This window comes from Melitaea cinxia, chromosome 25, assembly GCF_905220565.1.
Source record: "Melitaea cinxia chromosome 25, ilMelCinx1.1, whole genome shotgun sequence".
In the NCBI taxonomy this organism is placed as follows: Eukaryota; Metazoa; Arthropoda; class Insecta; order Lepidoptera; family Nymphalidae; genus Melitaea; species Melitaea cinxia.
Window position 1 is genome coordinate 126,203 of NC_059418.1, and position 72,089 is coordinate 198,291.

General features: G+C 38.2%; 3 protein-coding genes and 1 long non-coding RNA gene across 4 annotated transcripts in view; 1 reads left to right on the top strand and 3 right to left on the bottom strand.

The window, feature by feature from the left end:
* Nucleotides 1-9,168: 9,168 nt before the first annotated feature.
* On the top strand, nucleotides 9,169-14,230 carry LOC123666244. Its single transcript, XR_006745188.1, has 3 exons — nucleotides 9,169-9,178; nucleotides 12,320-12,324; nucleotides 13,873-14,230. It is a non-coding gene; the product is annotated as an uncharacterized LOC123666244 (long non-coding RNA).
* Nucleotides 14,231-18,893: 4,663 nt separating this feature from the next.
* Nucleotides 18,894-41,459, bottom strand: LOC123665821 (prion-like-(Q/N-rich) domain-bearing protein 25). The gene is made up of 14 exons (XM_045600055.1): nucleotides 41,432-41,459; nucleotides 38,234-38,386; nucleotides 36,527-36,619; nucleotides 31,588-31,788; nucleotides 30,961-31,047; nucleotides 29,641-29,880; nucleotides 27,305-27,424; nucleotides 26,314-26,478; nucleotides 25,077-25,223; nucleotides 23,590-23,703; nucleotides 22,582-22,710; nucleotides 21,094-21,234; nucleotides 20,388-20,516; nucleotides 18,894-19,035 (listed from the first exon to the last, which is right to left on the bottom strand). The coding sequence occupies exons 1-14, from the start codon at nucleotides 41,457-41,459 to the stop codon at nucleotides 18,962-18,964; spliced, it is 1,821 nt and encodes a 606-aa protein (XP_045456011.1). The 3' UTR covers nucleotides 18,894-18,961.
* A 7,733-nt stretch (nucleotides 41,460-49,192) lies between these two features.
* Nucleotides 49,193-52,709, bottom strand: LOC123665822 (fatty acyl-CoA reductase 1-like). The gene is made up of 2 exons (XM_045600056.1): nucleotides 52,585-52,709; nucleotides 49,193-49,418 (listed from the first exon to the last, which is right to left on the bottom strand). The coding sequence occupies exons 1-2, from the start codon at nucleotides 52,707-52,709 to the stop codon at nucleotides 49,193-49,195; spliced, it is 351 nt and encodes a 116-aa protein (XP_045456012.1).
* Nucleotides 52,710-63,616: 10,907 nt separating this feature from the next.
* LOC123665823 (putative fatty acyl-CoA reductase CG5065) overlaps nucleotides 63,617-72,089 on the bottom strand; it is a 26,988-nt gene continuing 18,515 nt past the window's right edge. The window contains exons 6-8 of the mRNA XM_045600057.1: nucleotides 71,972-72,089; nucleotides 64,713-64,814; nucleotides 63,617-63,807 (exon numbers count right to left, since the gene is read on the bottom strand). The exon at nucleotides 71,972-72,089 is cut by the window's right edge and continues 30 nt beyond it. Of these exons, the coding sequence (XP_045456013.1) occupies nucleotides 63,617-63,807; nucleotides 64,713-64,814; nucleotides 71,972-72,089 (411 nt within the window). The remainder of the gene's footprint in view (nucleotides 63,808-64,712; nucleotides 64,815-71,971) is intronic.

The following is a 72,089-nucleotide window of genomic DNA, read 5'->3' on the forward strand; positions in this document are numbered from 1 at the left end:
TGGCCGATTCTCAGACCTACCCGATATGCACACAAGATTTCATAAGAATCGGTCTAGCCGTTACGGAGGAGTTTAACTACAAACACCGCGACACGCGAATTTTATATATTAGATTTTTTTTTTTAATAAAAAATCTGTGGAAAAATCAAAAAGTTTATTATTACCTACTTAACTCGTTAAATGGCTCATTCACCAGAAATCTGTTTTACCATCTGATAAAGCTTGTCAGCTACTTATATGTGAGATAAATTTATCTACAATTCGTGAAACAAGTCTTAATATAGGAAGGAATATCGTTTTTAAATGTATCCATTGTTTTTCCATGTCGCGGTTCGATGCTCGACGGTATCGAGCGATATTGTGCCTTCTCCACTCATAGCTAAATAATTTATATTTTATTGATATTAACTTATGTAGAGTTGAGTATGAAGCCTTTATTTTATTTATTTATTTAATTAAAACGTTTTTTTTTTGTAAAATTCGACGGCGGGTTGGTGACCGCAGGGCTGGCTTTGTCGCACCGAAGACGCTGCTGCCCGTCTTCGGCATGTGTATTTCAAAGCCAGCAGTTGGATGGTTATCCCGCTATCGCTCGGCCTTTTAAGTTCCAAGGTGGAAGTGGAACTCTGTTATCCCTTAATCGCCTCTTACGACACTCACGGGAAGAGATGGGGTGGTATATCTAATAACACGTATTTACTTGACTATTCCTTCATCGACGTACGTTGTATTATACTCATAACTTTTTAATGGATATACCGATTTTGATGATGTATATTTTAATCGAAAGCTGAGGCTTGGTCTTTGGTTAAATTTAAATTTGATCGAGATCCAATGACTAGTTTTTGAGTAATCTTCATCCCCAGGAGATCTCTACCTTACTCACCAACAGGAACACAATACTGCTTGAAAGCAGTATTATGTAGCTGTGAGCTTCTGTAAGGGTACTAACTGAGGTAGGGCACAGCAGGAATTTCCTGCTCAAAATCTGGAGCAGCCCGACTGGTGTAGTACCTCGACCTTACAGAAGACCACAGCTAAAAAATACTGTTTTAAGGCAGTATTGTGTTCCTGTTGGTGAGTAAGGTGACCAGAGCTCCTGGGGGGATTGGGGATCGGGTCGGCAACGCGCTTGTGATGCTTCTGGTGTTGCAGGCGTCTATAAGCTACGGTAATCGCTTACCATCAGGTGAGCCGTACGCTTGTTTGCCGACCTAGTGACATAAAAAAAAATGTAATTGTTTCATTACGTACCAAATATTCAGAAAATTCCTAAACATATTAACATAACCTACAAGAATCTGAAAAATTCTGTCAATTTACATATGTATTGAAATAACCAAATAACAGTATTATTTAATACACACAACATTTATAAGATACTAGCTTCTACTCGCGACTTCGAATAGTTACTTTTAGCTAACTGGAGAAGCTCTCAAAAGGAAAAAACCCGATTTTAAAACATTCTCCATTGGTGCTCCGCTCCTATTGGTCTTAGCGTGATGATATATAGCCTAGCCTTCCTCGATTAATGGACTATCTAACACTGAAAGAATTTTTCAAATCGGACCAGTAGTTCCTGAGATTAGCACTTTCAAATACACAAACTCTATAGCTTCATATATTAGTATATATTGGCTGTGCCCCGGCTTTTTATTTCATTCTCTAACGCAATTTAAAAAAAGCTTATCTTTTTTTTAAAGTTTTTTTACTTTTAATTTATTTTTTAATTTTTAATTATCGCTGAACTGGTTTCTCAGCCTGTTGTTCTCAGCATTTGACACTCATATTGTAGGAAAGCATAAAAAAATTAATCCACCTTCTTTACAAGTCCGCCATATTGAATTTGTATTGATATCACTTTATTTTTCGAGTTATTTCTAGCAAAACCCTTTCATTTTGTACCTATTTATATGAGTACATTAAAAGTTTGTTTTTGGATTTAGAATGACGTCACAGCTAATCATGCGTTGTCATCCAAACTAACGTGTAAACAAAATTTCGACTCAATCGGTAGACGATATATGCTTCAAAATTGAGTTTCAAGATTCCCCGATAAACATGTTTACATACATTGCAAATTAAATAAAATCTTTTAACATAAAATTAACAATAATTCCTTAAAGCACGTGTTATTATTAATAAGAGTTATTTTTCAAGTATTTTCCTTATAAGATAATTCCTAAGAGTACCTACGCCGTGTTGTTTGTGTGTTGTGTGAACAAACAAAATGTCCGCTCTCACCTGTCAGTCCCGCGTTTTATACTCGATGAAATATAAACAGAATCGAACTGAAATTTTATATATTACCGGGTCAAGGTTCTCTATAATAGTTTTATGAATATTTATATATTTAAGCGATTTAAATAAGCTCATTTAAATTGCTTAAAAAATATAGGATAGTAATGTATATTTAAAGATCATTATTACAGATATTACAATAATCAAATAGAGGAAGCAACACCAGATATGAACGAAGTTTCTTATTATAAAATATTAATGTCAAGTTCCATTCGAGGTATAAAGATAATATTATTTTTTTATGTCACTAGCAAACAAGCGTACGGCTCACTTGATGGTAAGCGATTACCGTAGCTTATAGACAACTGCAACACCAGAAGCATCGCAAGCGCGTTGCCGACCCAATCCCCAATCCCCCCAGGAGCTCTGGTCACCTTACTCACCACAGGAACACAATACTGCTTGAAAAAAGTATTATTTTGCTGTGATCTTCTGTAAGGTCGAGGTACTACCCCAGTCGGGCTGCTCCATATTTTGAGCAGGAAATTCCTGCTGTGCCCTACCTCAGTTAAAATTATTCGGGGATACATTTTTGGAACGAAGTTCCTTACGGCAGGCTTGATATTTGGCTGGGCAAGCGAATTGAAAAAAAATGTGATACTAAAACCGTAAGAAAAATATACAACGGAAGTGAAGTAATATCAGTCACACGACTGTACAATATGACGTTTGTAAAACTAAAATATTACTAGTAAACTTTTTTTAAATTATTTATGTAATTTTATACTGTCGACAAAAATATATAAAGACACTTTTTTTAACCGACTTCCAAAAAAGGAGGAGGTTCTCAATTCGACTGTATTTTTTTTTTTTTTTTTTTTTTTTTTTATGTATGTTACCTCAGAACTTTTGACCGGGTAGACCGATTTCGACAAATTTTGTTTTAATCGAAAGGTGGTGTGTGCCAATTGGTCCCATTTAAATTTATTTGAGATCTAACAACTACTTTTCGAGTTATATCTAATAATGCGTTTTTACTTGACGCTTTTTTCGTCGACCTACGTTGTATTATACCGCATAACTTTCTACTGGATGTACCGATTTTGGTAATTCTTTTTTTGTTGGAAAGGGCATATCCCTAGTTTGGTACCGTGATAAGGAAACCAGGATCTGATGATGGAATCCCAGAGAAATCGAGGGAAACTTTCGAAAATCCGCAATAGCTTTTTACTGGGTGTACCGATTTTGATAATTTTTAATTTAATCGAAAGCTGGTGTTTATCATGTGGTCACATATAAATTTTATCGAGATCTGATAACTGCTTTTTGAGTAATCTTTGATAACGCGTAGTTACTTGACTATTTTTTCGTCGATCTACGTTGTATTACTAGTCGATGTAATTGAAGTCGGTTTTTTTTTCGTTTGCGAGCAAACACAATTATTATTTCACTTAATAGTTTAAATTATTATTATTTTCTAAAATACTAAATTTCTCTGTCCCTTTTTAAATCTTTAAAACTACGCAACGGATTTTGATGCGGTTTTATTTAATAGATAGAGTGATTAAAGAGGAAGGTTTATATGTATAATAACACCCATTAAATAGTGGAGAAATACTGTTATTTTTGAGGTTTCTAATGTGATGTCGTAAATAATTACATTTTTTCCGCTTACATTGCAAACGCAGTCTGAATCCTACGAGATTTATCAAAATAATGTACTAAGTATTGTACACATTGAAAAGGTCTACAGAAAACTCTGCTATGGTATATGTCTATCCCTTATCCCACAATAACATATTTTTTGTCATTTACTTTTTACGACAAATAATGGCTAATTTTCAAAGCGATTTTAACCAATACAACATTAATCCTTATCTAATTAAAATAACTTAAATACATTGTTGATTTAATATAGATCTATGTGGCCCTTCACAGCATGAGTAGTTGAGTTAAATGAATATTTTCGAAGATATTACAGATTTAAAAATTGCGGTACTTAGCGTTTGCGGCGATTCCGGCCGGCTTTTACTCTAAAGCTAACGCGTGCGGGCCACGGGCAGTAATGAATAAATCAAAACTAATCGTGCGAACCCGCAACCCGCGGAGCAGAAAGCAGTGCTACTACAAACTGCGCCAACGGGGATTACATTTAAAATGAATACTAGTATAATATAGTTCTAAAATGTATTTCGTATTTTTACCGCCATAACATCGAATGACGACAAAGCGAACTTAAAATTGGAATGACGTAATTAATTAGCATATTGATTGTTAAATCTGATAGTTCTTTTAAAATAACAACAAATTAATAGTTTATTTTGGACAAGTTGGATGTATAAATATATAATTATACTAGCTGACCCCGCAAACGTTGTTTTGCCATATCTGTTATAAAGCCCCTTAATCCCCTCCACCCCCCCCCCCCCCTTATAACTTAGGGGTTATTAAAAATAGATGTTCGATTCTCAGACCTACCCAATATGCACACAACATTTCATGAGAATCGGTCAAGCCGTTTCGGAGGAGTTTAACTACAAAAATCGTGACAGGAGAATTTTATATATTAGATTAAATATAATATTTAAGTTTTCTTTGTTTGTTTGAGAAAAACAATAAATTTGATAATTGTACTCAGATATACGCTACTACTAGTAACGCCTCCCGGTATTACTTCCATATATTATAATCCTATAGCAATGTCGGGATGGAGGATGATAAGAAAGGTAAGGAAAGAAATTTCTAGAAAGTATTTTTTTCAAGGCTTATAGTGCCTCGTGGTTTCGTCCGAGTAATGTTCGATCTCATGTAAATGTTGGAAAAAAAATAACTAATATATTAAGCTTCATTGGAATTTGTCATCATGATATTAGAATGACTAGCGGAAGGACGTTTACAGGCTTTATTACAATCTGTACGTAACAAAGCCTGCAATTGAAAAGACAGTACAAATTCCTTGAAAGCGCCAGTACGTAATATCGATTAAGTAAACATAAATAAATCTCATTTTAAGGCTCCATAACTATTGCGACCTTTGGCATTACACGAACAACGCTAGAAAAAAAAAGTAAAACGTCACACATAGATTTTCGAGCCAAAACATTTTAAACTCTATAACAAAAAGCGCAGATTATAAATTGGACTGTCGAATTAATATGTAATGTTTTCTTAATTTCGCCTCTAAGGAGGTTTCGTTTCGTTTTTAATCGGCCTCTTTGGACGCGTGCGTGCGCCCTTTCGTTGTTAATTTAAAAAAGAAATTTGGTAATGTCGGATTATAAGGTCAGTTCTAGATTATTTGTTAATTATTAATTAGTTATATAGCAAGAGTTTATTGAAGAAATCGAAAAAAAAAACTTTCTGGAAACAGAAGTTCTTTTTCCTCGAGTAATATCGCCGAGACTTGGTATGATACCGACTCGCAGCTTCAATTGCGCATCTTCCTATCTAAGAAATAAAAAGTAGCATAATATGTGTTTTATTCTACCCTCAACTATATCATCTATATCTATACAAATAAATAAAATTGGAATGTCTGTTTGTAAAATTAAAATAACAGCTTTTTACTAAATTAAGTACATGTACCAAAATAACATTTTTTTTAATTTTTGTCTGTCTGTCTGTCTGTCTGACGTCGGACCGATTTTGACGGGACTTTCACTGGCAGATAGCTAATGTAATAAGGAGTAACTGACGCTACTTTTATTATAGATTTTCACTTTATTTATAACTCTGCGAACTAAACAATAAGTATTTTGTTAAATTCCACACGGACGAAGTCGCGGGCACAGCTAGTATTATTGATAATATGTTTTAGCTTACATTCTTAAGTTTTGATAGGAGCGGGCCAATTTTGGTCCGTGGGCCGTAATTTGGAAACCCCTGTTTTAGACTAATTGTGTGATTGAAAAGAAGTAATTATTAACTATAAACTAACTTTCAGAATAATTGGTTTTCTTGATGTAAGTTGCAATTGTGTAAGTGCCAAGTAACGATTACTAACAAAAATAAAAATTGGAATAACAAAAGCACGGGCATTATAAGCCTGTGGATATTTATATATATCACATCATCACATCAGCCTTTCGCAGTCCACTACTGGACCTAGGCCTAAATAAGTTTGAGCCAAAAATGTCGCGAACTCATGTGTGTTGCCCATAGTCACCACGCTGGGCAGGCGGGTTGGTGACCGCTGGGCTGGCTTTGTCGCACCGAAGACGCTGCTGCCCATCTTCGCGCTAATTCATACTCAAATATTCATACATGATAAATACGTGTACGTGTGTGTGTGGTTGCATGTTGTGTGTGAATTATCTATTCTTTTCTTCTTAAAATATACTATATGACAATCCAGTGACGTAGCGAGCTTAACTCGTGCCTCACAATATCTTTTTAACCCCCCCCCCCCCCCCTCATCCGAAAACTTATATGTTCAGCAATTTTGCATTAAGCCTTTTCCCCTTGCCCCTCCCCCACTACGCCACTGTTGTAATCTGAAGAGACATGTTTTCTTAACGTTGTATAGTGAATGTAAAGTTTTCTCACTGTTAAAACATTCGATGTTGTGAGGGCTGGTGGTCGTCTATTGGCGTTTTGTTTTAAATATATATCCCTCGGGAGTGCTCTGCGCTCTGCAACACAATTTATTAAGTTTTCGAAGCATCACCACATACATATACATACATACACATACTTCAATACAGTATGTAATGATTATCTGTAACTAAGGCGTTGTGGATCGGTTCAACAGACTTTGGCAAGCCACACGCTGCAAGTTTTAAATATCCACATAAGCTTCATCGCTTTAGCCTGTAATATCCCACTACTGTGCATAGGCCTCTTTCCCCATGTAGGAGAAGGATCAGAGCTTAATCCACCACGCTGCTCCAATGCTGGTTGGCGGATATATTCCTTACTATGAGTAACGATTGCTATCAGGTGTACATGATAACAACCAGTACCGACGGCTTAACGTGCTCTCCGAGGCACGGTGGGGAGACCCACAAGGACTGCACAAACACCCAGACCACGGCAAAAACCTGTATGGCGAATACAAATGTTTGTCATGTGCGGGGATCGAACCCGCAACCGCCAGCGCAACAGGTACAATCAATGGCTGTAACCGTTGCGCCAACGCGGCGTCATAAGCTTACTAAGTCTAATATATAATGAAGTTTAAGAAAATGGTATGGAGTAGGGTTAGGGTTAAGCGCGGTGATCTCAGGAAGTACTTCTTCAAATTGGAATTTTGTTTATTTTGGACTATTTTTTGAAGAATGCTATAAGCAATATCAAACTCCACAATCATTAGGACCATTGTTTTGTTTGTTTATTTTGCCGTAGGCTTAGTTTTCCGCATTTAGACACAAAGGTGGTCCGTTATGCATGAAAAATGGCTGACTAGTTCAGCCAGCCCAGCTCCTTCCAGAAGCTCAGAAGCCTCCTGGGGCGTTCGCGGGCTTCTCGGAGCGTCCTTATTTCCTTAAGGATGGTAGCCTTATTAGGACCATCACTAAAACATTGCAAAAACGGGAAATAGTTATTACTTTTGATAGCATAACGTACGTATAATATAAACATTTCTATAAAAGAGTTATAGAGGAAAGCTAGTTTGTGACTTAAGTTGGGTAATCATCATCATCATTTCAGCCTATTGCAGTCCACTGCTAGACATAGGCCTCAACAAGTTCGCGCCAAAAATGGCGAGAACTCATGTTTGCCCATGGTCACCACGCTGGGGAGGCGGTTTGGTAACCAGTGATTGTTAAGTTGGGTAAGAGATGAAACTATTTTATGGACAATAAGATTAGTAAAAAAAATACAATCCTATCCAACTACAAAAATTTATTATATACTAGCGACCCGCTCCGGCTTCGCACGGGTGCAATGCTGATACTAAATATACTATCTCTTTATTTATAGTGCGAAGTTAGCTTATAGCATGGTTATTAACATAATAACAACAACATTCAAATATGCGTCGTTAGATTACGCGTTGTTACTGAATGCGTTGAAGAAATAAAGGTTCACTGTTCGTTCCCTATAGGTGAAAGCGTAATATTATATAGCCAATATGTTGACCCGACATCTTAATAATATTCATGCCAAATTTGAAGTAAATCCATGCGTTACTTTTTGAGTTTAACCCGGACATACATATAGACAAACAGACAAATAGACAAAAATTCTAAAAACCATAAATTTGGCTTCGGTATCAATTGTAGATCACACCCCAAGTATTCTTTAAAAAAACAATTCAATGTGCAGTTTTGAATTTTCTACCATTTTATTATATGTATAGAAAATGCGTCCAAAACGGTACTCCATTAAATTATCTTTCTGTTGTTCCATATTAGAACTGTCAAGTCACCGACAAACCTGTTAAACTATAATTATGTCTCAAAAAGTAAGCACAACTAATAGGTAACGACTGTTATCGATGTTAGTACCTAACTAATTATACTTTGAATATTAATAGTAATTCTTTACAGGATGTGTTATTTAGCTGTGATCTTCTGTAAGGTCGAGGTACTTTCTCAGACGACCTGCTCCAGATATTGGTTAGAATATTTCATACGCTGTACATTGTTGAAACGCCTACAACTTTTAAAGAGCAATTACTTATGTTGCTATTTTTTAATAAAGATGTCTAAACTTAGTGACGCTGTTTTTAATACAAAATAATGATTGTATTTTTTTGATGTCGATTTCAGTTATCTCAATAAATTTGCTGTACATTGTTCAAACGCCTACAACTTTTAAAGAGCAATTACTTATGTTGCTATTTTTTAATAAAGATGTGTCGACTTAGTGACGCTGTTTTTAATACCAAATATTGATCGTGTTTTTTTTTAATGTCGATTTCAATTATTCTGTTTTTAATCGAAAGGCGCTTGTCGTGTGGCCCCAATTTAATAAAACTAGTGGTCGTACAGAGGTCAAAATTCGACCATAATTAAAAATTTAAATTAAAGAAAACCAGAAAAACATATGAAAATAAAGAACTTTTTTTAAATTTTTCAATTCGACTACAAACTGACAATCAACAAAATGTATAATAAGCGTGTGTGTGTGTCAAATACATGGGTGTGTGTGTAATATATTTTCTATTTATTTAATGTACTTTTAAGAAAAGGGTATATGGTACAAAATTATTCAAAATCAGCCCACTCGTTTACCTTGGTTTAAAAAAGCAAGGATTGGTAGGAAGTACATCACTACAGCATTCAAATTACGTTCAGGCCATTTTCCATCCAAAAAGTTTGGCTTTTTAATGAAAAAAGCTGAATCCCCTTACTGTGACACATGCGGCCCGCTATATGATGTACACCACATACTAAGTGAATGTGATAAATACGAAACGGAGAGAGAATCATTGATGAAACGCTTTGGTATAAATTTGAAATACGTACATTTTTATCCGTGTTAACAGAACCTTTGTCTGATGCAGCAAATTTGTTAGTTAATATGATCTTACATCATCAACGATTCTTTCTCCATTTCTTAGACATAGTGAGAATTAGGGTATGATGAGGCTGGCATGTCTGTGTAGACAAAAGTCCCTAAAAAAAGAATAAAAAAAAAACGTATTTTAAAAAAATATGAGCGTTCTTCATTCCCTTTCTATATAAACTATAAGTGTGCGAAATTTCCTATTCCTCCGTCCGCGTAATTTTCCTAAAAAGAGGTACAAAGTTTTTGTTTCACGTATTAATATAAAGATTAAAATCTGACGAGCACTTTTCGAGTTATATCTAATATTGCGTATTTGCTTAACAATTTTTTCGCGACCTACGTTGTAATAATACAAAAAGTATAAACTTTACCTACCATTTACTAGTTGTATCAGCTATGATTATTGTTTTAATTGAAAGCCGATGCTTGGCTTGTAGTCCAAATACATTTTATTAAGATCCTATAAATACTTTTTGAGTAATCTTTGATAACACGTATTTACTGAGGTAGGGCACAGCAGGAATTTTCTGCTCAAAATATGGAGCAGCCCGACTGGAGTAGTACCTCGACCTTACAGAAGACCACAGCTAAATAATACTGTTTTTAAGCAGTATTGTGTTCCTGTTGGTGAGTAAGGTGACCAGAGCTCCTGGGGGGGATTGGGTCGGCAACGCGCTTTCGATGCTTCTGGTGTTGCAGGCGTCTATAAGCTACGGTAATCGCTTACCATCAGGTGAGCCGTACGCTTGTTTGCCGACCTAGTGACAGAAAAAAAAAATACTTGACTATTTTTTCATTTACTTACCTTGTATTACTTATCGATGTAATTGAAGTTGATTTTTTTTGTCATTTTCGAGCAAACACAATTATGATTTGTTTTGATTGATTGCTATTATTCATCGCAAGGAGATTTTTTTAGTTATCGTCTACGAGTAATACAAAATAATAAGTCTAAACTAACCCTTACAGCCGTGTTTGTACATAATTAATTATTTTTTAAATATTAACCGTAATTCTCGTAAGCGATGCTTAAGTCTACGAAATGTTTTAAATTAATATAAGTGAGTTGAATCAAAGGTCGCGGAAGGTCACTAGCCCTACCTACAAGTCAGCTAATGCCTACCGTGTTAGAAGTTTTTAATTAACTTCCAATGTATGTAAGTATGTATGTATGTATTTATATCTTATTTATTAAATAGTAAATTTATACCTATTGACAAGAAAAAACCATTTGTATTGGCCATACATGTATTTGCCGTGGTCTGGGTGTTTGTTCAGTACTTGTGCATCTACCCCCCTTGCCTTGAAGAGCACGTTAACCTGTCGGCCCCGGTTGTTATCATGTACACCTGTTAGCGATTGTTACTCATAGTAGGGGAATATATCCGCCAACCCGCATTGGAGCAGCGTGGTGGATTAAGCTCTGACCCTTCTCCTACATGGGGAAAGAGGCCTATGCGCAGTAGCGGAATATTACAAGGTGAAGCAGACAAGAAAAGAATGCAAACTAAAAATACGTCGTACGTTCGTATAGAAATTCAAGTACGAAGAAATAGGAAAATTATTTATCATACCACACTATAAATTGGTCGAAAACATTGAGGGTAGTGAGGATTAAACACATCAAATATAGGACTAAGAACACAAATTACATATAGAGTTTATGTACCTAGCTTATTAACAGACAAACTCAATACATAATTACATACTCCTGGGGGAGAAGAGGAATAGGGTCGGCAACGCCCTTGCGATGCTTCTGGTTTTGCAGCCGTACTATAGGCTACGGTAATCGCTTACCATCAGGTGAGCCGTACGCTTGTTTGTCGACCTAGTTGTATATAATATAATTAATTGGGTTAGCTGGCAAAAAAAGTGACTTCAATTATATCGACAAGTAATACAACATAACTAGACAAAAAATAATCAAGTAAAATACGCTTTATCAAAAATGACTCAAAAAGTGCTAATTTGTTCAAATTTAAATGAGACTATATGATAGGCATTCGTCATATCAGCCTTTCGCAGTCCACTACTGTACATAGGCCTCCACAAGTTCGAGCCGAAAATGCCGTGAACTCATGTGTTTTGCCCATAGTCACCACGCTGGGCAGGCGGGTTTGTGACCGCTGATACGATAGGCATTAGCTGTCGATTAAAGTAAGAATCATCAAAATCGGTAAACACTGTAAAATGTTATACAGTTTAATATAACATACGTCAACGAAAAAATAGTCAAGTAAATACGCGTTATTAGATATAATTCGAAAAGTACAGGTCAGGTCTCAATTAAATTTAAATGGGACTAAATGACACGTAACACCTTTCGATTAAAAAAAAATCATCGAAATCGAATCACCCAGTCAAAAGTTCTGAGATAACATACATAAAAAAATACAAGCGAATCGAGAACCTTCTCCTTCTTTGTTAGTCGGTTAAAAAAACAAACACACAACACTCTTACAAAGACAAGATGCACACTCACAAACTAATACATAAATACTTAAATAGTTCATGACATAATTTAGAAGATAGTTAGTATACTTACGAAATTAATACCAAATCAAATGGTAAACAAACGAGTCTAATAATCTAATATACGAATCTAAATAAATGGCGTTATTAGAAAGCGTCGTAACACCACCTATCTCCAATAGATGGCGTTAACAAAAACGTAACGAGTTCATTCACTCAATAGATTTTACTTTTCATAATTTTTTCATTTCGGGCCCCTTAGCTACCGGCCAGCCGGGTTTTTTAAATCGTTATTTTTAACCGACTTCAAAAAAGGAGGAGGTTACTCAATTTGACCGTATATTTTTTTTATGTATGTTAAAGGAGATATCCCTAGTTTGGTACCATGATAAGGAAACCAGGATCTGATGATGGGATCCCAGAGAAATCGAGGGAAACTCTCGAAATTCCGCATAGCTTTTTACTGGGTGTACTGATTTTAATGATTTTTAATTTAATCGAAAGACGATGTTTATCATGTAATCACATTTAAATTTCATCGAGATCTGATCACAACCTTTGGAGTAATCTTTGATAACACGTATTAACTTGATTATTTTTTCGTCTACCTACGTTGTATTACTTGTCGATATAATTGAAGTCTGTTTTTCTTCGTTTGCCTGCAAACACAATTTTACAAATTAAAATCATATTAGTTTTCATTAGTTAATCATAGTTGTAAGTGTAGCTAGCACCGATTCAGAACGTACATTCTGAAGAGAACAATCGGCAAGAAACTCCGCAGTTATCGCTTAAAAAAAATGTGTTTAGTAATATAATTAGTAAAATCTTGTGTAAAATACAGCGTTACTAAATTCACACATTTTTATTATTAATGTACTCTTTTGAACAGAAAAAAAAAGCAAATAAAATCGTGTAGACCGCGCGACTGAAACCGCGGCTCAAAGCTAGTTTCTTATATAATAATGAATAGAAATTAGATTTGAATATATAATATTTTGCATGTCAAACGGTTATTTAAAATCAATTTGGTTTTAAAAATTTCAGTAATGAGGTTTTAATTGTTTTTGTAAGTGTTTTAAGGAACGAAACGGTTCGTTTGACATTCGTGAAAGGGTTCAATACCCTAAAGGACGAATGTTACTTAAATAAAATTGAAGGATATCATCATCATCATCATTTCAGCCTATCACAGTCTACTGCTGGACACAGGCTTACACAAGTTCATGTGTTTTGTCCATAGTCACCACGCTGGGCAGGCGGGTTGGTGACCGCAGGGCTGGCTTTGTCGCACCAAAGACGTTGCTGCCCGTCTTCGGCCTGTGTATTTCAAAGCCAGCAGTTGGCTGGTTATCCCGCCATCGGTCGGCTTTTTAAGTTCCAAGGTGGTAGCGGAACTGTGTTATCCCTTAGTCGCCTCTTACGACACCCACGGAAAGAGAGGGGGTGGCTATATTCTTTACTACCGTAGCCACACAAGGACAGGTATTAATTAATTGTCTTGCTTGAGTTAAAACCTCAACTTCGAGTTAAAGTAATCACCATACAACTGTTAAGATTAATATCAAAATAATTTATTTATAAATATTACTAACGCCATCTATGATTTATTATGTGTCACTCTTTACGAAGTCACTACGCGAGTTTCATTATCAACTGTGTTTGCTCGCAAACGAAAATAATAGTGTGTGTAAATACACGTAGAAAGAAAGAAAGAAAGAAAAAACGTTTATTTGATCACAAACCAAAGAGACAAGAACAATAGTTTAAAATGACTATACAAAGCAACATACAAATACCTACTACTCTTACACACTTCAAACCATCGCATGCCTCAGGAATGCGCCAAATTGGTTCGGTTCGGCATTAGTCAGATTGCCATAGTAAAAATGGAACCTGACACCGGTTTTCAACCAAACCATAGGTCGAGTACGTCACTGACGTCAGTTGCCTACCAATAAAATCTATTAAATCTAAATAAAAAATAAATAAATAATAATAAAAAAAAAAAACAAAAAAAAAACAAACGTTACGTAACAAATCAGAAATTATACAACCACCACCAAAAACATATACACAGTTATACCACCACCACACACATAAACACGTACTATATTTATATAGAGGACCAAATGCAAGCATAAGTAAAGACTAGATAGTAGGTATAAGTTATGTGGCCGAGGCGTTTGCGATCATATCCGTTGTCTGTTGCTCGACAACAAGGAACTGCTTCAAACACCGTCGGAACGTATCTACGGTATTGAGATCCCTTATCGGCGGCGGCAAGTCATTCCAGACCTTCGCCGCAGAGTAGCGAAACGTTCCTTTAAACGCTGCAGTTTTGTGTGGGTGTATCGAAAGCTGCTGCGAGCACTGTCTGCGCGCAGTAAGCCAGCTCAACTTCTCATACAGATATGGCGGAACCCTATATTTAATGACTCCAAACAGTAGACACGCAAGGTGGTATTTGCGCCGCGCCCTCATTTTAAGAACCGATCGATTATTCAAAAAAGGCGTGACATGGGTTCTGCATGGAATGGAGTAACAAAACCGAGCGCATGCGTTTTGAACTCTCTGGATCAGTTTACCTGTTCGAGCCAGTAAACGAGGTCCATAAACCGTGTCACCATAGTTCAATTTCGACAGTACCAGAGCTTCTACCAACTGTTCTCGCAGCTCCTCAGAGAGAAAAGGTCTTATCTTATAAAGTACCCTGAGACGATAAAAACAGTTACGTACTGACTCGGCCACGTGTTTCTCATACCTAAGGTGTCTGTCTATCAGTAGTCCCAGATTTCTGGCTTCGTCAACTCTGTCAATAGGCTTCCCCAATAACATTATATTGAGCGATGGCGGCAATTTTTCAATCTGCTTCTGGGCTCCAAAAACCATATATTTCGTTTTTGAGGGATTCAAAAACAAGCCGTTTCTCTCCGACCATACAGAAATTCGGTCCAAGTCATCATTCAAATCCTTTACTGCCCTCTCATGATCTTTAACGTTGAAGGATATGTATAGCTGCACATCGTCTGCATACATGTGATAGCTGGATTTTTGGAAGCAATCAGTTATATCTGCGCAATATAAATTAAACAGAATTGGTCCCAAAATGGACCCCTGTGGTACACCCCTCTTCAACGGTGCCAAGACGGATGATTTAGTCCTCCCATCACCAAGCTTTAGTTCTACAAGTTGTTTTCTATTTGTTAGATAGCTATCAAACCATCGCACAGCTGCATTATCAAAACCAAAATAATTCAGCTTAGAGAGGAGTAAAGGCACATTGATTGAGTCAAACGCCCGGGAGAAGTCCAACAAGACAAGCAATGTGCACATCCCTTTGTCCTGGGCAGCCAAGATATTGTCAGTTACGTCCAGTAACGCAGTGGCAGTACCTCGGTGCTTCCTAAACCCAGACTGAAATGATGGCAAGATGTCATTTGTCTCCAGGTAATGCGTCAACTGCTGGCAAATGACTTTTTCAAGTACCTTTGAAATACAAGGCAAGACACTTATCGGCCTGAGATCTCTAACATCTACCGGGTCACTTTTTTTGGTATCGGACGAACCACAGCAATCTTCCACAAATCAGGGAATGTAGATGTCGCTATCGAACAATTCACGATTGCGGTGATAGCCTCTAAGGAGTTTGGCAGTGTCAATAATAACATACTCAAAGTAATATGGTCATACCCTTCAGCATTTGATTTTAATTTATGGAAGACTCTAGCAATATCCGTGCTTACTACTGGTTCAATTTTGAAACAAGCTGAGCCAAAACGATGAAACTCAAAATATGTTAAAACAGTCATGTTGGTGGTCAGGTTTCCCGGGACGCTCAAAAAAGTGCTGTTTATTGCATCTGGATCTGCAAAATGAGGAGGAAGTTCTTGTTTATGATTTTTAGATATGATAGATGTTCGTAAGTTTTTCCATAACCGTTTTGGGTCTTTAATTTTGTTATTTATATTATAGCGAAAATATGCTGCTTTTTCGTTATGTAAAGAGTTTGCAACTAATATTTTTAACTGTTTGTAGTAATTTTTTTTTGAGTCGGTCTTGTTTTTTCGATATGCAGCCAGCGCACGATCCCGCAACTTCATCATTAATTTAATAATGTCCGTTATCCAGGGGTATGAAGGCTCCCTAATTGTGCGTGTCTTAATAGGAGCGTGGACATTATAGAGTGCTAATACTTGACTGTTAAACGAGTGAACCATATCATTAACACTTCCTTGTAGTAGAGTATCCTGCCAAGACATCAGGGAGAGATCACTAGAAAACTTATCCTTAGATATATTTTTAAGAGGTCTATACGTTACTACAATAGGAACAAACTTATCACATGTAACCTCGAATTCTGTCCTGATAATGCTGTGACCGTTAATAGCTCGAAAAGCCTAAATACGTACGCAGATAAGAAGTTATACTTCATTGGCTAGCTAACTTCACGTTGCTAACTTCTTCATTGACAAGCTAACTTCAGGGTGTCGGGTTTTGGTGACGGTGTGCGCGCGCATCATAAAAATTTACTATCATCATTTTTCCCTAATTAGAGAAAACGCGCCAAAGGCAGTATAACTTCGAAAACATCATTGCGAGAGAGACTTAAAGTAATCACAATATAATTGTGTTTGCTCGCAAATAAAAAAAAAAACTATTACAATTACATCGATAAATACGCATTATTAGATATTTATTTTATTTATTTATTTTGGGAGGAACAACAGCTGAGAAATACAATGTACAAAGTTATATAGTAACTAGCTGACCACGCAAACGTTGTTTAGCCATATATCTTATTAACACCCTTAATCTCCCCCCCCCCTACAACTAAGGGGTATGAAAAATAGATGTTGTTCGATTCTCAGACCTACCCGATATGCACACAAAATTTCATGAGATGATGAGTTTAACTACAAACACCGCGACACGAGAATTTTATATATTAGATAAAAAGCTACCAATAGTTCCCCACTGGTAGTCACAGAATATTAAAAAGAAAACTTACGCTACATATAAGCTGTAGTATAGTTCGCGTCATGTAAAAAGAACGCTGAAAGAAACTGGAGGGGGTGCGTTTGCGCATGGGTATACTCGCGCACAAGTACTACTGTTTTATTTTTTAATTAGGCTTTCACTCGCGGCTTCGTATAATGGTTATTGGTAGGTACATTAAAAAATACTAGAAATACAAGTGCGAATAATTCGGACTAAATAAGTATAATAATTATCACTACAAAATCACAATTTTTTTTTTAAACAAAAGCAATAACAAATTTTTTAGTTATTGAAATGTCGTATTCAAAAATAATAATTATCTGTACTCTCGATATTCGTATCTTAATAGTTTTTATGTGTTTAAAATGATAAATTGATAATTGTTTTTTAGTGAAATAAATAGTAAATGGAGAATTTTGTAATTTAAAACTTTTGTGCGCGATAATAATTTGAGTCGACGTCGAACTGTCAACCGCTGTCAACCAATAGCACACCGGCAAGCATGCGACAGTGATAAACACTCCCGTCCCCCTACCCCGTACCACCAAATAGACCGATAAATCGCTTCTGCGCAGCTTCAAGGCCAGCGTTCTTTTTACATGACGCGAACTATAACAGTAACACGTATAGATTACAAAATGCGGTTAGTGAAATGATGTAAGCAAACAGAGTTAGGTGAAGTCAAACTTTAGATACAATTATAAAACAAAACAATATAACTCGAACAGGACTTGTTAGATCACAATTAAATTTAAATGGGACCACGTGACACGAAACACGCTTCGATTAAAAATAATCATCGAAATCGGTCCACCCAGTCAAAAGTTCTGAGAAAATACATTAAAAAAATATTGAATGTTTAAGGTCGCACGGCAGAAGTGAAAACTTCATTGTGAATATACTAAACCTAGCTTTTACCCGCGGCTTCGCTCGCATTGGATTTTTTTTTAATAAAAAGTATCCTATGTTATTTCTAATACCTCCAAGAATATCTGTACAAAGTTCCATGATGATCGGTAAAGTAGTTTTCGCGTGAAAGCGTAACAAACAAACTTACATTCACATTTATAATATTAGTAGAGATACAGCGACACAACAGCGAAGTATCTTTCTCGCTCGGGTACACTCGGCGGTCCCGAGTTCACCCGATCGACCCGAGTAGAAATTTTTTCGTCTTCCTATAATTGGCCTTTTTGATTATATTACATTCTAGTTTGTTTTATAACTTTTTCTGTGCTATGTACCATCCCTTATAAGTAAATAAATAAATAAATCAGGTTATCCTGATCTGGACGGGACCGGGTCCTGATCCAATATACCTTACCATACTTGATTATATTTTACACCAGGCTATCCTCGTCTGGACCGGACCTGGTCCTGATAGAGCTTGCCGGATATGGCATGCCTCATTCTATCCTGATCCGGTCCAGATACATGATCTGGTCGAGCCTGATCTTTTTTCCAGTAGAGCCTTTCACCCCAGAGCGTGACGGATCAGCCTAACTTACCTACGAAAGTCTGTGTTTTCAGAAAACTATAACCTGGGGATCTGTAAGTCACGAGTGAATAGGTTACTTCTAGATAAGCGTGCTCCATCCTAGACCGCATTCTCACTTATCATCAGGTGAAATAGTGGTCAAACGCAAGCCTATCATTGTATTAAAAAAAAAGTGTATGCAGTACGCCAAAAAGAAGTTTTAACTTCAAAAATAAAAAACGGTTAGTATTTTATTTGAAACATTTATTTTATAAATATATAAAAAGAACTGTACAAGAAAGAACGGATGACTCTTCATCGGAACACAACTGACAGTAGCGTCAAGAGCAGAAGAGCGCTCGCGCTGTAGACTGTCGCCTTGGATGACACTGGAATTAAGAACGATCATTATTATGTGAAGAGAGTTTTTAGCTGTGACATTTTGTAGCACGCTTCATCCTGTAATATCCCACTACTGGGCATAGGCCTCTTTCCCCATGTAGGAGAAGGATCAAAGCTTAATCCACCACGCTGCTTCAATGCGGGTTGGCGGATATATTCCCTACTACGAGTAACGAACCGGGACCGACGGCTTAACAGTCATGTATTGTGTGTGTATGTCTGTCATGTACGGGGATTGAACCCGCAACCACTAGCGCAAAAGATACAATCCATGGCTGTAACCGTTGCGCCAACGCGGCGTCAACGTGTAATAACATAAATGAACTGAATTAAGCCTTTAAAATATCCATCACAGGAAAAACTGTGATCTTTATTTTACATAATAACGTAACATAACATAACATGATATGACATGACATAACATAAACGCCTCATAAAACGGCCCCACTGAGATTTACTCTTGTGTCATAAGTGCACATACAATGCACAAGCACAAACGTCCAGAAGATAAAAACGAATGTGCTTTAGACCACACGACTGATGGAAAACTTCTGCACAATAGGCGTAAAAATCAACGGTAAGTTTCTTATGTGAAAGAATTTGCTTGGTTTGCTTCCCCACCAAACCTCGGAGAGTACCGGACATTTTTTTTTTATGTCACTAGGTCGACAAACAAGCGTACGGCTCACCTGAAGTAAGCGATTACCGTAGCTTATAGACGTCTGCAACACCAGAAGCATCGCAAGCGCGTTGCCGACCCAATCCCCAATCCCCCCCAGGAGCTCTGGTCACCTTACTCACCAACAGGAACACAATACTGCTTGAAAACAGTATTATTTAGCTGTGGTCTTCTGTAAGGTCGAGGTACTACCCCAGTCGGGCTGCTCCATATTTTGAGCAGGAAATTTCCAGCTGGGCCCTACCTCAGTTAAAATTGACATTGCATTTGAGAAGCCTCTTCAAATCTTTCTATGGATAGAGGAGACCATTGCCGAGCGTTAGGACATTTATCGCTACTGTACTGTACTGTACTGTGTGGCTACGGCAGTAAAGAATATAGCCACCCCCTCTCTTCCCGTGGGTGTCGTAAGAGGCGACTAAGGGATAACACCGTTCCACTACCAACTTAGAACTTAAGAAGCCGACCGATGGCGGGATAACCGTCCAACTGCTGGCTTTGAAACACACAGGCCGAAGACGGGCAGCAGCGTCTTCGGTGCGACAAAGCCAAATGAATGTAACGATAGGCTGATCCTGCAGACCGCTCGCTGGAAGCCGGGCTCTGTCTAGACACCAGACCTGACTGGAGACTCCCCACCACAGCACTCCAGATACTCACAGCAGGTGCCCTCTTCGAAGGAGTACGGGTGGTGGAAGTCGCACTGGCAGAGGCTGTTCCTGCAGACCACTCGCCCAGGGTCGCTCTCCAGGAAGCACTGGCTGCTGGTGCTGCAGGCCTCGAATAGACCTGGGGACGGCGGCTCATTTAGCTGTTTAGTTGAAATGATCATAGTTTTTTGAAAATATGTTTTAGTTATAATAGAATATGTATTGGCTTCCTATATAATAAAATATAATTGTGTTTGCTTGCAAACGACAAAAAATCGACTTCAATTACATCGACGAGTAATACAACGTAAGGAAACGAAAAACTAGTCAAGTGAATCCGTGATATCAAAGATCACCCAAAAAATAATCCTCCTCCTTTTTTGGAAGCCGGTTAAAAATATAAAGAAATTATTACAAGTTGGTCATTTCACAAAATGTTTCATTTCAGAAATATAAAAAACAGATTATGTAAGATATTTCAAAATAAAGTTGCAATATTTCATCCCAATAAACACATACATACATTTTAAGTTAAATAAAAACTCCAAAAATAAAAAGTTGTGTGTACGCACGTGAGAAGTTACACTTCGTTGACTAGCTAACTTCAGGGTGTCGGTTTTTTGTGACGGTGGTTTTTTTGTGATTTTCCCCATGTTTTCCCCTAAGAAGCCAAAAGAAGTGCAACTTCGAAGTGTCCAAAGGCACTATAGACTCACGAGTGAGGGGCCAGCAGGCCTCGTCCCTGTAGTGCGCGTCCTCGGAGCAAGCACAGCGCTCCCCGGAACAGACAGCCCTCTGCCCGAGGGCCGGCACGCACTGCGCCGACCGTACGCACGTGGAGTTGAAGCCGAGCGCCTCTGGAGTGGAATTAATTACCAATTCAAAGCAATAAATATTTAAGTTCATCTAGTAGAAGTACTGCGGTCACCAACCCGCCTGTCCAGCGTGGTGACTATGGGCAACACACACGAGTTCACGTTATTTTTGGCGTAAACTTGTGGAGGCCTATGTCCAGCAGTGGACTGTATAGGCTGTAATGACGATGATGATGATGATCTAGTAGAAGTGGTCAGGATTGTTTTTATATCTTACTAGCTGACTCGGCAAACGTTGTCTTGCCGCTAAACGCTATTTAAAAATAGGGGTTGGTGGTGGAAAGGTGAAAATTTAGGGTTGTATGTATTTTTCAACTTCAAATCATAATAAAATAAAAAATAAATAATTTATTTAAAAATTAAACAAAACAATTTTTGAGGTGGACCACCCTCAACATTTAGGGGGATGAAAAATAGATGTTGTTCGATTCTCAGATCTACCCAATATGCACACAAAATTTCATGAGAATCGGTCGAGCCGTTTCGGAGGAGTTTAACTACAAACACCGCGACACGAGAATTTTATATATTAGATTATCTAATTTTTATAATCTTTACAAATAAATAAAATTGGAGTGTCTGTTTGTAATATTAAAATAACCGCTTTCCACTAAATGCATATGGATGTATACACGGTACATATATCAAAATGACATGTTTTACAATTTTTCTCTGTCTATCTGACTGTCTGTTTGTTCTGGCTAATCTCTGAAAAGAATGATCTGATTTTGACGGGACCTTCACTGACATATAGCTGATGTGTTCAGGAGTAGCTTAGGATACTTTTGTTTTCGAAATTTGTTTATTTTGTAAAGCGAACTGAACAATAACTTTTTTGTTAAAGTCCATGCAGACGAAGTCGCGGGCACAGCTAGTGTGTGTATATAATCTAATATATACAATTCTCGTGTCATGGTGTTAAACATTGAACTCCTCCGAAAGGGCTCAACCGATTTTAATAAAATTTTGTGGGCATATCGGGTAGGTCTGAGAATCGGCCAACATCTATTTTTCATACCCCTAAGTTATAAGGGGGGGGGGGGGTTAAGCGGGTTAATAACATATATGGCAAAGAAACGTTTGCGGGGTCAGCTAGTTTTTTTATAAATCTATATATGGGTGTATTTTCGATTTTCATATAAAGCTCCCGGTATGAAATAAATATTAGGAATAAAATCTACAGAACGAATGACTAATTATAAATCTTTTTCTTGACCCCCCCCCTCCCCCCGCACTTCAACCACTAGTGATTAAGGGACCACTTCTAAGATCATATTAAAGTCACTTTATACATATCACGGGCAAAACCACGCGATTAATATTACTCACCGGGCAAGCACTCGTCCTCGAACTCGACAAACCCTGTGTCACAGGAACAGCTCAGTCCAGAAGTACTGTTCCTGCAAACTGTGTTCTCGACCAGACAGTCTGAATCTTGGTTACAGGAACCGCCGATAACTGGGTATTATAAATATAAAACTGTATCATCTATACATATAATAAAATGGTAGGAAAGTCAAAACTGTACATTGAACATGTTTTTTAAAGAATACTTGGGGTGTAATCTACAATCGATACCGAAGCCAAAAATATAGTTTTTAGAATTTTTGTCTGTTTGTCTGTATGTATGTCCGGGATTAACTCAAAAAGTTCTGCATGGATTTACTTTAAATTTGCCAAGAATATTATTAAGAAGTCGGGTCAACATATAGGCTACAAATTATCACGCCTACGTATATCAACCTACGGGGAACGAGCAGTGAACCTTTATTTCCTCAACGCATTCTGTAACAACGTGTAATCTAACGACGCATATTTGAATGTTGTTATTATGTTAATAACCACGCTATAAGCTAGCTTCACACTACAAATAAAGACATTCTGTAATATATTTCGTAAAAGCACTGCACCCGTGCAAAGCCGGGGCGGGTCGCTAGTAGGCTATAAAATGACAGGTTGTAATTAAGAAGCGAAAGCAGTAGTAATAACACAATCTGCTTTAACTAAAGCAACAAGATTTTAAGTTATTATGAACTTGCAGCTGATAAGTTATTGAACGAGGCTTAGGCTATGAAATAGTACAATACGACAGAAAAGGCTGTAAATGTAGTAGAATTAATGGAACTAATGGAAACGGGTGGAATAGATAGAACAGATGGAACAAATGCAACAGATGGAACAGTTGGAAGCATGGAACAAATGGAACAGATGCAACTGATGGAATAAATGGAACAAATGAAAGCATGGAACCAATGTAACAGATGGAACTAATGACACATAAAATAAATGGAACCAAATTAATCTTCCAATATAACACTAAAACACTCGGATACTCACTCGGAGAACAGATCCCGTTCAAGGGCCGGTACCCGTCGGCACAGGAACACACGCCCGTACAGATGGAGTTCTCCACGGAACATTCTAGAGGATGTTGGCACGGGTCGCCTAGTTCTAGAAGACATGACATCATAAGTTAGGAGAGGTGATTAAATGGTGGAGTTAGATTGAGCTGAAATAGTCCAAATGTACTTCTTCTTTATGGTAAAGAAGCGTTTTGTCCAGTTATGGAGTATTTAGAGGCCAAGTGGGTAAGTAGTGGGACAAGGGATGTGGAGGTGTCCAAAATTTTGTGATTATAACATTTCAAAATCTATAATAATAAATGAGCCGGTTTTTTTGTTTACTACTGCAAATATTACTGAACCGATCGGAATAATACTTACACCGTAAGATGCGGCGTGTTTCGGAGAAGGTTATAGTGTATGATACGGTGATTACTTGCCGTGTAAAAAAATATGGATAAGTAGAGGTCGCTAGTGTATTATAATGGTTCGTATTAAAATAGTTTTATATTTCATCCCTATGTTGTATTGATGATAATAATCGTATTGAAATGTAATTTAAAGGAATTGATAAAAAACTAATGTTTTGAATTAATAAATAATTGTGACGTCATACTAAGTGCGGGGACTTCATAAATGTGACCATCTGTGACAAGTCAAAGAAATCGTAAAATTCGTTTGACGAAATTTATCGATGGCCCCTTATAGGCAAATAGTCTATAGTTTAAATACTTTTCATTCTATATAACGCTTCAGCCTGTAAAATCCCACTGCTGGGCATAGGCCTCTTTCCCCATGTAGGAGAAGGATCAGAGCTTAATCCACCACGCTGTTCCACTGCGGGTTGGCGGATATATTCCCTACTATGAGTAACGATCGCTATCAGGTGTACATGATAACAACCGGGACCGACGGCTTAACGCGCTCTCCGAGGCACGTCTTCGGGCTGTATATTTCAAAGCCAGCATCTGTCGGCGTTTTAAGTTCCAAGGTGGTAGTGGAACTGTGAGGGGTGGCTATATTCTTTACTACCGTAACCACATAGCGGTGGTCACCCAGAGGTCGAATTTCTACCATAATTGATTTAAATTATAAATTTGAAATTATTAAGGTTCTGCTGTCTTATGAAAAAAAAAAATAGGATTCTTGTCTAATTAAACAAAATATTAGCATTCTGCACTCCTTCTCTATATCAACTATAAGTGTGCAAAATTTCACAATCCTCCATCCGCGAAATTTCAGTATAAAGCGGGGACAAAGTTTTTGCTTCAAGTTTTAATTATAGAGATAGATGTACGATGAATAAATTATACCAATTAATTCTTAAAATATAAGTAAATCGTCTCTTTACTGACTTATCATTAGGTTTTTAAAATCGTATTGGAATTTCATTTTAACACTTTCTTCAAAAACCTTTGAGAGATTTAACATTAAAATCTGAATACATTTTGAAGAAATGTTGGTTATAAAATAATCTCTTACCCAAACCAGTTGTGAGACAGAGTCCATCGACCTCCAGTAGATTATCCGGACAGGCACAGAACCCGTTGCCCTGGTCATTGATGACGCACCTTATCTCCAACGAACCAGCGAGACAGTCACTGTCCACTTCACAGGATTCTCCGACACCTGGTAACGTTGGGTTAATGTATATAATTGTATTTGCTCGCAAACGAAAAAAAAAAACCGACTTCAATTACATCAACAAATAATACAATGTAGGTACATCGAAAAAGTAGTCAAGTGAGCATTATCAAAGATTACTCAAAAAGTTGCAATCAGATCTCGGTGAAATTTAAACGAAACTACAAGACAAACATCAGCTTTCGATTAAAACGAGAATCATCAAAATCAGTACACCCAGTGAACAGTTGTGCGGTATAATACAACGTAGGTCGACGACAAAATAGTAAATATTAAATACGCATTATTAGATATAACTCGAAAAGTATTCCGAGCTCCCGATATGAAGCAAATATGATGAATAAGATCTATTGAACGAATGACCTCGTTACGTTTCTAATAACGCCATCTATCGGAACCCAATAGACGTTACGTTCGACCCAATAGGGTTCCGATAGATGGCGTTATTTGATTATTTTATTCATCATTTGATATGGTATTAATTTTTTTCTTTGACTATAGTTAGCCTTTTTGTGCCTATTTAGACAGACGATCTGAAGGAGTGAACTGTAGTCGTGTGTCAACAGACAGATGACTAGTTCACATTTTTTATAGTTGTTAAAATATTATGAGGTAGGGTACAATTGGAAGTTTAATAATCAAAAATCTGTTGCAGCTCGACTGGGGTAGTACCTCGACCTTACAGAAGATCACAGCTAAATAATACTGCTTTCAATCAGTGCTTCTGGGATGCTTCTGGTGTTGCAGATGTCTATAAGCTACGATAGTTTCCTACCATCAGGTGAGCCGTACGCTTATTTGCCGAGTTAGTTATATGTATAAGAGTTGAAGGTAGTTATATATTTATGACTAGCCCGTTGGCGCAGTTTGTAGTGATCCTGCTTTCTGTTCCGAGGGTTGTGGGTTCGATTCTCACCCCGAGTCTGGGTGTAATATATATAATATAAGTATGTTTATCGAAAAAAATATGTAACTAAATACCAGTCGGCTGTTACGTATAACACAAGCATCAAGTCGCCTACTTTAGGAACAGACGACCGTGTGTGTATGTGTAGATGTATATTTGCCGACTCACCGGCGAAGTACCGGCACAGCTGGCGGCCCCCGTCCCACACGGAGACGTCCAGGTCGCAGCGGCAGGCGCGCAGCCCCCAGGGGCCCGGCGGGCCGCAGACCGCCGCGGCGCCGAACGTGTGGCAGTTCCAGTCGCTCACGCACGACTCGGCGAGCCGGCGGGTGACTGGCCGAGGATTATCGTTATCGATATAATAAAATGGTAGGAAAGTCGAAACTGTACATTGAATATTTTTTTTTAATGAATACTTGGGGTGTGATCTGCAATCGATACCGAAGCCAAAAATATGGTTTTTAGAATTTTTGTCTGTTTGTATGTGTTTGTGGCGACATCTATCGCGCGAAATACGAACGACTACGAACTACGTACTTAGAGAAAACTGACGTATGCTACATCGCGCTGTTTGTCTGTATGTATGTCCCGGATAAACTCAAAAAGTACCGCATGGATTTACTTCCAATTTGGCACGAATATAATTAAGAAGTCGGGTCAACATAAAGGCTACATATTATCACGCTGTCACCTACGGGGAACGAGCAGTGAACCTTTATTTCTTCAACGCATTCTGTAACAGCGTTGTTATTAATTATAATCCCTAATCTCTAATCACTACATAGTATAAAACAAAGTCGCTTTCTCTGTCCCTATGTATGCTTAAATCTTTAAAACTACGCAACGGATTTTGATGCAGTTTTCTATAGGAAATAGAGTAATTCCCGAGGTTTATATGTATAATACATGCATAATATAGTAGAGGAATACTGATAGTTTGTGCACCCGTGCGAAGCCGGGGCGGGTCATTAGTAATATATTATAAATGTGAATGTAAGTTTGTTTATTACGCTTTCACGCGAAAACTACTTAACCTATCATCATGAAACTTTGTACAGATATTCTTGGAGGTATTAGCAGTAAATAGAATACTTTATTCAAAAAAATTCAAAGCGAAGCCGCGGGTAAGAGCTAGTATATATTAACAAAAGCGACGCACCTCGTATACAGTCCTTCATGTTTTCATCGTAAAAGAAATTATCTGGACACGAGCAGACGCCATCTATGACTACGGCCAGGAGACCGACACACTGCTGTAGGGTCGATGGAGACCCCAGCTCTGAAAGTAGACATATTAAACTTAATTATAACCATTTATGTGAGAGGGGATATTTATGAGGAGTTAACTCCGATATAAGGGAGCGACAATGAGGGGTTAACTCTTTAAGAAAGGATAAAAGGGAGTGACAAAGTGTGAAACGTATCAATATTAATATTATAAAGCTGAAAAGTTTGTTGATTTCTTTGTTTGAACGCGCTAATCTCAGAAACTGCTGGTCCAATTTAAAAAAAATTACTGTTAGATAGCCCATTTATTGAGGAAGGGTATAGGCTATATTTCATCACGCTAAAACCAAAAGGAGCGGAGCACCAATGGAGAATGTATCAAAATCAGGGGTTCTTTTTTCCTTCTGAGAGTTTCCGCTGCGTCAAAAATCACGTATGACAGAATTGATCCTCTTTAAAAGTTCTAAAAAAAGTCCGCGACAGCATACATCTATCTTTTAAGGTTGGCTCACTATTACCTTTATTATGCTAACCAAGTTTGTTCTAAAATAATGCATTATTTGCGAAGGTGTTTTTATAAATATGATATTAATCCTTATCGAAATAAATACGTTATTCATTACAAGTATTTAATTTGAAACATAATAGCCTTTTACAGAAGTCAATTTCAATGAGTATCTCGGGAGATATCGCAGTTTTAAAATAACATCAAGGTAAAATTACGATCGAGTATTGCGCGCGCCTTTTCCACGCGGACGAAGTCGCGCGCAGAAGCTAGTCATTAAATATTACGTGATTTGATAAGTGACTCTGTTTTCTGCTCCGAGAGTCTGGCTGGATCATGTGTAATATTTTTATATGTATTATATTGTATTGTATATGTTTATTATTTAAAAACGTTAAACATCAAAATTATTTTGTACAACTAATAGGTATAAAAGTATAAATTATTAATAAACATTTATTTATGTACGATTTTTTTTTTTTTTTTTTTTATTTTTGTGTTACCCACAAATTAGGAATTCTAAACATTTTTTGAATATCATATCAAAAATTGACCGCTCCAGCGGGATTCGAACCCGCGTCTTCGACATACCGTGTCGACGCTCTAGCCAATTAAGCTATGGAACGATATACCACTAGAGCGAAACTTTTGATATGATGATTCGCTTAAACCGAAAGTAAAAATCATCATATCAAAAGTTTCGCTCTAGTGGTATATCGTTCCATAGCTTAATTGGCTAGAGCGTCGACACGGTATGTCGAAGACGCGGGTTCGAATCCCGCTGGAGCGGTCAATTTTTGATATGATATTCAAAAAATGTTTAAACATTTATTTTCTTTCTATACAAACATTTCTTTAAAATCGCGACAACTCAGTTACTATATAATATAGTATAGTACATATAGTCCATCATATAGCGTGGCGAGTAAATAATCTATATATAAAAAAATGAATATTTGTTTGTATGCTCTTTATAAAATCGTAAACTATGCATTCGATGATGCATAGTTTACGATTTTATATCTCCATGATCTCGTAAACTATGCATTCGATCATATCATGATCTTCAGCAATATTGATCGTAAGCCCACAAAAAAAAGTGCGAACAAAGTCCACATGTCAGAAGTGAAACTTCTTCGGCAAACTAATTTTTAAGTCTCGATTATATTTATACAAATCTAAAGCTTAAGAGCCATTTCACAATTTTACGTTTACAAGTTTAGGTAAATTAGTCGTACGAGCCGCGCGATCTTTGTGCTAGTACGTATAGTGTGACAACCAAAAGACCATCGTGATCATTTTCTGATGTATAATAAAAATTAATAACTATGGTATACAATGTTTTTTACATAATTAATCTGTGGCGACATCTATCGCGCGAAATACGAACGACTACAAACTACGTAATTAGAGAAAACTGACGTATGCTACATCGCGCTATCAGAGTTTTCAAAGTGATTAAGTATATGTACAAGATCCCGACAACAACTGTTGGGGCCAGTAGCCCGCCAGACACAACACCCGTCTGGTCGGAGGACCCTCCCTTTGTGAGGGTGGATGAAGAACTTCACAAACCATGTTCTTCACCCCCCAAAAATTTGTTAAAAATTTCAAGCATGTTATATAACAACAGATCGCTCTATTGTTCGACAAAAACGTAGCCGTTTTCTCCGTAAAAATTTTAACCTCATGCGCTTATAGAAGTTTTACTAAAAAAAAGCAGGTTATTACTAATTACTTATTATTTTAAATATCAATCTCACCTGCATAACACATAGAGCCATCTTCACTCTCGTAATAACCAGTGGGACATATGCAGACGCCGAAGTTTGAACATTGGAATGGACTCGAGCAAGGCGTTGACGCGTTACAGGCGACGCGTTGCACCGCCATCTTGTTTACAGTGTCCGCCATCTTGTTTACGCTGTCCGCCATCTTGTTAACGTCGTTCGCCATTTTGTATTTTAAGTCAGTTTTGGAATTAGCGACAGTTGATACAAGCGCTGAAATATTCATGTTTTATTTTAGTTATTTTTAATTGATATTTTTTTTCTCTTTGTTTGGTCAACCTATTCGTTATTACAGTACATCAAACACAGTATCATTCAGCCTAATATCCCACTGCTGGGCATAATCTCTTTGTCCACGTAGACGAAGGATTACAGCTTAATCCACCACGCTGCTCCATCACATTGGTGGATGTATACAAAAACACAGACATCGCAAACAGGAAAGCAATATTAGTAGAAATAGAAAAATCCATCCCGAGCGGGAATCGAACCCAGAGCGGTGTTAAACACAGTAAACAAAGAATACTTTAACACCATCGCAGATGACACCGGCAGATCATTTTAAATTAGGAGGATGCTGTATACCGTTGAGCTGAGCTAATATTGCCATATTTTAAGCTATTTTAACTTCGAAATAATATAAATTTCTATAGATATAGCCATTGCCGGTGTAGGCTGGACGAGGATTGCGGAAGACCGGGATGTGTGGCGCGAACTTGGGGAGGCCTATGTCCAGCAGTGGACTGCGATAGGCTGAAGTGATGATGATGATGATGGGTAGCCAAGGTCTACATTCAGAATAAATAAATTAATTAACAAACGCTTCACACTCAATGGCCCCAGTGAGATTCCTGTATCGAGGGTCCGAACACACATACAATACACAAGCACAAACGCCCAGACCACGACAAAGATACGCTTCAGCCTGTAATATCCCACTACTGGGCACAGGCCTCTTTCCCCATGTAGGAGAAGGATCAGAGCTTAATCCACCACGCTGCTCCAATGCGGGTTGTCAGATATATTCCCTACTACGAGTAACGATCGCTATCAGGTGTACATGATAACAACTGGGACCGACGGCTTAACGTGCTCTCCGAGGCACGGTGGAGACCCACAAGGACTGCACAAACCCCCAGACCACGGCAAACACCTGTATGGCCAATACAAATGTTTGTCATGTGCGGGGATCGAACCCGCAATCGCCAGCGCAACGGGTACAATCCCATGGCTGTGACCGTTGCGCCAACGCGGCGTCAAAAACAAGATATGTACAGCGTGAAATGTACTCACGGCCCTCAGCGCAGGTGAATGTCTGGAGGTCGCAGGTTCCGTTCGGGAAGCGACAGTCGCTGTCCAGGACACAGCCTCCTCCGGGAGCTGTGGAGATAAGACCATATTGTGTTGATTTGTGTTTGCTTGTAAATGAAAAAAAAAACCGACTTCAATTACATGGACAAGTAATACAAGGAAGGTGGACGAAAAAATATTTGAGTAAATTTTATTTATGCATAAAAAAAAACTTAAAACTAACATTACAGTGAACCCAATGCGTTAGTTTCAGTTGATCACAAAACACATCAATCATCAATACATCTAAAATACAGATTTTTGTATCATCATCATCATCATCATTCCAGCCTAATACAGTCCACTGCTGGACATAGGCCTCCATAAGTTCGCGCCAAAAATGGCGTTGAAGTGTTTTGCCTATAATCAACACGCTGGGCAGGCGGGTTGGTGACCGCAGGGCTGGCTTTGTCGCACCGAAGACGGCTTCTTAAGTTCCAAGGTGGTTATGGAACCTTGTTATCCCTTAGTCGCCTCTTACGACACCCACGGGAAGAGAGGGGGTGGCTATATTCTTTAGTGCCGTAGCCACACGGCACACAATTTGTTTAAAAACCAAAAACTACTCACCAGAAGAAAACTTTCTACATTCCCCCCTCTGCCTCAAATAATACCCCTCACTACACTGACAAGTGCCCTGGCAAGTCAGAGCATGGGGATCCCGGATAACCCCAAAACACTCTTCAGATCTTGAGCAAACCTCCCCAAAGTCGATGGACCTCCAGCATCTACCGAGGAAGTAGTGATAGCCGTCTTGGCAGAAACAGGCTCCTGAAAGTTTGACTTGGAGTTAATAATAATAATTAATAATTAATAATTAATAATTTATTTATTCACTCCTTTTAACAAAACAATTTACAGTACGTTAAGTATTCACATTTTAAACAGAAACATATACAAGTTAACGTTGGCAGCCGTAATAGTATAAACTGTGATACAGCTGCCTGCGTCTTCCACTGTGAGATATAAGACATAGCAAACATTACGTACATAACAGGTGCAAATCTACTTGAGAAATATTATAAAAATAGTATTTAAACAATATTGTCTTTCTTTTTTGGGGGTAATAAAGTGTGTGCGGGTGTGCTCATTTTTACTCCATATCTATATGTGTGTGTTGTGTGTGTGTATGAGTGTGTGTGTGTGTGTGTGTGTGTGTGTACTTGTGTGTGTGTGTGTGTGTGTGTTTGTGTTCATGTGTATACGTGTGAGCGTGCGTGTGCGCATGTGTGTTAGAAGAAACTTTTTTTTTTTTTTTAATAATGAATTACATTTTCAGTCTCGACAAAATCAAGTGATTGAAGCCAGCCGCGAATTACTTTTTTACAGTGCATTGTTTTAAGGGGAAAAATATTGTTCACTTTATTTGCATTATTATAGAGGTGAGCGCCAATGATATAAAATTGCTGTTTTGCAAGAGATGTATTATGTGACGGTATTGTACACACCCTACTTCTGTTGCGCTTTTGAGAGGGATGAGTTATCAAGCAAGTGGGTATGATATTGTGACGGAATAGTCTTAATCGTAATGTTACGTTGGAATCGTTATCTAAAAAATTAAAATTTTAGTGTTAAGCTACCGCTGCTTAATACTTTTATAAATGTTTGTTCTGTTATTTGATATAATGCATATAGTGAGAATGTATTAAAATTTTACTATGGCAGAGGTAACCGAGTTCAACGTAATACTGCTATTCGACGATAGATGTCGCTGTACGCAATTAAATCACGCTATCGTTTGATTATACGGCGTTGATATGAGTCTACATTACAACATTTTCTTTCCGGACGGTTTTACCGTCTACATCGAAAAAAAAAACGAAACAAAACAAAACAAAAAGGCCCTTTTCAGGGCCAATTTTATATTTCTGTACGTAATTATGACTTTTGTTTGTTTCAAACGTGCATACGTCAATATCTCTCTTAACTAGTATTATTATACAAATACTATAGTATGCCGAGACCTCCGCTGCTCAAATACGAAAGAGATTACTGTATAATCTATGATTACTACTGTGATTGAGCAGAATAGGGGGCTGTGTTGCCAACCCCAAAAAAACAGAAAACAGTAGCTCACCAATAATAAAACAGGAGAAAACAGTAGGTAAAGTAAAAAAAGGCGAATTTAATACTTTCCTCGTATAATTAAAATAATTACCGTTACCGTTTAGTTGTCGGTAGTTTCACCAACACCCGAGCTTTCGCTCTTCCAGGTATAATGACTTTCTTTACAGATGCGACTTTCCCGCAAGCACCACCAAGAATGAAGATTTCTTCTTCACCACACTCGAAAACTCCGTCAGTGACATTAATTCTGCAGTTGTGTTTCTTCATGAAATCCAAACCCAAGATGCAATCATCCATAATCTCAGCCACGATAACGTTATGAGAGTATGAGGACCCCCCTACATACATCGTAACTGACATTTCTCCCAGGACGGGTATTGGCTGACCGGAGGCCGTAAGAAGCCAACAGTTAATTCTCCTCTTATGTCCCCTTGCGGCTTTTACTAGCTTTGGGTTCACTATTGTTCTAGAGGCTCCTGTGTCTAGAGTTATTTTGGAATCCGTCCCGTTAATAGTCCCCTGAATCGTAAGATTATTCCCGCTGCATGCCTGGGAGATAACAGTTATTGGGGCTTCCTCCGCGTCAGCTAGTACTCGCCCCTTAGTCCTGGCTTTTATTCGTTTCCCTGTTCCCGGGCAGGGGACGAATCCCCTTGTTTCTTCAGCCCCTCTATTTGTTCCTCGATCCTTTTCATCCTTGCTATCTGGGTCTCCTTCTGCGGGCAGTTGAGCTGAAGATGGCCCCTTTCGCCGCACTTGTAGCACATGACTCCATAGCTTTTCTTCGTAGGAGCCTTGACCTCCTTGACTTCCTCAGAGACCTCGCGGATCTTATGGGTCTGCCGTATGTCATGGCGAACAGCCTCGACCTCTAAACCTACTTTTATTAGTTATCAGGACTCACGTACATTGTTAATAGTAGATTAGTAGCCAAGGGCTGTAAGGCATCAATTGCAGCCCGAGATATTTATATAGTTCGAGGGTGCGATTGATGCTTACACCCGAGCTAACTATTCTGCTTTACATCTCGATTGTGAGGTAACTAGAAAAAAACCGGCATTACAAGAATAAAACATTTTATCATTAAACAGAATCAAGTAAAGAACTTTATCTACACTAATGTTGTAACATTCTACTTATGTTTCCAATACTTGACTTATAATTACTACTGTTATAGCGCAGACAACAAAACACTCAATTTAAGCAATTTCACATGATGGTATAATATCCACATCGATATCGTAAAATCTCATTATAACATCGCGCGCATGCGCGCAGCTGCGCTCTCATTGGTTAGATTTTAATGGCGGCAAAATCACTGTGACAATACACGTACGCGTGAATTTAATTTAATAAATTAAAAGTTAAAAATGGATAGCGACGATGATATTTGTACGCCTCCGGATATTCTAGAATTGGCAACAAAATTAACTCACAATCTTTTGCCAGAAAAATCTAGAAAATTATATGAAAAAGAATATAATAACTTATTCCGACTCCGTCTACGAGCTCTACTGCTTGCCCCGCGACCGCTACAGCTGCTGGATCAATAATTAACATTAACTTTCAGAATTGTACCATCCAAAATTTGAACAATTATTATAAATAAACTATTGTCAGCTTTTACTCTTGTTGTTTGATTAATTGCATTAGTGAAGATAAAGTAGTGTATGCAACTGCATATAACACGGGTATTAAAACACTCGTTACTATTATGAAACTCGCTGCGCTCGTTTCATAAACTCACACTCGTGTTTTAATACCCTTCATTATATGACAGTTGCATAAACTACTATTTTAATATATTTTTTTTCAAGATCGAAATTGAGCTTCGCCGTTCGATATTTAAAATTGATGACTATTATACTCACACGAAGACAAGGTGAATAGCAAAGCGACCTCTTTGGTCATTGGGCTGAATGCATGATGTCTATTGCCAGTATGATGGTTAGATGTACGCGAACTTTTTGAAAGAAAGACGTGTTTTTTTTTATTACTTACCGCCCTAGGGCTTTTCTAGCTACATTATTACCCTAGAGCGCTAATTAGTCACCTACAAGCCCCATTTGGAGGTAATAAGAACCTACTTACCGAACATGAGAGATGTAAAGTAGCATTATTTTCCACTTTCATCCTCAATTGCCTCATCTTTACTATTTTCAGACTCACTATCCTTCTTAAAATCATACATGTTGTTGTTAAATTTCTTTACGTGCTTTTTGTGCTTTCAAATGAGTAACAATCAGTTATTTCGGATTTAACCGGTTGCTACTCATTGGAAGATTTAATGCCGAAGGTCGATATTTTGATGCGTAATCAAGTTTCATTATATTTATAGCAGAAAATAATCTTTACACAATGGCGCTGCAAGTAAGCACAAAAGTTTCTTCAGCAATTCACACAAAGGTTTAATTTGTGAATGCTTGAAATGTTTTAAAATATCCGAAAAATACGTTTTGGAGAATTTTATACAGCTTCTACATGATTTCCCCGTGTATAAAATATGAATCATTACAGCCTATACAGTCCACTGCTGGACATAATCCTACACAAGTTTACGCCAAAAATGGCGTGTACTCATGTGTGTTGCCCATAGTCACCACGCTGGGCAGGCGGGTTGGTGACCGCAGTACTGGCTTTGTCGCACCGAAGACGCTGCTGCCCGTCTTCGGCCTGTGTGTTTCAAAGCCAGCAGTTGGATAGTTATCCCGCCACCAGTCGGCTTTTTAAGTTCCAAGGTGGTAGCGGAACTGTGTTATCCCTTAGTCGCCTCTTACGACACCCACGGGAAGAGAGGGGGTGGCTATATTCTTTAGTGCCGTAGCCACACAGTATAAAATATGAATGTCAATCGCATGAGACGGGGAATTCCCTCGAATCCCGACAAGAGTAATTACAGCCACCTGTTATCATTGTGTATTTTTATTTAGTGGTCATCAAAACATATTACATGGTGTAATAGATAACGCTGAACATTAATTAAAAAACAGTAAAAATTAGGAATAAAACAGAAAACAGGGTCATCAATGCAAAAACAGCAAATCTGTACGATTTTATTTTTGTTACCCACACATTAGGAATTCTAAGCATTTTTGAATATCATCAAAAATCGACCGCTCCAGCGGGGTTCGAACCCGCGTCTCCGACTGACCGTGTCGGCGCTCTAGCCAATTAAGCTATTGAACGATGTACCCGCTAGATCAAAATTTTTGATATGATGATTTTATATTCGGTTTAAATTTCGGTTCGAACCCCGCTGGAGCGGTCAAACAGCAAATCTACTGTTAAAACAGTACGGTTGGTAACACTGATAGGGGGTCCAAAGTTTTCCAAAGACCAATGGGGAGAAGAAGAAGCCATAAGCCTTCTTGCGAAGTTCAGCGGATGGCAGAACCGAACTGACTGATTGGCTGACTGACATTTAACTCTTAAATTAACTCACCGGTGTCATTACCGCTCTTTCGACACTCGAAGCCGGTAAAGAGTCTCTGGCATTGGTGGTCTTCCACACACGGGGACTCGATGTACGGTGATACTGGAAAACATACAACAATAATTATGTTTGCTCGCATACTAAAAAAAACTATTTCAATGACATCGAAAAGTCATCATCGTCATCATTACAGCCTTCACAGTCCACTGTTGGACATAGGCCTCCTTAAGTTCGCGCCAAAAATGCGTGAACTCATGTGTTACACGACAAGTAGTACAACGTAGGTAGACGAAAAAATAATTAAGTTTATACGCGTAAAAAGTATTTGTCAAAATAAAATTTGAATGGGACCACAGGACATGGACACCTTTCGATTAAAAAAAAGAATCATCGATATGGGTTGTGAGGGTTCGAATTGAGAGCCTCTTCCTTTTTGGAAATCGGTTGATAAAGCCATATGTCTGCCATATATGAAAATGGGCACAGCAGAATCTAGACAGAGACATCAGTCAGACTGTTGATTAATTAACAATACTGGCTGTGCCACGACTTCGTCAACGAGGAATTAAAAAAAATATTTTTTAGTTCGTAGAGTCACAAAATAAATAAATTTCTAAAATAAAAGTAGCCTAAGTTACTCCTTATTACATCAGCTATCTGCCAGTGAAAGTCTCGTCAAAATCGGTCTAGCCGTTTCAGAGATTAGCCAGAACAAACAGAGACAAAAATTGAAAAAAAAATATTTTGGTATACGTACCGCGCATGCATTTAGTAAAAGCGGCGATTTTAATATTAAAAACAGACACTCCAATTTAATTTATTTGTGTAGATTAGCTATGATCCTGAGCTATCTGCACCGTTTACCCAATTGTGTCCATTTATTAATATATCCTCTATAGCCAGAGTTGGCTATTATTAAAATAAAAATAAAAGATCATTATTAGCGCTAAGACCGCCTTTGCACCTTTTTTAACCGACTTCAAAAAAGGAGGAGGTTACTCAATTCGATCGTATATATTTTTTAATGTATGTTCGAGGATACCTCCGTGGTTTATAAACCGATTTTGATAATTCTTTTTTTGTTGGAAAGGAGATATCCTAAGTGTAGTACCATGATAAGGAAACCAGGATCAGATGATGGGATCCCAGAGAAATCGAGGGAAACCCTCGAAAATCCACCTAACTTTTTACTGGGTGTGCCGATTTTGATGGTTTTTAATTTAATCGAAAGCTATAATAATTAATGTTTATCATGGTACATGCACCATACCACCAGTGGTTATCATCACCACGATCCTTGTGGGTCGCCCCACCGTGCCTCGGAGAGCACGTTAAGCCGTCGGTCCCGGTTGTTATCATGTACACCTGATAACGATCGTTACTCATAATAGGGAATATATTCGCCAACCCGCATTGGAGCAGCGTGGTGGATTAAGCTCTGATCCTTCTCCTACATGGTAAAAGAGGCCTATGCCCAGTAGTAGGATATTACAGGCTAAAGTGTATGAGTAACGATCTCTATCAGACGGCTTAACGTGATCTCCGAGACTGCACGAAGACCCAGACCACGGCAAAAATCTGTATAGCCAATACAAATGTTTGTCATGTGCGGGGATTGAACCCGCAACCGCCAGCGCAACAGCCACAAACCATCACTGTGACCGTTGCGCCAACGCGATGTATACAGTGTTATAAAAATAGCAGTATAAATCTCACTGTCGACACAGGCGCTGCCCCTCAGTACCACTTGCTGTCCAGGGCGACACGCACACGCCCCACTGGCGCAGATACTTCCCGACACGCTGGAGCAGTCTCCGTCAGTGGCGCAAGCCCACTGAGACCTGACACCAGCAACGCTGAACACGATCGCTGTTGAATCAATAAATAATTTAATTAGTCATTTCTCTGTATAGGTATATTGTTGGAACGAAGTCCCTTATGGGGCGTTTTGGAGGGGTACCCTAGCTGACAAAACGTCCGTAACGTTAAAAAGAGCGTAAGATTTGTATGTATAGTCTATGTATGATGGCTATACAGTGTCTTATGTATAGTCTACGTGATGACGGTTATTATTATTGCAGTTTGCTATTATTATTATATCATTCGATAATTATAGTTGCTTGCCGATTCTCCTCGACATAATTCGCATTCGGAATCGGGGGTTGCGTCACTGTTAATGATAATTGAGTAAGAAAATCGCATCTAATCGCTGGCTTTGAAACACCCAGGCCGAGGACGGGCAGCAGCGTCTTCGGTGCGACAAAGCCAGCCCTGCGGTCACCAACCCGTCTGCCCAGCGTGGTGACTATGGGCAACACACATGAGTTCACGCATTTTTAACGCGAACTTGTGGAGGCCTGTGTCCAGCAGTGGACTGCAATAGACTGGAATGATGATGAATGATGAAGTAAGACAATAATTGTGTTTGCTCGTAAACGAAAAAAACTGACTTCTTCTAACCGCGATGCTGTCCAGGAGCTCTGGTCACCTTACTCACCAACAGGAACACAACACTGCTTGAAAGCAGTATTATTTAGCTGTGATCTTCTGTAAGGTCGAGGTACTTCCCCAGTCGGGCTGCTCCATATTTTATGCAGGCTATAATATCCTGCTGTGGCCTTTTTTTAACGTGGGAAAATCCTCATGGACACCCTCCTGTGAGGGGGCACCGGAGGGAAGTCAGACTCTTACTGAATCAAAACCATCCACGTGTGAGCAGACCTCCGCCTAAGTGTACCACCTTGCCCCGGCGGCCGGGCCGAATGAAAACATCCGGGCCCCGGCACCCAGAGAGGGGAGGCACCCACAAGACGACCCCTCCCGACGACGTGTGGGGACTCAAGCCAGCTGAAGGTCATCCTGCTGTGCCTTACCTCAGGTATTATATGTCATATTAGTTGTCAGGCGCGATTGCTCGGTATTTAGTCACTGAGAAATAGTTGTATACATTGAATCAGAACTGCTTATCTGAATGGATTACTCATTATTAAATATATTGATATCAAATGTTTCACTGAGGTATTTGAAAGCCAGCAGTTGGATGGTTATCCCGCCATCGGTCGACTTTTTAAGTTCCAAGGTGGTAGTGGAACTGTGTTATCCCTTAGTCGCCTCTTACGGGAAGAGAGGGGGTGGCTGTATTCTTTACTGCTGTAACTACATAGTAATGGGATTGGGTATTGGATATTTACTTGAATATTTTTTTGGATCGTCATTTGAAAAATTAAAATTTTATTTGCCTTAATATATACTTTAATATATACCGCTTCTCATTTTATACGCCCTGTCCTATACCCTAAGGTTGTCTGGAAGAAATCGCTCTTAGCGATAAGACCGCCTTTGTACATCTTTCTTCCTATGTATCCCTTTTTGTAAAGTTTTTTTGTAGTGTACAATAAAGAGTATTTATTATTATTATTATTATTATTATTATTATTATTATATTATATTAATTATTGTTAAAAGTAAGCTACAACCGATTCGGAATGTAGATTTTCCAGAGAAGAATTGTCTCAGTGCTGAGATCGATGATGATGAGATGATGATTTTTTATCTGACCCACCTCCACCAAAACACAAATATTAAATAAAAAACCGCGTGGTGTCGTGGGATACCAGATAGGAACGAAATGCCTTATTATAAAATATTAATTTCAAGTTCTATTCGACGTATAAAGACAATAATTTTTCGTGTTTACATTATTATTATGATTTTTTATCGAAAAAAAAAACACTACAAAATTACCTTAACACCTTTATTTTATTTACAATGATTTATAAATATATATAATAATTATCGAATGATATAATAATAGCAAACCGCAATAATAATAACGTCATCACGTAGACTATACATTAGACACTGTACAGCCATCATACATAGACTATATACATAAAAATCTTGTTTTTTTTTTAGAGATACGGGTGTTTTTTGCCGGTCAGGGTACCCCTCCACAACGCCACATAAGGATCTTCGTTCCAAAAATATCATTGTGTTTGCTCACAAACGAAATCAAAAACAGACTTGAACCAATTTATATCGAAGTAATAAAACAAATGGTCAAATACACATTGTTAGAACTAACTCACTCATCATTCAAGCTATAGTATAAATGGGACCACACAAGCAATAGCTTCCGAATAAAGAAGGAATCTTCATGTGTTGTTGTGATTTATTTAAAATAAAATACTATTACTTTTATCACTATATTTTATTAATATACAAATATATTATCTAGTTATGAACATGTCTCTCTGTATTCCGGCTACATTTTATATATATCAAGGACAACACTTTCGGCTGCGTTCAGGAGGACAGCGTAAGGCTGCGTTCGCTATCGCTACACTTCAAAATCGGTACAACCACCGGTGGCGTAGCAAGAGGGAAGAGGGGGGTAAAGGGGGGACATCAAGCCCCGGGCGATACTCACAAAGGGGCGCCAAATAGTCCTCAAAACAAAAAATTGCAGGACATATTATATGGTTTTCGAATTGCTTAAAGAGTATTGTGCCCCGGGCGCGAGTTAAGCGCGCTACGCTATTGACATCTACTACTCATCATACTATCACATACAAAGAAACAGTCAATTTATGAACCTCGACTTTATAACCTATTCCCAAGGGATTAGGTTCTAAATTCGATTGCATTTATTCGTCGTCCGCATAACTTTCACCGGTATACCGATTTTGATGATTATTGTTTTAAACAACAGCTGATAGTTGTCATGTAGTCCCATGTAAATTTGCTTCACACCTGATCACTACACTTTGAATAATCTTTGATAACGCGTTACTTGACTATTTTTTCGTCTACGTACATTGTATTACTTATCGATATAACTGAAGTCGGTTTTTTTTTTCGTTTGCGAGCAAACACAAATAATTTTAAGTCAGTTAGTAATAGAGAAACACTTACCAAACACAAAAAGCACAGCTTTCCCCATTGTTATATATCACGACCGGTCACTCCGAGGACATAGTGAAAATGATTGATTCTATATTTCTGGTATTATCACTGTATTTAATGTAATCAGTAATTCGTAATACGCAGAGATAATAACGTTTTAGACCGGAACAAAGTTGTTTATCCGACTTCGAAATAAATAACTAAAATAAATCTCTATAACATACGGAGGTCTGTTACTAAAGTAAGCAATTTAATGCTTGTGTTATATGTAACAGCCGACTTCTATAGCTATTTTATGTTTTGAAGTAAGACTTCTTTACGTACCTACGCTTGACTTTGGGAGTAAGCTGGTGAATGGGTGACGAGAGAGGAAGGAAGCGAGGTGCAAACACACTTCTTTCTGACATTCTCTCATAGTCGGTTACGTTTTGTATATCAAAGACACAGTACGAGCTGTGCGGTTACTGCAGTAAAGAATATAGCCACCCTCTCTCTTCCCGTGGGTGTCGAAAGAGGTGAGTAAGGGATAACACATTTCCACTACTACCTTGGAATTTTAAAAGCCGACCGATGGCGGGATAACCATCCAACTGCGGGCTTTGAAATACACAGGCCGAAGACGGGCAGCAGCGTCTTCGGTGCGACAAAGCCCGTACTGCGGTCACCAACCCGCCTGCCCAGCGTGGTGACTATGGGCAAAACACATGAGTTCACGTTATTTTTGGCGTGAACTTGTGGAGGCCTATGTCCAGCAGTGGACTGTATAGGCTGTAATGATGATGATAATGATGAAATCAATATGTATATTTTATCCAGCCTCGGGCGGGAATCGAACTCACAACCCTCGGAGTAGAAAGGAAGGCAACTACAAACTGCGCCAAAGGGCTAGTCAAAAAATAGGAGGTTCCTAATTCGACTGTTTTTATAAATATTCATATAAATAGCTAATTATTATCAACAGATAACAAATGTCAATGAGAAAAAAATCTTAACTTCAATATTTTGTATAAAAAGTATTTTCAAAATTTTATCATCAATTTAAGCCATGTTTTACCGGTCGCTGATATAGTTATCTGGTGAATAACGATATCGAACAGATACAATGTATATGACACATTTCTCTTTTTCCCCCATTTCAAACCCCCCCCCCCATCTCAAACTCCAACTCATTTTTCAATTTCCCATAAAATATCTAACAGATGTTAAAATGTTTGTTTTTCCTCCAGATAAATCTTATCAATAACTTAAGTTGCAGATTAATTTTATCAGTAATCCTATTCGCATGTCTATATCTTCATATCTCTACAAGCGCCTATCTAAATCAAAAGCAGGTGTTCGGCATACGGACGCTTGATAACAATTATCAATATAATATACATTGTAATTTGTAATACACATAACTATATCAGGCTTAGAAACATAATTTGGGGATATTTGCTTACTTTGTTACTTTTAATAGGCCTTGATTGACTTATCTGGTTTTTACCGGTTTCAAAATAAAAAGGTTCTCAAGTCAATTGTATTTTTAAAGTAATACTTCTGTACGCACTTGGGGAGTAAGCTGGTGAATGCGTGACGTGAGCGTTACGAAAACTGTGATTGGTAACTTAAGAAGGAGATATAAGTTAGTGAAGATAGAAATAGAATTACGTTTCGTGTATTACTGTAGGGGTAACTAAAAAAGTTTTACTTGGTCTAAGGCTCAGGGATAACTAAGGAAGTGTTACTTCAGTCATGTGATCTAAGGCGCACTCGTTTTTCTATGTATGTTACCTCAGAACTTTTGACTGGATGGACCGATTTTAATAATACTTTTTTAAACGAAAGGTGGCACCTGTCATGTGGCTCCGATTAAAGATTGAGATCTGACAAGTCATTTTTGAGTTACATTACATACATTACAGCCTATACCGTCCACTGCTGGACATAGGCCTCCACATGTTTACGCCAAAAATAACGTGAACTCATGTGTTTTGCCCATAGTCACCACGCTGGCAGGCGGGTTGGTGACCGCAGTACTGGCTTTGTCGCACCGAAGACGCTGCTGCCCGTCTTCGGCCTGTGTATTTCAAAGCCAGCAGTTGGATGGATATCCCGCCACCGGTCGGCTTCTTAACTTCCAAGGTGGTAGCGGAACTGTGTTATCCCTCAGTCGCCTCTTACGACACCCACGGGAAGAGAGGGGGTGGCTATATTCTTTAGTGCCGTAGCCACACAGCACATTTTTGAGTTATCGCTAATAATTCATAATTTCCTTGACTATTTTTTCGTCGACCTCCGTCGTATTATACCCGATATCTTCTTACTGAGTGCACCGATTTTGATCATCCTTATTTTAATCGAAAGCTTATGTTTGTTTTCTAACGTCATTTAAATTTGATCGAGAACTGATAACGAATTTTTGAGTAATCTTTGATAATGCGTTGACCCTTTTCCCGTCTATTACGTTGTATATCGACGTAATTAAAGTCAGTTTGTTTCGTTAGCGAACACAATGTAAAGATTCATTTCGTATTCAAAAGCTGGTTCTTATGATATCGGTATTACAAAATTGTGGTCACATTTAAATCTAATCGAGATATGAAAAGTAGTTTTTGGAGAGTAACAAATAATGCGTACGAGACTTCGACTATATTTATGATGTTCATATTTTAAGGAGGAGTGGTTGTTTGGGAAAACATCACGACATGGGGGGTTAAATGACCTAGCAAGTGTTTTAATTTTTCATTAAACTTGTTTCTCATAAAATTTGGGTTCGGATGCATACATTATCGTAATTTAATCACATTATATCTCTATTGATATCTTTTCTTCTATTAATTGTAAAGAATTTGCTAAAAATTGTCTGTTTGCTTACAATTCGTTATTAATTAAAAACTGTAATCTTTTTATCTGTTGGAATTTTGTGTATGTTTATAGGACTTAACTCAGCTTTTACCCCCCAAGAAGTTCATACCTGTCAACTCTATGTGCTCACTAACTAGTGTATAATAATTGCTGTATACACCTTAAAAGACAAATCATACTGTATTGTACTTATGTCTCGCTTTGTATTTCTACTTGCAATGTTTTTATGGTGTGTCGATGGTGTGTCTATTAAATAAAGAAATAAATAAATTCTAAGACAAGCTTCTAAAAATTTCAATACGCTTTGAATTAAAACTCACCACATATTACCAAGGGTGGGGGTAGGGGGTTGAAAATTTGCGAAAATCACGTAATTAATGTACGATCCCTGTTTAGGTGACTGATGCATTTTACTACATACAAGTCTAATGTTATAATTGTTAGAATAGTTCTATAAAGTAAAACTAGATGGCGCTGCTCTGTGTTTAAACATGTTAACGTTTAGTTTTGTAAATTACATATAGTTTAAGAATATTTTTAATAACGGTGACGCCGTAAAGGCCGCTAGGGCCAACAGCACTCTACAATTCGAAAAAAAAAACAAAAAAATAATAATAATAACTGTTACGCGCTATCCGGATATATGATAGATTCATTGTCCTGGCTCTATCGACTGAGAAACAAAAATTATTCATCAAATACATTAAACCAATAAAAAAAAACATTACACACGTGCTTCAGCCTGTAATATCCCACTACTGGGCACAGGCCTCTTTCCCCATGTAGGAGAAGGATCAGAGCTTAATCCACCACGCTGCTCCAATGCGGGTTGGCGGATATATTCCTTACTACGAGTAACGATCGCTATCAGGTGTACATGATAACAACCGGGACCGACGGCTGAACGTGCTCTCCGAGGCACGGTGGGGAGCCCCACAAGGACTGCACAAGCACCCAGACCACGGCAAACACCTGTATGGCCAATACAAATGTTTGTCACGTGCGGGGATCGAACCCGCAACCGCCAGCGCAACAGGTACAATCCGCGGCTGTAAACTTTGCGCCAACGCGGCGGCGCTGTCGTCTGCGAGTGTTAAAATGTTAATAGAATGTCATTTATGAATGACATTTATTATATTTAGAAATTGGTACATTTGGTACCTCTCGTCAACTTTTTCACACATTATCACACTTTGCCGACCCCCTAGCCCTTCCTTAGCGTGTGACGTAACTGATGGTCCCTTGGGATAAGTTTTAATTGGAGTCATAATACTCAATTTACTATTTTGTAATATTATAGTACTTTAAAAAAGTTCTATGACTAAAAAATAGACGATGCCAATTCTTATCTTTGGCCACCTGTTCGGTTCTGTTATCTGATCACGACCAATCAGTCACCTGCGATGTTGTACGATAAAACTGTACTTGTTCAACAATAGCCCGTTGGTGCAGTTTGTAATGCCTGCTTTCTGTGCCGCGGGTTGTGGGTTCGATCCCCGCATGAGTCTGGGTGTAATATAATATTTGTATTTATATATTTATATATGTATTATTTCTATGTATATTTAACCAAAAAATATATATATAGTTATTACAGTCGGCTGTTACCTGTAACACTAACATTAAGTTGCTTACCATAGGAACAGATGACAGTGTGTGTATGTTATAAGATATTTATTTATTATTGAACTTGTGAAATAACACTTCTTTCAAACAGTATTGTGCTCCGATGAGTAAGGAGCTTCTGGGGGGGGGGGGGGGTAGTAATAGGGTCGGCAACTAACGATGCTTCTGGTGTCGCAGGCGTGTATAAGCTACTGTAATCGCTTACTGTTAGGTGCGCCGTACGCTTTTTTAACGATCTCGTCTAGGGGTGCCAAACTCAATTTTGCAGAGACCCATATGTTTTAGAATGTGTTGAGCTGGATTCAAATCTTATAAATATGGTGTGCGCATTTTAAAACTTCCGTATAGGAACTGCATGAGGTCATGATTCTTCCTGTGACACATTGCGATCGCGGGCCGTATCTTTGACATCCCTGATCTAGTCGATAAATCTAGATATCAGACATATGACAGTTGTACTTACGAAACTTTTTGACGTAACAATGTCTAATAAATCAATGAACGCCGGCTGCATGCACGATAGAGGATGAATCATTGTCACGTTACGCTCATTGTACGCTTCATCATTACAGCCTATACAGTCCACTGCTGGACATAGCACATGAGTTCACGTTATTTTTGGCGTAAACTTGTGGAGGCCTATGTCCAGCAGTGGACTGTATAGGCTGTAATGTATGTAATGTAACTCAAAAATGACTTGTCAGATCTCAATCTTTAATAAGGTGAACACATGTGTTTTGCCCATAGTCACCACGCTGGGCAGGCGGGTTGGTGACCGCAGTACTGGCTTTGTCGCACCGAAGACGCTGCTGCCCGTCTTCGGCCTGCGTGTTTCTAAGCCAGCAGTTGGATGGTTATCCCGCCATCGGTCGGCTTTTAAGTTCCAAGGTGGTAGCGGAACTGTGTTATCCCTTAGTCGTCTCTTGCGACACCTACGGGAAGAGAGGGGGTGGCTATATTCTTTAGTACCGTAGCCACACAGTACATTGTACGCCTGCGTCGCATCTAACTGTCTTCCACTCGATTGGCCCGTGCGTCCGAGGAGATGTTTAGTCATGACGTTGTCACGTTAAACTATCGTCCTTAACCAACTTTACAGACAACCAATTTTATTTTATTATCTCTATGAATGCAGTGTTGCTTGTAATAAGATAACCTCATGATACAAGCGTATGATTAGCCCGTGGACGCAATTTTACAGTGACCCTGTTTCGAGGATTTCGGCTTCGATTCTCGCCACTAATCTAGGAGTAAGAAATTTTATTTGCTTGCAAATGAAAATAAACTGAATTTTAATTACATCGACCAGTAATTCAACAGCGGTCGATAATAAAATAATCAAGTAAATACGCGTTATCAAAGATAACTCAAAAAGTGCTCATCAGATTTTGATTAAATTTAAATTGGCCCACACGACAAGCACTAGCTTTCGAGTGAAGAAAGAATAATCAAAATCATTCTCAGTGCAAAGTTATGAAGTAACACACGTAAAAAAATGTGTGTGTGTGTGTGTGTGTGTGTGTGTGTGTGTGTGTGTGTCTGTGTGTATGTGTCAGTTCCTTCTTCTAGTTCACTCCTTCAGATCGACTGTCTAAGACGCTTACTGGACTAAGAAAAATGTTAATACCATATCAGATGGTAAGTAAACGAATCAAATAACGCCATCTATCGGAACCCTATTGGGCTATTTATTTTTCTACTATATAGAATAATAATAATAATATTTATTTCGGGTCTAGCCCATATAGTGTTAGTAACAATGTTGCTTATAATCTAATGTTAGTACAATTACAAACCTTAAACAATTTTAAAATAATAACAATCATCTAATATATAAAATTCTCGTGTCGCGGTGTTTGTAGTTAAACTCCTCCGAAACGGCTTGACCGATTCTCATGTAATTTTGTGTGCATATTGGATGGGTCAGAGAATCGAACAACATATAGATGTTGTTTTCACCATTGTTGTTATTTTCATCCCACTACATTTTAAGGGTAGTCCACCCCTAATTTTTTTTTCAGATAAATTATTTATTTTTTATTTAATTATGATTTGGCGTTGAAAAATACATACAACCCCAAATTTTCAGCCTTCTACCACCAACCCCTACTTTTAAAATAGCGTTTAGCGGCAAGACAACGTTTGCCGAGTCAGCTAGTAATGTTTATAAAGAATTATAATAATTTTACAAGAGCTAAAATGAACATTTTTTTCATATCGGAAGAAATCGCTTAGCGATAAGACCGCCTTTGTGCATATTATTATTTTGTAAGTTTTTATATTTTAAGATACCTGTGTACTTTAACTTTTATGCACTATAAAGTATATTTCGTCTTCTTCTTAATGTGAATTATAATTTATTTATTGATCCTTTTATTATAATATAGATGGCGTTATTAGAAACGTAACGAGGTCGTTCGTTCTGTAGATTTTATTTCTCATATTTGCTTCATATCAAAGGACAATACAATACAAATATAGTTTATTGCACAACCAGGAACAACACGTGACATAAAATATGCAAGAAAAAAATAAAATAAAAAAAGACCAGCCCGTTGGTGCAGTTTGTGGTGCTTTCTTCTCCGAGGGTTGTGGGTTCGAATTCCCACCCCGAGTCTGGCTGTAATATAAATATTAATTTATATATGTATTATTTATAATGTTTATCGAAAGAATAATATGTAGCTATACCAGTCGGCTGTTACCTACAACACAAGCATCAAGTCGCCTACTTTAGGAACAGACGACCGTGTGTGTATTGTGTAGATATTTATGCCTGAAACGAGATTGAAGTAAATACTAACGCATAGCTCGACCACTGCACCTGAGGGATATCACATATCCATTACTCATTACATTTTTAACCACTTATCAGATAAGCGGATGCCTGTATCGTGTAAGCAGCGAAATTCATAATAAGGAAATTATGTATTCTGTAGATATTTATTTATTTATTACTTATTATTAAGAAATGTGTACAAAAGGCGGTCTTATCGCAATCGCCTTATAAGGAAATCGATTCTTAAAGATTAAGCTCCAAAAAATCTACAGTTATAGAGATTGCTGATGGAAGTGAAAACTCAGAACTTTTATTATTAAAATTTGAAATTTTGTAATGTTTTACAATACGTCAGCTGTACAGCTACAGATGTCCTGCTGAGCATGTCGGTGATTCGAACCCATAAGACCCCCCCCCCATTAAAAAGTGCCCAACGTGGCTAAAGAAGTTACCACTTCAAAAACTATAGAATATTGGCCATTACTCAATCAACATACATGGTGTTCTAGTGTGACATATCACTGTTTCGATTTCAACAAATACTCCTGCACCCCGTGATAGAATACCGGCATGTACTTCCGCCAGGATATCATCCTCGTGTCACACGGGAACAGAACCTTGTCCTTATCGTCCAGTGTCGCTATGAGTTTTTGTGCCTTTTCCGATTTCATATACAAAGATGTCCGAGTGAATTTTGATATGATATCTCTTAATAGGACGGCGCGTTGTTGCATATCCATGTACCTGTAACAATAAATATAATAATAAGTCAAATCATTATCTCTTTGTGCATATGCAATGCTACTGCATGCTATGTACGATGTCGCATAAATCTTCGAAGGGCCACCGTATTGATATTGTTAAGTGTACAGTGAGCTGTCTCTTCTTTCTGCAGTGCCCGCAACTGCACCGGCGTCACACACAAGGGAGGGGGGCGTCCCCCAAAGGTCCGGCGGACGGGGTTGCTTCCCCAGTAGTGGTGAAACTGCAGAGGAGACTGCGATGATGTCATCGTAGCCTCCTCCCTAACTCCCTGATGCTATAGCATCAGGAGAGGGGGCATCAGCGCTCTATAGAGCGTTCTCGGTACCCGTGAGCGATCGCGGTGTACTATTAGGACAACAAGGGTACCGCTGGTTTTTAGTGGGTAGTCTGACAGCGCAGGGAGCCCCACACTCCCGTCACCTTAAGGGGGGGGGGGACTATGCGCAAATGCATTTTCCAGCGTAAAAAAAGGCTCCGAGAGAATAAGGGTCCCGAGACCAAAAAAGGGACGTCTTGAAAAAAGGCCAGGTCAAGAGTGCCCTAAACCGAAGAGCATGTGTGAAGGGAATAATGAAAGTGGACGAAGCGAAAGAAGTATGTAAGGATCGTAGCAAGTGGAAGAAGTGGTCTCTGCCTGCCCCTACGGGAAAGAGGCGTGGTTATATGTATGTATAATGTATATATAGATTGATTCATTGTTATCAAAATATAGATATTTGAGAATAAGCGCTTCCCGTATACATTCATATTATGAGAGCAAAGGACAGCCCCCTTGAGGTGTGCGATATTGATATGAGATCTATCTATACATATAATAAAATGGTAGGAAAGTCAAAACTGTACATTGAATATTTTTTTTTAAAGAATACTTGGGGTGTGATCTACAATCGATACCGAAGCCAAAAATATAGTTTTTAGAATTTTTGTCTGTTTTGTCTGTTTGTATGTATGTATGTCCGGGATAGTCTCAAAAAGTACTGCATGGATTTACTTCAAATTTGGCTCGAATATTATTAAGAAGTTGGGTCAACATATAGGCTACATATGATCACGCTATCACCTACGGGAAACGAGCAGTGAACCTTTATTTCCTCAACGCATTCTGTAACAACGTGTAATCTAACGACGCATATTTGAATGTTGTTGTTATTAAACGGTTTTATTTAGCTCACCCCGTTTGTTTTATTTTTTATTTATTATTCTTGGGTCAAATTTAGTAATTCAAATTTCACCCTCTTCCTGTCAACCGATTAATCTGAAATTTTGTATACACTTTGGATTTTGGTGACAATACAATTATGTTTATTCATTATCATTATAAATTCAAGATGGCCGCCGCTACAAAATGGCGGATAATTTATGTTTTATTAATCCCATCAATATGGGTATCAAATGAAAGGGCTCAACAAGCAGAATACAATATACTATAAAAAATTGAAATCCAAGATGGCGGCCGCTACAAAATGGCGGATAACGTAGGTTTTATCGATCCCATCAATATGGGTATCAAATGAAAAAGCTCAACCAGTATAATCAATGTACTATATAAAATTAAAATCCAAGATGGCGGCCTCTACAAAATGGCGGATAACTTAGGTTTTATCAATCCCATCAACATGGGTATCAAATGAAAGGGCTCAACAAGCAAAATACAATATACTATAAAAAATTGAAATACAAGATGGCGGCCGCTACAAAATGGCGGATAACGTAGGTTTTATCGATCCCATCAATATGGGTATCAAATGAAAAAGCTCAACCAGTATAATCAATGTACTATATAAAATTAAAATCCAAGATGGCGGCCTCTACAAAATGGCGGATAACTTAGGTTTTATCAATCCCATCAACATGGGTATCAAATGAAAGGTCTCAACAAGTAGAATACAATTTACTATGCAAAATTGAAATCTAAGCTGGCCGCCGCTACCAAATGTCTGATAACAATTTTTTATCAATCCCACCAATATGGGTATCAAATAAAAGGGTTTGAAAAGAAGAATACAGTGCACTATACAACCTCAATATTTAAGATGGGCCTTGCAATAATGAAGCACTAAATGAATTAAACAGAATGCGAAATAAAAACTAAAAACTAGAAAATAAAAATAGGTAAAAAAACTTTTTAAGTTAAACGGTTTTATGTTAAACATACATTGCAATGTTTAAGATAAATGTACTAAAAACCAAAAAATAATAAAATAGATACAGTCGTGGGAATTATAAACATATGCATAGACTAGACTAAAATAAAACCGTGGGGCACGTCAATTGTCTACAAATTATCGACTTAATGTGCGATAGAAGAATCGTTTAATTCGTCGTTAAAATAGGCAGTTGGCCCGCAGACGGTGAGGAAATTACTTACTATTTTCTTGCTCATGGAAATTCCAATAGTTATACACTCCATGTAAATAAAAGAGATGTTTCAACTAGTTTATCGTTGGACATTCACACTGCTGGCTGGCGAGGAATCGTTTCACTGCTCGTAGTTTGTCTTTAATCGACAAAACATATGATAAAAGTACTACTCGCTCACCACTATGAAACCCTAAAACTCGCTTATAATCGAGCTTGCTAGCTTGTTTCCACATTCTAGCCCTACTTATCACACGTCCATCGTTGTCGGTTGAACAACTGCCTAATTATAGTGTAACATTACAAAACAAACATTTTAATCAACGATTGTAGACAATTGACGTGCCCCACGGTTTTATTTTAGTCTAGTCTATGCATATGTTTATAATTCCCACGACTGTATCTATTTTATTATTTTTTGGTTTTTAGTACATTTATCTTAAACATTGCAATGTATGTTTAACATAAAACCGTTTAACTTAAAAAGTTTTTTTACCTATTTTTTATGTTAATAACCATGCTATATAAGTTAGCTTCACACTATAAAAATCACGCAATATAAGTTAACTAAGCCGATAAACATAATTAAATGAATATAAGTATAATAGACAAGACAATTTTAAAGCAGCGCCATCTATGAGATTTTTCTGTAGATATGAAATGTAAAGAGGAAACGGGTGAATGAATGTTATTTTAAAAGGTATAATCGTATTTTTGGTGCTGTATAGCGTTCACGCAGACGACGTCGCGGGCAGCAGCTAGTAATATATAACTATATCTAACTCACTTCGGCGTCTGTCCTTTCACACGTAAGAACAAATCCGCCAAGAGCGACGGAATCGTCTGCAGCGCGAGCGTCAACAACTGGACCAGCGGCGGGGAGAGAGACAGCAGCAGCGGCCGGGGCTTCATTTCATCTGCAAGTGTGAACATCATCAGGAAATGTTTCAGTTAGGGGGGCCTTGGACAAAACGAGCAGCCAGACCGGGGAAGTACCGCGACCTTACAGAAGGTCACAGCTAAATAATACTGTTTTCAAGCAGTATTATTTTCCTGTGATGAGTGAGGTGACCAGAGCTCCTGGGGGGATTGGGGATTGGGTCGGCAACGCGCTTGCGATGCTTCTGGTGTCGCAGGCGTCTATAAGCTACGGTAATCGCTTACCATCAGGTGAGCCGTACGCTTGTTTGCCGACCTAGTGACATAAAAAATAATAATAGTACTTTTAAGCAGTGCTGTGTTCCTGTTGGTGAGAAGGTGACCAGAGCTCCTGGGGGGGGAGGGCGCTAGCGATACTTCTGGTCTTACAGACGTCTATAAGCTACGGTGATTGCTGACCATCAGGTGAGCTGTTGTGTTTAAAAAAAAAGATGTTTTGCGTTTACCGAAACATTCCAAGCTCGTTGCCGACTCTATGCCCAACCCTATCCAGGAGTTCTGACCACCTCACCCACCACAGGAACATAACATTAATTGAGAGCCATATTACTTGTCAGTGATCTTCTGTAAGGTATCTCAGATCTTCCAAATTTGTGATGCTCCAGATTTTGACCAAATTTTTGCAAGAGCCTGGCGCGCCAAAGTGTTTCCAAATATAGTACTAAATACTAAAAAATACCAACATTTGTTATATTTGAGGGCCTCTTCTAGAAATAAATCTGAGCTCATCTTCCAGGTGATCGGGTTCGTCGAACTGCTGCAAGAGTGGTACACGAGAACATCGTCTGACCTGGAAGGACGTGTGAAGATGTTCTAAAGTTATGCATAGAGGGCTTGGAAAACTGACATTGAATGACCTAAAATATGTTGATTTAGAGAATTATTGTAGCAAGAAAACAGAAAAATACTAAAAGAAACAGTTATGGGGTCTATTCATGAATTACGTAACGATCTCGAGGGGGGGAGTGTTGGAAAAATCTCTACATACCCTTACTTGGGGGGAGGGGGATCAAACAGATCCTTACGTAATATTTTCTAAGTCGATATTTTATATTAGAACTCGTACAGCCACGTGGTTTGATGGGGATCATATTTCATTTGCGTCTTTTAACTATTGATAAATTGTAATCCAGAAGACTAGATATTTCTATTATCTGCTGTGTGGTTACGGCAGTACAGAATATAGCCACCCGTCTCATCCCGTGGGATCGTAAGAGGCGACTAAGGGATAACAGTTCCACTACCACCTTGGAACTTGAAGAGCCGACCGATGGCGCGATAATCATCCAACTGCTCGCTTTGAAATACACAGGTCGAAGACAGGCAGCAGCGTCTTCGGTGCGACAAAGCCAGCCCTTGACATAGACCTCCACAAGTTCGCGCCAAAAATGGCGCTAACTCATGTGTTTTCCACGCCACCACGCTGGGCAGGCGGGTTGGTGACCGCAGGACATTAATGAATGCTCCCTTATAAATTTTCAATTTTCAGTTATTTTGGCTATATCTTGGAAAAAAACATTCTCGTAACGTTTAAGGACTCTTAAGGACGCTACAGACCCATCGACATGGTACAAAAATTTCCAAGTTTTCTAAGAAAATTCTGAAAGACTTGTTGACAAGTGGCATTGGGCACGAAGTCTGCCGTTACAGGAGATGACGTCTTTGCCCAACCGTGGGATACAGACAAACTTACAGCTTGATAAAATAATTGACGATTAAATAGAATAATCTTTAGTGAACCACCCTCTATTTCCTATATTCCTATCCTCTATTTCCTTTCGCCCAAAATAATAATTGTGTTTGCTCACAAAGGAAAATAAAAACCGACTTCAATTACATGTCGGATATATTCCCTACTATAAGTAACGATCGCTATCAGGTGTACATGATAACAACCGGGACCGATTAACGTGCTCTCCGAGGCACGGTGGGGAGACAGACATCTAAACCGGAAAGAAATATGTGTACAGATACAAATATCCGTCCCGAGCGGAAGTCGAACCTGCAAATCCTTGGTGTTTCAGGCGCCTACTCGCACCAATATATCAGAGCGGTTATTTGCAACTGCTTCTATGTACCGTCGGCCAAGAAAGTGGTGTACCACCCTAAGGTTGAATGCCGCTTGCAGATTTGTAGGTGATAAAGATTAGTTTCGCTTGCAGATCGATCTGACAACTTCTGTCCGTCTTTATCTGATTATTGATAACGCTCTTATTTATACCTAATAGAGTTTAAAATGTCACGTACAATAATGACGTAATAATAATAATAATAATATATTCTTTATTGTGCATGTTAAGTACGGAACCGTACTATCTATCATACAGTACCCTAAGCTCATCCATGAAAATGCCGAGCATGCATTTAATATCCATATTCAATAAACAACGGAAAACCGATGCAGCCCATGTCGCAACGTCCGTCCAGCCACGAGCCGCCGACGCAGCGATTTCGTCATATTTTAAATTTAATTTCATTATTAATTTTTATACAAAATTTTGTCATTCCTAATTCTCGCATCGAATAGGTTTCACCTCTCTTAATTGTAATTTTATTTTAATTAATTAAAGTATTTTTTAAGTCATTTTGGTTTTTTTTCGATCCATCGGCTGCAGTAAACGTAATTGGCGCAGTCGGTAGGATACTCGCGGGCCGGTTCGCGAGCATTAGAATTTTCTCATATCGATATTCGCGTTCGCGAGTCGCCCGGGAGGCTGTCAAGTCACGCTACGAGTATCCAGAATCTACGGAGCTGCCAAGCTGAGTGGAGAATCCAAGCATCGATTCACGAAAAAGAGCCAGAGATGAAACATATGTAAGTACACTTGAATCTTTCTCGTGTTGCTTCCTTCTATCCTAAGTCATTTTATCCTCAAGATTTTTCATCACGAAAAGCCTTGTCCCCGGGAACCTGCATCCCGTCAGGCTCGCCGTTATATAGTAGATAGTTATAGAAATATAGACAGTAAATTAGATTTTAATTTAAATATTTCATATAATTCAAACATGTCATACGATCCCGACGTTATTTTTAAGGCCTTACGCCTGGTGCCAGAGTTCGATGGTAACCCGAATATATTAACTAGGTTCATAAATATATGTGATCAAATAGTTTTGCAATATGCGAGTGCCGAGCCAGGTAGTGAATTAAGTAATTTATGTCTCTTAAACGGTATACTAAATAAAATAACAGGGTCCGCCGCGTCAACTATTAATTCCAACGGCATCCCTGACACTTGGACTGGTATAAGATCAGCATTAATTAATAATTTTTCGGATCAAAGAGATGAAACGGCTTTGTACAATGACCTCTCTTTAGCTACGCAGGGTAATAAATCCCCTCAGGAATTTTATGATCAATGTCAAACCTTGTTCAGCACTATAATGACATACGTAACGTTACATGAGAGCTTACAGACGACAATTGAAGCTAAGCGGACACTTTATAAAAAGGTTACAATGCAGGCCTTCGTACGAGGTTTAAAAGAACCCCTAGGTTCACGTATCCGTTGCATGCGCCCGGAAACTATTGAAAAGGCTTTAGAATTCGTTCAAGAAGAACTAAATGTAATTTATTTACAGCAGCGTAATGATCTTCCTAAGCATAATACTCAGAATACGTCTAAAGCTACGTCACATAACATAGTATTAAATACGCCCAGCGCTATGCGACCCGTACCTAACTGGCCCGTTCCAGTAGGACCGCGTTATTACCAGCCGGAACCCCAAGGTTTTAGATTTAACTCTCCTATCGCACAGCCCCAAGCTTTTAAGTTCAATAGTCAACAAAATCGTTTCCCTAGTCGAACCCAACAAATGTTTCGCGCACCACCACCGAATTACAACCCCCAAAGTAATGTGTTTCGCTTACCACCCCGATCAAATCCACCACAAAATTTTAATGCGAAACCAATGAGTGGAGTTCAACATTATACTCCTAAGCCTATGATATCAGGTCATGATTGGCGTAAATCTGGGAACCCACCACCAACTAATTATTTTAAAACACGCGAGGTCAATCTAAATGAATTTTATTCACCCGACTGTTCATACCATACTGACTATCCGGACTATGACTATTATACAGACCCGAATGACTACTTCAACCCCTATGATTATGCTGCCAACCCGACTTACTGTAACGATAGTTATGACAATGAAATAGTAAATGAGTTAGAATCTCAGCCAGGCCCTAGCGGTGAATCCCAACCTCAGGATTTTCAAGTAGACAAAAAATCAAAAGAGCAAGGATAGACGTTAATTTACAGACTCAACGACAGTTGCCCTATATTGAAATCTCACAGCCACCTTTAAAGTTCTTGATAGATACAGGTGCTAACCAATCGTTTATTAGCCCCGAGGCCGTACAAAATTTTTATCCTAATTATCCTTTAAATTATGACCCCTTCGAAGTTACAAACGTACATGGTATTAGTAGAAATGATTATTCCGTAACACTGCCCTGTTTTAACGAATTCAATGAAGATAATAATATAAAGTTATTCGTTTATCGTTTTCATGATTATTTCGATGGTTTAATAGGGTTAGATTTATTATCTGAGTGGCAAGCTAAAATAGATTTAAAAGATTTCAAATTAATTACACGAAATGCAACAAACTTTATTAAGGTTTACAATTCCCGTAACGTTAATTTATACGAAGATATTATCCCAGGTAGAAGTTCAAAATTAGTAAAAATACCCATTAACGCCCCGGATGGCGAAGTTTTTATTAACGAACAAGTTCTATGTAATTGCATTATTCACGAATGTCTCACAACTGTTACCGGTAGTCGCGGATTTGTAGAAATAGAAAATCCTTCACCTAACGACATCATATTTTCATTAGATCAACCCGCTTACGCTGAGATATTCAATTTTAATTGCAAACCATTAGGAAAATCAAACCGAGTAAATGAAGTATTGTCGCGATTACGTACCGATCATCTTAATGAAGAAGAAAAGGCTAACTTGTTAACACTTTGTGCTCGTTATGCAGATGTGTTTTATATAGATGGGGAGCCATTAACTTTTACTAACAAAATTAAACATCGCATACGAACGAAGGACGAAGTTCCTGTATATACTAAAAGCTATCGATATCCTTTTATTCACCGACAAGAGGTTAGAGACCAAATCTCAAAAATGTTACAACAAGGTATAATTAGACCATCAGACTCTGCATGGAGTTCACCCATATGGGTAGTCCCTAAAAAAATAGATGCATCCGGTAAACAGAAATGGCGTCTTGTAGTCGATTTTCGAAAACTTAATGAAAAAACAATAGACGACAAGTATCCTATACCGAATATTAGCGATGTCCTTGACAAGTTAGGCAAGTGTCAATATTTTACAACCCTTGATCTTGCTAGTGGATTCTATCAGGTCGAAATGGACCCTCAGGATATTTCTAAAACCGCATTTAATGTGGAACATGGCCATTTCGAGTTTCTTCGAATGCCAATGGGTTTAAAAAATTCACCATCTACATTTCAAAGAGTCATGGACAATGTCCTTAAAGGTCTTCAAAATAACATATGTCTAGTTTATTTGGACGATATAATAGTTTACAGTACATCCCTTCAGGAACATATGGAAAACCTAGAAAAAGTTTTTCAACGTCTTAAAGAATCCAACTTTAAAATACAGATGGACAAGTCCGAGTTTTTAAAACTTGAGACCGCCTATCTCGGTCATATTATTAGCGGAGAAGGTGTTAAACCTAATCCTGACAAAATCTTAGCTATTGAAAAATACCCTATACCTAGTACACCCAAGGAAATAAAACAATTCTTAGGTCTTCTTGGTTATTACAGAAAATTCATCCCTGACTTTGCCCGTATTACTAAGCCCCTCACGTTATGTTTAAAAAAAGGTAGTAAGGTAGTCCACAGTCAAGAATTTATAGAAGCTTTTAATAAGTGTAAGACTCTTTTAATTAACGACCCCATCCTTCAGTATCCAGACTTTAACAAAGAGTTCAATCTCACCACAGACGCTTCAAATGTAGCCATCGGAGCTGTATTATCTCAGGGACCCATAGGTTCTGACAAGCCTGTTTGTTACGCGTCTCGTACATTAAATGATAGCGAACTCAACTATAGTACAATAGAGAAAGAATTATTAGCAATAGTATGGGCAACGAAATACTTTAGACCTTATTTATTTGGCCGAACATTTAAAATAGTTACTGATCACAGACCATTACAGTGGATGATGAATCTAAAAGAACCTAACTCACGACTAACAAGATGGCGACTTCGACTGAGCGAATACGACTTTACGGTCATATATAAGAAAGGTAAATTTAATACCAACGCAGACGCTCTATCTCGTGTTCAAATTCACATCAGTGAAACTGACGAAATTAAATCGGTAATGGATAGTATTAGAGAGCTTGAGTCAATGATTAATAACCCATCAGAAACACCCCCATCTCAACATAGAAACTCTTCAACTGACACCGTACACACTAGTAATGAACAACCTATATTAGAAGTCCCGATCACTGACGTTCCCCTTAACAAGTTTCACAGACAAATTTACTTTACTGTAGTTAGTGATGTAAAACGACGACCGATTATAACTAAGCCATTTGAAAACCATACGCGGATAGCTATTCAGTTGTCGAAATCTAGTTTAGAAAACGATGTTATCAATTCTATTAATGAATACGTTAACCCGAAAGTTAAAACAGCTATATTGATAGATCCTCCCTTAGAAATGTATTCGATAATACCAATTTTACAAGAAAAGTTTAAAAGCTCCTCTCTTAACCTCGTATTAAGTAAAACTGAGCTCGAAAATGTTAAAGATTATCTTCAACAACAAGACATCATTCAGAATTATCATAACGGTAAAACGAACCACCGTGGTATTAACGAATGTTACCTCGCTCTGTCTAGGAAATATTATTGGCCGAAAATGAGAGAGCAGATCACTAAATACATTAATGAATGTACTATTTGTGGTCAAAGTAAATACGACAGAAATCCCATTAAACCTCAATTTAATATAGTACCCCCTGCTACCAAGCCATTTGAAATTATCCACATGGACCTCTTTACAGTTCAAAACGAAAAATATGTCACCTTCATTGATGTCTTTACTAAATACGGTCAAGCGTATCATTTACGAGATGGAACCGCTGTTAGCATCTTACAAGCATTATTACTTTTCAGTACTCACCACGGAATACCTTTCACTATAATAACCGATAACGGTACGGAATTTACTAATCAGCTTTTTTCAGAGTTTATTCGTCTCCATAAGATAATCCATCATAAAACTTTACCTCATAGCCCTAATGATAACGGTAACATTGAACGATTTCATTCGACCCTATTAGAACACATAAGAATTCTTAAGTTACAACACAAAGATGAACCAGTAGTTAGATTAATGCCATACGCTATTATAGCATACAACAGTACTATTCACAGTTTTACAAAGTGTAGACCTTTTGATTTATTGAACGGACATTTCGATCCTAGAGATCCCGTTGACATAGATTTTACCGAACATCTTTTGCAACAATACGCTCAGAATCATAAACAACTAATGAAACAGGTTTATGACATAATTAATGAGTCCTCACTGAGCAATAGAACAGCCTTAATTGAAAATAGAAATAAATCTCGCGAACCAGAAGTAGAATATGTTCCAGGACAACAAGTTTTTATTAAAAATCCCTTTGCTTCTCGTCAGAAAACTGCACCTCGCTACACACAAGACACAGTCTTAGCTGATTTACCAATTCATATATACACGTCAAAAAAGCGAGGCCCCGTAGCTAAGTCACGTCTAAAACGCGCCCCTAAAAATAACCGATTGTTGCAGGATTCTGCTACTGCTGACAATACACGTGACGCATCCTCAAACCATAAGACTTGAGAGCTTAGCCGATGGACCTGGACTTTTGCCCTACAAATTAGGACCGACCAGACTAATATCACATTACCACTCCTTTATACAGTATGTAAAATTGACTGATATTGAAGATAAGATAAATTCTGTACAGACACAACTTAACACTTTTAAGACCAGACTGAACAATGAAACTTACATTCTTTACGAGTACCAGATTAATTATCTTACAGACAAGCTAAACAAGGTACTAAGTCAAGTTAAATCTTTAGAACCCATTAGAGTTAAAAGAGGTCTTGTAGATAGTCTTGGATCATTAATAAAAAGTGTTACTGGTAATTTAGACTATCTTGATGCTCAAAAGTATAATGAGGCTATTCAAATATTGCAAAACAACCAGAATAAAATTATTTCCGAATTCAATAGTCATATTAGTCTTAGTAAAGAATGGATGTTACAACATAAAGGTATTTTAGATCAGTTAACTATAAATCAAGAAAAAATTAATAACACATTAGAATTTCTTATAGAAGTAAATACTCGTAGAGACAACAGTTTAGTCCAGTCTGCTCAGTTTGCCCAATTATTAGGAATTATAAGTAATAATGTAGAGGATTTAGTGCTAGAAATAATTAGATTAGAAAATATAATGGCTTTTATTCGTGCCTCCAGCACTCATCATTCTATGATAGATATAGGAGTATTAAAAACGATGCTAGATAAGTTAATAACTATATACAGTAAGGAGCAAATTCCTGATTTAGAATTACGGGAATATTATGACTTAATCAAACCAGGTTCATACTATCATGATAGAACAATAGTTATAGTTTACAAATTCCCTATAATATACATAGACAGGTATAACTTGTACAAACTATCCATCGTTCCAAATGAAAAACAACTAGCCCTTATTCCTCCCTTTCCTTATATAGCAACAAACGAAAAAGCATTCGTGTACATAGAGGCTGAATGCCCGAAGTATAGCAGGATATTATATCTCTGTGACCAAAAAATAAGTCATCAAATTCGTACAGAACCAGACTGCATTCAAGAGCTTATTATCAACCAAAATCTTAAGGAAACCTGCCACTTCACGAAGGTTATGTTGTCTGCTGTAGCAATAGATAAACTGGATGATCAACACTATGTTATTTCATTACCTAAGCCGGAGAAAGTACAGTTAGCCTGCGAGAGAAAAGAATTCAATATACTACAAGGAAGCTATTTGGCCACTATTCCCATGAACTGCCTGTTGCGAACTAAAGAATTCACCGTTATCAACGAAAATGATGAGATAAAAGGCCAGCCGCTGAAGCTATCAAGGATCCCATACAACCAAATTAACCAAACGACTACCTATACCCATACCGGTTCCAAGATGATTAGTCTAGATGATCTTCACAGCATCCAAGATAAATTGTTACTAGAAACCCCTATACAGATTGACAAGACACAATCAATTGTTTTATACCATACAACGATACCATTTTATATCTTAATTTTATGTGTATCAGTAGTTATCGTTGTATTAGTAAGCCGAAAATATAGATGTTGGCCCTTAAAATCAGAAAATGAAGAGAAGCAGCAAACGCCTAAGACACCAGTATATGAAGATGTGGATAAAGGCATCAAGAGACGAGATGAACTTCCAGCAACATTTTCTCTGAAGCTGACAAAATAGTTGCTGTTCTGCGGGTGGAGGTGTTAAGTACGGAACCGTACTATCTATCATACAGTACCCTAAGCTCATCCATGAAAATGCCGAGCATGCATTTAATATCCATATTCAATAAACAACGGAAAACCGATGCAGCCCATGTCGCAACGTCCGTCCAGCCACGAGCCGCCGACGCAGCGATTTCGTCATATTTTAAATTTAATTTCATTATTAATTTTTATACAAAATTTTGTCATTCCTAATTCTCGCATCGAATAGGTTTCACCTCTCTTAATTGTAATTTTATTTTAATTAATTAAAGTATTTTTTAAGTCATTTTGGTTTTTTTTCGATCCATCGGCTGCAGTAAACGTAATTTGCACCAAAATATAAACAAACAGTAGTAATTACAAAATAAAAAGATATACAAAGGCGATCTTATCGCTGAAGAGCGATTTCTTCCAGATAACCTTTGGGCACAGGACACGATATAGTAGTGACGGATAGGAAGTGTACAATATTCTTAAGGATGAATAAAAATAGTGTATGATAGATTCATTAATTCATACAAATACACATATAAGTACAAATATCCATACATAAATAATCAAAATAGTATTAATATACGTGTATAAATGTAAAATATATATTGATAATATAAAATATGCATGTTAAAATTCTGAATATTATTATATATTAAGGGACATATAGTACTTCTTTAGACGTTGCTTAAAACAGGCTGGAGTAGAAGCACGTCTTATTGAAAGCGGAAGAGAATTCCAAAGGCGGACAGCTTTAGCAGTGAAGGAATTAGAGTAGAAGGAGGATTTATGGGACGGAACTTTTAGAAGTAAATTGGAATCAGATCTAAGGGAACGCTCATGGGAATTGCAAAGATACGTGAACTGTTCTTTAAGATATTGAGGGGCATCAGGATTGAAAAGTACACAGTAAAGTAGGGAAAGTACATGAGTATTCCTGCGAAAACGAATCGGGAGCCACTTGAGTTTCTTGCGGAAATCGGAGACGTGGTCGTATTTGCGAAGCCCAAATACGAACCTTATACAAAGATTCTGGAGTCGCTCAAGCTTATTAAGTTGCTCCTCTGTAAGATCTAAGAAACATGCATCTGCATAGTCAAGAATCGTCGAACGTATGAACACTTACCAATTAGGTTTACGTCATTATTATATGTCTCTTTCAGTAATATTTTTTAATAATGAACCATGTAATTTTCGATGACCAGGAAATTAAATCAAAACTAGTACAGCACTTTCTTGGCCGACCGTACATAATATATAATTTGTCATGCTTGCTCGAACAGGATCGGATGCTAATCTCGGAGGACATGTCTCTCACCGGTTCCCCCTGGCCGCCGCCACGATGGCGAGGTGGCAGACGAGGTCGGCGGGCACCAGGTCGCACACCACCCCCCGGTGCCCGTGCACGGCCCTGGTGAGCCCCCGCGCCACGTCGCTGAACAGCGCGGTGGCGGCCACCCAGGAGTCGCACCAGCCCGGCAGCGGGTCGCCCAGCGTGGGCGTCACTGGGGAGACCAGCGCTTGCGTATATATGAGAACATAAGGATTCATAAAGGAAAAAAAGGTCCTTTTTTAACCGACTTCTACAAAGGAGGAGGTTACTCAATTCGACTGTATATATTTTTTTATGTATGTTCGGGGATAACTTCGTCGTTTATTAACCGATTTTAATAAAACATTTTTGTTGGAAAGAAGATATCCCAAGTCTGGTATAATGATAAGGAAACCAGGATCCGATGATGGGATCCCACAGAAATCGAGGGAAACCCTCGAAAATCCGCATAACTTTACTGGGTGTACCGATTTTGATGATTTTTAATTTAATCGAAAGCTGATGTTCTTCGTGTGGTCACATTTAAATTTCATGGAGATCTAAATACAACTTTTGGAGTAATCTTTGATAATGCGTATTTGCTTGACTAGTTTTTCGTCTACCTACGTTGTATTACTTGTCGATGTAATTGAAGTCGGGTTTTTTTTTCGTCTGCCTTATTGGATTAAATACTTCACAATTTCTTATCCCGCAGTTAATAATTTAAATGGGGCACAAGCAGGAAATTTCAAAATTTGCCAAATCGGTCCAGCCGTTTTCGAATTTCAACGAGACAATTTGGAATACCATTCCGGCTTCCGTTACCCCAACTAACTATAGTTTGGGTATCTTTAAATCAAGAGTGAATAGGCATCTTCTAGGCAAGCGCGTGCCATTTTCTATAGTTTGGATAACTTGGGTATATTTCAATCAGGAATGAATAGACGTCTTTTAGGCAAGCGTACACCATCTTGGGCTGCATCTTTGCTTACCATCAGGTTAGATCGCAGTCAAGATGCTAAAAAAAAAACGATTTTTGATCCGCTAATAATAAATATTCGATCAATTTGCTTCGATTACTGTCCAAGTTAAACTTACCAATTGACGGGCGTATAATGATAGTCTTCATACTTCCACGGTTCTCTTGCAAGTAATTCTCACAGAGGGCCTTCGACAGCGTGTATTTGTTGGGTGAACCGCCTGAGGGAATTGGGATATTCGCAATTGTGTAAATTAACATTTTATAATTAACTGCCCCCACTAGAGGGCGCCACAGGACCGAAAGGGTTGTTGGTGTGGAATACTTATCATTTATTATTAAATTATGTAAATTATGTTCATTTGTATTACACACATTTGTGTAAATAAACATTTTATAATTAACGACCCCCACTAGAGGGCGCCACAGGACCGAAAGGGTTGTTGGTGTGGGATACTCATCATTTATTATTAAATTATGTCAATTATGTTCATTTTTATTACACACATTTGTGTAAATTAACATTTTATAATTAACTGCCCCCACTAGAGGGCGCCACAGGACCGAAAGGAGGGTTGTTGGTGTGGGATACTCATCATTTATTATTAACAATAGCACATATATTAACTATTGCTATTCAAATAAATAATATTGGAATGTCTGTTTGTAATATTAAAATAACCGCTTTTTACTAAATGCATATGGATATACACGGTGCATATACCAGAATAACATTTTTTTACAATTGTCTGTCTGTCTGTTTGTTCCGGTTAATCTCAGAAGCTGATTTTGATGTGACTTTCAGTGACGGATAGCTGATGTAATAAGAAGTAACTTGGGCGACTTATATTTTAGTTTTTAACCGACTTCCAAAAAAGGAGGAGGTTCTCAATTCGACTGTATTTTTTTTTTTTTTTTTTTTTATGTATGTTACATCAGAACTTTTGACCGGGTAGACCGATTTCGACAAATTTTGTTTTAATCGAAAGGTGGTGTGTGCCAATTGGTCCCATTTAAATTAATTTGAGATCTAACAATTACTTTTCGAGTTATATCTAATAATGCGTTTTTACTTGACGCTTTTTTCGTCGACCTACGTTGTATTATATCGCATAACTTTTTACTGGATGTACCGATTTTGATAATTCTTTTTTTGTTGGAAAGGGGATATCCCTAGTTTGGTATCGTGATAAGAAAACCAGGATCTAATAATGGGATCTCAGAGAAATCGAGAGAAACTCTTGAAAATCCGTAATAACTTTTTACTGGATGTACCGATTTTAATAATTTTTAATTTAATCGAAAGCTGATGTTTATTATGTGGTCACATATAAATTTTATCGAGATCTGATAACTACTTTTTGAGTAATCTTTGATAGCGCGTAGTTGCTTGACTATTTTTTCGTCGATCTACGTTGTATTACTTGTCGATACAATTGAAGTCGGTTTTTTTTTCGTTTGCGAGCAAACACAATTATTTTTACAACTAATCAACATATTTTTTAAAATTCCACGCGAAATCGCGGGCACAGCTAGTTTTAGAATAAAATTAGATTATACTTTATGTATATCTTAGTGTGTGTACACTGGGTCGCAGGCACTTTCCACCAACAAAGCCAACGAAGCAGTCCAAACTTTCTCCCGAAGCCTTGGATCTGATGCGGCAGAGGCGCGAGTTGCCGGCTGCTTCGCCAGAACAGAGGGCTCTTTCCAAGAGGGTACGGAAAATTATTCGCCGAGACCTCCGCTGCTCAAATACGAGAGAGGTTGCTACTCTGATTGAGCAGAATAGGGGGTCCAAAGTTTTCCAAAGACCATTGGGGAGAAGCCTTCTTGCGAAGCTTAAAACAGCAGATGGCAGAACCGTCTGCTCTCGCCCTCAGGTCCGAGAAGAGGTTGAGAATTTTTATGGACAGCTGTACTCGTCGAGCGCACGCAAGCCTGCGACTTGGGACACCGAAGATCCACGGGCACCATTGTTGCGCCATTATTCGGAGTGTATCCCGGACTTCGAAGAGGATGAGATTGGTGCAGCGCTCGGGCAGCTTAAAAACGGAAGGGCCCCGGGGGATGACGGAGTTACCACTGAACTCCTTAAAGCCGCAGGGCGACCTGTCCTGAAAGCCTTGGCAAGACTATTTAACGCCGTCATCCACCGAGGTACCACGCCGGAGGCGTGGTCCAGGAGTGTGGTGGTGCTGTTCTTTAAGAGAGGCGATAAGTCTCTGTTAAAGAATTACAGACCGATCTCACTTCTGAGCCACGTCTATAAGCTGTTTTCGAGGGTTGTTACGAATCGTCTCGCCAGAAGACTCGACGAATTCCAACCACCAGAGCAGGCTGGGTTTCGAAATGGCTACAGCACCGTGGACCACATCCATACTGTTCGGCAGATTATCCAAAAGACGGAAGAATATAATCAACCGCTGTGTATGGCATTTGTGGACTACGAGAAAGCCTTCGACTCCGTCGAGACCTGGGCTGTCCTGGACTCTCTGCGGAGATGTCATATCGACTGGCGATATATCGAAGTACTAAAATCTATGTACGACGCGGCGACGATGACCGTTCATGTCAATGACCAAAGAACAAGACCTATTTCCCTCCGGCGCGGGGTAAGACAGGGGGATGTAATATCACCGAAACTGTTTACCACTGCGCTAGAGGATGTTTTTAAGACCTTGGATTGGGGGGAACGGGGCATCAACGTCAACGGTGAATTCATCTCTCACCTTCGTTTCGCCGACGATATTGTCATCTTTGCGGAGACGCTGGATGAGTTAGGCCAAATGCTGGCCGGCCTAAACGAGTCCTCCCGACGTGTCGGTCTCTGTATGAACTTGGATAAGACGAAAGTTATGTTTAACAACCAAGTCATACCGATACCGGTATCGGTCGATGGTACCCTTCTCGAAGTTGTTCAGGATTATATTTACCTAGGCCATACTATCCAACTAGGCCGCAACAACTTCGAGAAGGAGGCCGATAGGAGGATTCGGTTGGGCTGGGCGGCGTTTGGCAGACTCCGTCGAGTCTTCACTTCGAAGATTCCGCAATGCTTGAAGACAAAAGTTTTCGAGCAATGCGTCCTGCCTGTGTTAACATACGGAGCCGAGACGTGGACACTGACCAAGGGACTGGTCCACAAGTTTAAAGTCGCACAACGTGCAATGGAACGGGCTATGCTTGGGGTCTCTCTCAAAGACAGGAATAGAAATGAGACTATCTGCGAGAGAACGAAAGTAACCGACATAGCCCACAGAATTAGCAAGTTGAAGTGGCAGTGGGCTGGTCATCTGTGTCGCAGGACCGATGGCCGTTGGAGTAGACGGGTCCTAGAGTGGAGACCGCGTCTTGGCAAACGCAGTGTGGGACGTCCTCCGGCCCGTTGGACCGACGATCTACGTAAAATTGCCGGTGTAGGCTGGATGAGGATTGCGGAAGACCGGGATGTGTGGCGCGAACTTGGGGAGGCCTATGTCCAGCAGTGGACTGCGATAGGCTGAAGTGATACTTTATGTCTGAATTTAAAGATAATATTTTTAAAATTTAAGCAACTTAGGCTATGTTTGTCTTAGAAATTTATGAACTCGACGAACTGAACTATAACTGTTTTGTTAAAATTTCGCGCGGACGAACTCGCGGGCACAGCTGGTACTTGTATATAAATTGTTTCTAATTATTGGTATATAATAGTTGTGAATTGTAAATATGTATAATGTTTAATAAAATTATTACTAATTATTCCATATTCCACATTTACGCCGTGTTGGCGCAACGGTTACAGCCGCGGATTGTACCCGTTGCGCTGGCGGTTGCGGGTTCGATCCCCGCACATGATAAACATTTGTATTGGCCATACAGGCGTTTGCCGTGGTCTGGGTGTTTGTGCGGTCCTTGTGGGTCTCCACCGTGCCTCGGAGAGCACGTTAAGCCGTCGGTCCCGGTTGTTATCATGTACACCTGATAGTGATCGTTACTCATAGTAGGGAATATATCCGCCAACCCGCATTGGAGCAGCGTGGTGGATTAAGCTCTGATCCTTCTCCTACATGGGGAAAGAGGCCTATGCTCAGTAGTGGGATATTACAGGCTGAAGCGTATTCCATATTTTAGTAGGGTTTTTATTATTACTCCTTCCTACTTATTGTAACACCTTTTTAACGACTTCATCCGATTTTAACTCCATGTAAAAGTACTTTTGAAAGTTTGCCCTTTCATAAGATTGGTTTTTAGTGATGTGAATGTATTTAAAATATATTTCTAGGACCAAGTACGCATATATAGTGTACTACTACGCCATCTATGAATAGGATTGTAACTTATAACTGACAGTTGTGTATTACTTTATGTATACTATGGAATTATTTAGACTAGTAGCGCCATCTATCATTGAATGGCGAAATATGAATAAAGTAAATATAAAGAAGTTACTATTTTAAGTTTTATTTGTTATTGTACTAACACTAGGTTATAAGAAACATTGTTACTAACACCATATGGGCTGGTCCCGAAATAAATGTAAATTATTGTTGTTATTATAACTGAAATTTGTCGATCATGAATTATTCGAGTAACTATTTATTTAGTATAGGCCGCGGCCTCGGGGCGGCAGATTTCAGAGGACGGTCACTTGATTTCAGAGGATAAAAAATTGTATATCTTGTTTCTTTTTTACGCTCTCTTTCTTAATGACTAATTCATTTGTTTATTTAACTTTCATTCGTTTATTTAAACTTATACTTATCAATTAATAATTGTGTTTGCTCGCAAACGAAAAAAAAACCGACTTCAATTACATCGAAGAGTAATACAACGTAGATCGACGAAAAAATAGTAATACTTTGTTCGTATTCCATATAACGCGACATTATAAAATTGTAGAATTATATAATGTTCTACTGTTATTTCTAACATTTTGTTAGCGATTGTAGGCAGAAATTTCATAAAAGGCCCGTCGTCGATTCGCGCGAAGCGCTGACATCGCTTATTACGGCGGGTTTTTTAGTTGAAGCGGATTTATATTGAATTACGGTTTATGTCTTCTTTATTAAAAATATGTAATGTTCATGTTTTCACACAGCTCCGATGCACGACTGGAGTTTACCCCTTCAGATCAACTGTCTAAATAGGCACAAAAAGGCTTACTAGTCTAAGAAATATATTATTACTATATCAAATTGTAAATAAATGAATGCAATAACGCCATCTATCGGAACCTAATTGCGTTATTAGAAAACGTCTGAACGCCATCTCTAACAAGGTCATTCGTTCAGTAGATTTTACTGTTCAATTTTTTCATTCCGGGGCCTTAAATGAAAATCGATTCGTAAGGAGAAAACTCCAAAAACAGTCAAGTAAATACGCCTTATCAGATATAGCTCAAAAAGTTTGAGTCAAATCTCAATTATATTTAAATGGGACCACATGACAAGCACCACCTATCGATTAAAAAAAGAATCATCGATATCGGTCCACCCAGTAAAATAGTAATGAGGTTAATATAACGTTGGTCGACGTAAAATAGCCAAGTAAATACCCAGTATTAGCGATAATTTAAAAATTAAAAGCTCAAATATATTTATAACGAATAAACTGCTACTCTCTACTCTAGTGGAATATTGTAATTTGATCGATAGTGAACGAAGTAATTTCATTACATTTTGATAGATGGCGTTGTGGCAAAGTATTGAACATGACCACAGTCGTCTTAACATCGTCATGTAAATACGTGTCATCAAAGATTACTCAAAAATTGCTCATTATATCTCAATCATATTTAAAACGGACGACATGACAAGTATTAGCTTTTGATTTATACAAAAAAGATCAAAATCAGTGCACCCAGTAAAAAGATATAACGTATAATACAACGTAGGGTGACGAAAAAACCGTCAAGTAAATACGCAATATTAGATATAACTCACAAATTACGAATCAAATCTCAATTAAATTTGAATGGGACCACGTGACGAATAGTAGCTTTTAATTTATATAAGAAACGTCAAAATCGGTGCACCCAGTAAAAAGTTATGAGGTATAATACAACGTAAGGTGACGAAAATAATGTCAAGTAAATACGCGTTATCAAAGATTAATCAAAAAGTAGTTATCAGATCTCGATAAAATTTATATGTGACCACATGATAAACATCAGCTTTCGATTAAAGTAAAAATTATCAAAATCGATACACCCGGTAAAAAGTTATTGCGGATTTTCAAGAGTTTCTCTCGATTTCTCTAGTATCCCATCATCAGATCCTGGTTTCCTTATCATGGTACCAAACTAGGGATATCCCCTTTTCAACAAAAAAAGAATTATCAAAATCGGTACACCCAGTAGAAAGTTATGTGGTATAATACAACGTAGGTCGACGAAAAAAGCGTCAAGTAAAAACGCATTATTAGATATAATTCGAAAAGTAGTTGTTAGATCTCAAATAAATTTAAATGGGACCAATCGGCACACACCACCTTTCGATTAAAACAAAATTTGTCGAAATCGGTCTACCTGGTCAAAAGTTCTGATGTAACATACATAAAAAAAAAAAAAAAAAAAAAATACAGTCGAATTGAGAACCTCCTCCTTTTTTGGAAGTCGGTTAAAAAATATACTTATCAATAGTTATTTGTTACACTAGCCTAACCCCACGGTATCAGTGTGCCTCCGACTTAACTTCATACGAAGATAATTAAACAATATATTTGAATATAAGAAACCCAGGTGTGCCCACATCCCTATTTTCTCTGTACGGCACACGTGCAAGATTTCAACATCATTTCGGACGAAGATGGCAAGCAACGGAAAGCGACCACCGCAGAGACCACCGCAGCGACGGCCACACCGTGGAAACCTTTCTTCAACTTCGTTTTATTAAATCATTCTTTTACTTAACATCAGTAGGGAATCACCTCTCTTTAGTTATAAGTTTAATTGTAATTTAAATTAATAAAGTATTATAAGTAAATTGCTTTTTTTTGGCATCTGCGGCTGCAACAATCGTAACTTATTATACGCGTGTTTGTTCTCAAACAAAAATTCTTTTATTTCGCTTGTGTATTTATATTAGTTTTAACCGACTTCCATAAAAGGAGGAGGTTATCAATTCGATTGTATTTTTTTTTACATATGTTAATTTAGAACTTTTGAGTGGATGGACCGATTTTGATGATTTTTTTTTATTCGAAAGGTGGTGTGCGTCATGTTAATTGAGATCTGATGACTACTTTTTGAGTAATCTTCGATAACGCGTATTTACTTGACAATTCTTTCGTCCACTTACGTTGTATTGCTTGTCGATGTAATTGAAATCGGCTTTTTCGTTTGCGAGCAAACACAATTTATTTTATTAGAGTAGTGTTGTAGAGTGATACTCACACAAGAACTTCTCCACAGCTTGTTCATCATCACCGAACACATCGATGAAGGAGTCCACCTCCTCCTCCGTCCTCAAACGAGGGTACATCACCTCGTCCACTATCATCTTATCTGAGTT

What these genes read in the sequence shown, in the direction of transcription:
- LOC123665821 (XM_045600055.1), bottom strand. Translation starts at nt 41,459, where the DNA reads ATGGGGAAAGCTGTGCTTTTTGTGTTTG. An exon ending in GGGCAGCGCCTGTGTCGACA is followed by an intron (nt 36,620 to 38,233) that starts GTGAGATTTATA and finishes TATGTTTTCCAG; the next exon opens with TATCACCGTACATCGAGTCC. An exon ending in GCTGTGCCGGTACTTCGCCG is followed by an intron (nt 25,224 to 26,313) that starts GTGAGTCGGCAA and finishes CAACGTTACCAG; the next exon opens with GTGTCGGAGAATCCTGTGAA.
- LOC123665822 (XM_045600056.1), bottom strand. Translation starts at nt 52,709, where the DNA reads ATGAAGCCCCGGCCGCTGCTGCTGTCTCTCTCCCCGCCGCTGGTCCAG. An exon ending in GTGAAAGGACAGACGCCGAA is followed by an intron (nt 49,419 to 52,584) that starts GTGAGTTAGATA and finishes TTATTGTTACAG; the next exon opens with GTACATGGATATGCAACAAC.